Source organism: Aulonocara sp. 'chitande type north' Nkhata Bay, linkage group LG7, assembly GCF_057382095.1.
Source record: "Aulonocara sp. 'chitande type north' Nkhata Bay isolate Kocher_YH1m ecotype deep benthic linkage group LG7, A_spYH_male_GT1.1, whole genome shotgun sequence".
NCBI classification, from domain to species: Eukaryota; Metazoa; Chordata; class Actinopteri; order Cichliformes; family Cichlidae; genus Aulonocara; species Aulonocara sp. 'chitande type north' Nkhata Bay.
In genome coordinates this window covers 830,010-902,098 of record NC_141350.1, presented here as the reverse complement: position 1 = coordinate 902,098, position 72,089 = coordinate 830,010, and the positions used below count along the sequence as shown (strand labels likewise).

Here is a 72,089-nt window from a genome sequence, read left to right as displayed (position 1 = left end):
GATAATGTTGGGTCTAGAATGACCCCAAGATATTTAAATTCTGGAGCTAATTCAAGCTCTGCTCCATCCAGGAATATGTTTGACTGCTTCAAGTTTCAGGGGCGTTTTGAAAAATACATACAGACAGTTTCTGAGGTGTTCAACATTAGGCATGAGTCCTCCGGCCAGCTATACATTAATGCTAAAGCAGCTGTAAGATCTTTTGCCACCAGCTGGACACTATTTGATATATATATATATATACACATACAGTGGGGCAAAAAAGTATTTAGTCAGCCACCGATTGTGCAAGTTCCCCCACCTAAAATGATGACAGAGGTCAGTAATTTGCACCAGAGGTACACTTCAACTGTGAGAGACAGAATGTGAAAAAAAAAAATCCATGAATTCACATGGTAGGATTTGTAAAGAATTTATTGGTAAATCAGGGTGGAAAATAAGTATTTGGTCAATAACAAAAATACAACTCAATACTTTGTAACATAACCTTTGTTGGCAATAACAGAGGTCAAACGTTTACTATAGGTCTTTACCAGGTTTGCACACACAGTAGCTGGTATTTTGGCCCATTCCTCCATGCAGATCTTCTCGAGAGCAGTGATGTTTTGGGGCTGTCGCCGAGCAACACGGACTTTCAACTCCCGCCACAGATTTTCTATGGGGTTGAGGTCTGGAGACTGGCTAGGCCACTCCAGGACTTTCAAATGCTTCTTACGGAGCCACTCCTTTGTTGCCCGGGCGGTGTGTTTTGGATCATTGTCATGTTGGAAGACCCAGCCTCGTTTCATCTTCAAAGTTCTCACTGATGGAAGGAGGTTTTGGCTCAAAATCTCACGATACATGGCCCCATTCATTCTGTCCTTAACACGGATCAGTCGTCCTGTCCCCTTGGCAGAAAAACAGCCCCATAGCATGATGTTTCCACCCCCATGCTTCACAGTAGGTATGGTGTTCTTGGGATGCAACTCAGTATTCTTCTTCCTCCAAACACGACGAGTTGAGTTTATACCAAAAAGTTCTACTTTGGTTTCATCTGACCACATGACATTCTCCCAATCCTCTGCTGTATCATCCATGTGCTCTCTGGCAAACTTCAGACGGGCCTGGACATGCACTGGCTTCAGCAGCGGAACACGTCTGGCACTGCGGGATTTGATTCCCTGCCGTTGTAGTGTGTTACTGATGGTGACCTTTGTTACTTTGGTCCCAGCTCTCTGCAGGTCATTCACCTGCACCACCATTTTCACACCAAGCTGCTTGCCTATTGTAGATTCACTCTTCCCAGTCTGGTGCAGGTCTACAATACTTTTCCTGGTGTCCTTCGAAAGCTCTTTGGTCTTGGCCATGGCGGAGTTTGGAGTCTGACTGTTTGAGGCTGTGGACAGGTGTCTTTTATACAGATGATGAGTTCAAACAGGTGCCATTCATACAGGTAACGAGTGGGGGACAGAAAAGCTTCTTACAGAAGACGTTACAGGTCTGTGAGAGCCAGAGATTTTCCTTGTTTGAGGTGACCAAATACTTATTTTCCACCCTGATTTACGAATAAATTCTTTACAAATCCTACCATGTGGAGTCGTGGATTTTTTTTTTCACATTCTGTCTCTCACAGTTGAAGTGTACCTCTGGTGCAAATTACTGACCTCTGTCATCATTTTAAGTGGGGGAACTTGCACAATCGGTGGCTGACTAAATACTTTTTTGCCCCACTGTATATATATAGTGAGCCATGCCCTCTGTGGCTTCCTTAGATCTAAATCTAATCAGGCTGTTGGGCTTTGAAAGCCTCAACACTTCCTACCCAAAATATACTCTAGCTACAGACAGTGGACAAGTTTGTTGACGTTTACGGCATGAATGACCGAACTATTGCATAGAATAGTGAAAATGTAAACATTTAAGAACATAAGATACGACCTCACAGATGAGCCTCTACTGTGATTAAACACTGTGTGCCAAGACTGAGAGTCAGTTTGATGCTTGAAACAGGATAGTGGGCATGAGTTTGTCGAGTAATTGGGACGACACACTACCTTGCCGACTGCCTCCACGTCTACCAGTGGCTCCTTAAAAAGCTCCATGTGTACTGTCCCAGTGGTGAACTGCATCCATTGCCTCTTTGCTTTTCTCTTTGAGTTTAGTCACCCACATTTCTCTGAGATGCATGACATGTACAAGCAAGCGGAAAGCAAAGCTCGAGCTCCCCAATGAAACAAAAAGAGGGCAGAAATAAAGCAGAGGGCATTAGCGTTTTCTCCTCCCTCTCTCTGCTTCTGGTTCTTTTGGATAATGCCGTTTATCTCAGGCAAAGGTATGACGCAGTGACAAGGCATGCTCACACACACACACACATGCTCATCGCTCATACAAACGTGGCTCTCAGGAGGGAAGCCCCCGATCACCCGACAGTACATTGCACTGATGCCTGGTTAACCCTGATCCGTCTCTGCTTACCTGGCTCTGTGTGCCTGAGCATGTATGTGTGTGTGCACATTTTATTCTAGAAGGCTGCCTCTATCTCCGTGCAAGCTTGTGTGTGTGTGTGTGTGTGTGTGTGTGTGTGTGTATACTGTTTTGCAGGAATTTGCAGGACCTGACTTTTCTCGTCCACGATGTTCTTTTTAGCTGCTGAAAAATCACATTTATGTCTTTGCAGATGTCAACAACTGTGAAGTAGTATGCATGGATTCTTTTTAAGTGAACACTATATTTTCTCTGTAGTTTGGTTTTAAACTTAAACATATAAAATTAAAGCCTAACACAGTGAAAAACCATGGTAAAGGTTTTCACACTCCTTGGGAAAGACGCATATTTGTATAAAATGACAGGACTGTGATTTACCATCCTTACCATATGCAACAATGGCACCAGCCAAACTTAGCACACAACATGTTTTGTTAGATTCTGTCAGAAGGAAAAGAAAACTCTCCTCTGTGATTGGTACAGATACTGTATGCTGCACAAGGTGCAAATATTTCTTTTCTTATCATTTCATTCATTAGATTTATATTTCTAACATCAGTTATTCTTTTTGGACCAACCATCACAGTATTTTTGCAAATTAGCTGGGTAACACTGCTCCTCTGTTTTACTTTGCAATGTTCTTCTAGCTCCTTGCATGCTTGTGGATGTTATGTGGGTATGTACCAGCCTCAGTGGTGGGGACATAACTCAAAAAAAGTAATATGTTACACATTACTTTTCATAAAAGTAATGCAGTATGGAGAAAGTATTTTGTTACACTGCTACTTACGTTACTTTGAGACACACTGTCACATATTTACAAAGTAAGAACAGTCCAGCACACCAGAACAAACCCCTGTTCTAATGAGAACGCACTCACAGTCCTTCTTTTAGTTTTTCCATAAAACACAAAGCAAAGATCAAAAACAACCTAAAGAGACTTCAAAGCGATCACCGCAGTGATTCTACTTTAGGAACATTAAACGCTGCAGCCTGATTGCTCATCACTGCCTTTGTTACGAGTTGAAGATCAGGGTCTGGCTGCTGGGCTTTGGTCAGCATGCACTCAACTTTACAGTTTTTTTCTGATGGCTTGAGCACATTTTTTGTAACTATTGGCTATTTTTGCAAAACTCTACACACAAATAAGAAAACTCTTCACCCAATCAGCAAAACATTGTAGTTTTCTTGTAAAAGCGAATAACCCTTGCTTCTCTCCACACCTTTGTAAAAATGGTATTTTCGTATTCAACAGTTAACACAAGCCATCATATTAATAAGCACACAATGCACCAACTAAACACTGATGGTATGAATAAAAAACACATCTGGCTTTTGCTTTCTCTGTGCACAAGGTAGGCTATGTCAGTTTGAGCTGAGTACAGGGAAGAGTGGGTGATCTGTAAACCAGTTGCGGACCGAAGCAGCCCTATGGAAACTAACATTGTCCCATATGATGACGTCTGCTCTGGTCTCTGAACATTGGTGAGCATGTCATGTAAGGTGTCCAGGAATGTTGTAATGTGTGCAGTGTTATATGGGCCCAGGGTTGCATGATGGTGAACAACTCCATTTTGACTTATAGCTGCACACATAGTTATGTTACCACCACGGTGTCCTGGGACATTGATTATGGCACGGTGTCCAATGATGTTCCTGCCATGTCTCCTTGTCTTAGTGAGGTGAAAACCAGCCTCATCCACAAAAAACTGCTCATGACCCATCTGCCTCGAGCTCCATCACTCTCTAGACAAGACAAAACAAATTCAGCACAGCAGGCACATGCACAACACTACAGTGTGCACTTCCAGATTCAGTACCAATGATACTATAGCTTACCTGCACATATCGCAGCTGTTTTACACGTTCACTATTTCTTTCCAAAGGTGCTCTGTAGATTTGTTTCATTCGGATTCTGTTGCGGGCAAGTACACCACCTAATACAGAAATGCTCACATTTCGTATGTTTTGGAAGGTGGTGTCATCCTCAATTATGTGCTGCTGAATTTCACGTAGTCTAATGGAATTATTTGCAATCACCATATTGACTATATGGGTTTCTTGGTCTGCAGTGGACATGCTTCCTCTGCACCAGCATCTGGTCAGCTAGCAATTCTATAAAGTAACAGTTTCAGTATTGTTACATCTATGGTATTGTTGTGTTCCTCATTAGCATACGGCAGTGCTACAAGTCTTAGTGCAAAGTGACTGTACTCACCGATTCTCATTTCAAAATGCTACAGTGTAGCGGCTCGAGTTAGGCTGAACCCGTTGGCCAGCTTCGCTCAGGGTCACTCCATGGTTGATTACATGGTCCCTTCCACCTCCCCCTCCTCGTCCTCCTCTTGCTCCTCCTTGTCCTCTTCCTCTAACTTCACCTCCTTGTTCGTGTCGTCCTCTTTGTCCTGCTGCTTCACCTCCACGTCCTCTTCCTCGGCCTCCTCTAATTCTCACTCTTCTCACTCTTCCTGCTCCCTCCATTGTACTCCACACGGACAGCTTACCTGTAGCTTATTTATAGTGCGTAGGCTGATTGCAAAGTGAACTAATTATCTAAAACAGTTTTCACATGAGACAGTGCGCCAGACAGTTGGCAAAATAGTGTAACTAACAGCCATAAATGTGTATAGTTTTGTTAGGAGTGTGTTGATCATTTGGAAATTCAGTGTAAAGCAGTGAGTTGTGTTTACAGTTCTGCAAAAAGAGTGCTGTGCAGTGGATTGTAGCTACAGGTTTGCAGAGTGTGTCTTACAAAATGGCAACCTGAGTGCAAAGCAGTGTTTGTGCTTTTAGTTTTGAAAACTCGGTGAGTGATTTTGGTATAAGTATTAATAGTTTTTGAAATTGTGCTGTAAGAATCACAGTTAGGCTTTAAGCATTCAGAAAAAACTGTAACATCACTTTGGGTTCTTGGCTAGCTTTGCATTAGCACGCTCTCTGTACTGAAGCTTGCAAAGAGCTGATGTTGTGCTGGCAGCATCAGCTGTTTCTGTCCTGGACGTACACGTTACAATCACACTCTTGTCCTTTTGTGTAATAACAAGAAGTAAGTGCTGTGGGCCACTCTGCCATTTTGTCCTCTTGCACATGAACTGTAATGCAGTACTGGAGTTGTCACTACAGTACTGCATGTTACACCCAACACTGCCACCCACCTAAACATGATTGTGCATCATGAAGTGATCATAGCAAAACCTGAAAGGAAGCAAACAACAGGCTTCAAACAGGATGCAGGAATATTCCGGCTATCCAAGAGAAAAGCAAGAGAAAAAAAGAGCCGTGGTAATACGAGAGGACATTTGTATGTGTGCAGAGTACAAAAGACTTATGGTGCTCTTTTTCTTGTAGATGAGTAGGAGGGGACAATGTGACGAGCCAGACTTCTTTAGTACTCTTTAAGTGGAAGCTCACAGTGGGAGGTGTGAAATGCTGTAATTCTATTTGTTTGTATGATTACAGATTTTGGAACTTGAAAATGATTTGCTCCAAATTATTTATAAACTGCCAACACATTCTTATTGTTTGATAGAAATAATCTTGTTCTTGTGATGAGCCACTTTATGTGTGCTTGGTGTAAACTCAGACCCTTTTCTTGAGCCTACCTCTTCTGTCCAATCTAATAATAATAATTTTTAAATTATGACTAAACTAGTATTTGCTGGTAGTGGTAGTTAGCTCCTGATCTGTAGTTTTGGAAGCAACGTTCATTTAAACTGAAACAGCTGTCTGTGATTTCATTAAGAGGCTTCCTCGTGCCCTTGAACCAGCTCCATGGTGCTCCTGTGTAGTGACACTCAGGGACAGCAAATGAAGCAATTATCGAAAACATTTCGTTTCCTATAGATGTGTGCATTTGATTTTCCACCTCTGTCTATATGGATATAGCTGAAAACAATAGTGTAGCCTACACTGTAGTAGAGGAAGAATAAATCTAATTTCATATCATGTATCCATGTGCAATAAGTATTAAGACTAAAATATGCCTGCAAATAGAGAATGTGATACTTGTTCCTCTCGGCATTCACACCTAATTAACTTCCAAACAGCACATTTTAGTCCAGTGACGACAATCGGACTCTTTCCAGACAATATGCTGACTGACTAAAGCCATATTTTTCCTCACTTTACGCTGGCTTTAGCTGCTGCCTTTGTTCACTAATGCTGTCTTTACACTAATGATTACACGCAGAAGTCTTTTCCACACATGAACTTTGATTAATTATAGTCTCTATTCTCCGTTTTACCCCCAAAAGATGAACTTTGGTGATCTCACTTCCAAAATGTCACAGCAGCACTGCGCATCCTCAGTCTGTAGCTGCACAGCATCATCGGCCAGCAGGCAGACAGACAGACGTGCGACGATGACAGACAGACAGGTAATTAGGCTGGTAGGTGGACGGACAGACAGTCGGGACAGGAGACAGGCCTCGTGTCCGGAGGCAGTGAATATGACACCCATGATCGCTCTTTAATCTCTGCTGTGGAAAAACAAACACATGCGCACACAAAGCGGGTGTGTGGTGACAGCTTGCTCCTGTCTGTCAGTCCAGTTAAACTGCAGTCAGGCCAGTGTCACACTGACAAACAATGAGCTCTGCTTCTCCAGGGTGAGCGCGACAACCTCCGACAACTAACCCACACACGCCCAGACACTCCACGCTGACTGTCTTGGCAAAAGAGCTATGTGGTCATGGGTAAGAAGAAGAAGGAGAATGGGGGTTTGAGTGTGTGGCAGCATCTATATTTCAGTGTATGACAGAAAGACAGAGAGAGAGAGAGTGACAGAGAGTAGATGTGGCTTGTCCCCAGCGCCCTGCATCAGAGAGAAGTCCTTTTGGCCTGTCATTCACCGTCAGCTTGTATTAGAAGCTAAAGGAAACCCCTGGGAGAGAGAAACAACAACGGGGAGATGGTGATGAGAAGTGCAGGAATGACAGAGGGGAGGAGAAACACACACACAGAGAAAGACAAAGGCAGAGGATAAGAGATGAGAGAGGTTAGAAGAAAGAGGAAAAGGATGGGAAACAATTAAAAGTGGTGCTGAAGTGGGGGAATGGAAAGTGAGAGGAAGGAGGATGATACAAAACGAGGAAGACAGGTCATGTTGCCAAAGTTACACTGTATTTACACGCGTTTTACTCAGCATGAATTACAGCTTCTGTTTTTCATTTCATCAAGTTTGTCGATACAAAACAGCTACAAAAGGCCAAACTGCAACAATTACAATGCTGCTCAATCACACATGAAATCTACCACAAATGGGAAACACTCTAAAAAAAGATTTGTAGGTCACTGACTTTGAAAGTACCTCATATCTCAGTCATGCTGCATATCTGTAGTGATATGGACTGGTTAGTGTGTTAGGTACAAAAAGGGATGCCACATTGTTAGATGGAAATGAAAATGATCACCCTACAGAGGGCTGAACTAAAACACGAAAACTCAAAGTGAAAAAGTTGACGTGGCATGAGGTGTTGATTTTGGGGACTATTAATTTTCGTCGTAGTGCTTTTATGGACAAAAACAAAGACAATAAATTTTAAAAAAGCTAATGCGAGAGGACAAAAACTATAATGAAATGTATTGATGAAAATAAGATGAAAATGTTCTGGATAGACAAGATCCAATCAGAACTAATCAAGTTGTGTATAAAGGCGGGATGAGTTTGGAAATGATCCAATCAGAAGTAATCTCTTTGTGCAGTGAGGCTGGATCACACCTAGCTTCCTGTTTCTCATGAAAACGCAACAAAATGTCAACGCTTGGTAGGAAGAGAAGGGCAGACATGTGGACACGCTTCCTGTTTAAAGTCTACGAAAATAAAACATTTTGTCAACCATGTGGAGCAACTCTCCGGTAAAACCACAACAAACTTTTGGATATTAGTTTTAATTTTCTACGGCCCCCACATGCCAGACAATGTTGGCGGATGTCCCTAATTAGACGATGGATAGCGTCCTGAGGGGTCTGTACTTCCAGATCTGGAGCAGGGCATCACTGAGCTCCTGGGCGGTTCAACCTGGTGATGTCAGATGGACCAAAACAGAACTCTCAGAGGTTTTCTATTGGCTGTAGATCAGGTGTGCATGGGTGCCATTTGGTGGCCTTGTTTCCACCATCCTCCAAGAACTGCATACTCCGCACCACATGATCAAAACTCAGTGTTGGGGAGTAACGGAATACATGCACCGCCGTTACGTATTTAAAATACAAAATATGAGTAACTGTATTCCGTTACAGTTACCGTTTAAAAAGCTGGTTTTTAGAATACAGTTACTTTGTTGAAATAAATGGATTACACAGCGGTCTTTTCCTGTTTTATATTGTGGCGGGTCAGGACTGTTTGGGTTTGTTTGATAGCTATGCTCTGTTGTTCCAGGCGGCAGCCATGGTGACGCTCTCTCTGCGACTGTGTGTTTCCTGGTGAGAGAGCGCCTTTTTTTGTTGTTGTTGTGCTAAGCTAACAGGCAGAATGCTACAGGCATCGCCCTAAAGCATGCAGCCTGATGGGCAGTGTAGTCCGTGCTGCAGGGAGAATGGACTGCCATACACGTTATGTGTCTGTGAGCGCGAGGAGGGAGAAAAAGGAAAAGTACGAGCTGTCACCGAGCAGAAACGGGAGCTGGAAGCATGTAAATATAATAATAACCACTGCAGCCAAGAAGAGTGCCTGACGAGCCCAGCTGTAAGTAAGTTATTAAGACTCGACTGTACACCGTGTTCGTGTTTTCCTCTGAAACAATAAGTTCCGTTGGAGCAGCCTTTCAACGCCTCGCTCTGTCTCTCGCAAGAAAAGTTGACCCACACAACAAAGTAAAGCTAGTTTTTGGCTACGAGCCCGACACGAACCCGACGTATTAGCCAGAGGTCCGGTTTGGAGTCGCGGACCTTCAGTAACAGTAATAAATCACACAGCAATAGGACATTCATGTAGTTGTAAACAGCATTATAATATATTAAGTAATCCAAAGTATTCAGAATACGTTACTCTCATCGAGTAACGTAACGGAATACGTTACAGAATACATTTTGCATGTAATCTGTAATCTGTAATGGAATACATTTTATAAGTAACCTTCCCAACACTGTCAAAACATGAGGCCGGGCATTGTTGTGTACTGGCAGGAACCCAGGACCCACTGCACCAGTGTAGAGTCTGACAGTGGGTCCAAGGATTGCAGTTGCCAGGCCTGTAGAGGTCTGTGCATCCCCAGATCATCACCATCACCAAACTGGTCATGCTGAACGACTTCACGAGGCCACTGTTTTTCTGATTGTTTGGTCAGAGACATTCACACCAGTGGCCTGCTGGAGGTTATTTTGTAGGAATAATGCAGGGCTGCTGATGGCTCGAGGATGCTCTACTGTCCTGTGCAGCTCTCCTGGAGTAGCTGCCTAGTTGTTACCCCTCTGATGCACCTGGTGTTATTTCATTAACACCAGTGATGCTGAAATTTCCTCTGTTACTTACCTGACCAGACCAAGGCCCCAGAGGTTTAACTGACTTCATGTTATACTCTAAATAAAAAAGGTTTTGTTGTTGTTGTTTTTTAGCAATGTACACGTAGCTATAAGGTTAACAGATTTTATATGTCAGAGTTAAATTATTATCTATATCAAGAAGCAGGATTATTACAGTTTTGTTTTTCTTATTATTTTATATTTCTACATATTTACCATTTACTTTCTGAAGGTCTTTAACTTACAGTCATGTAAACATGTCAGTGCTCAATAAGAGTGTGATGCAAAGCTTCATCTGGCAGCTTGGGATCACTAATTTGACGATACACACCCAAACTAAAACTAACGACATTCTCGTTCCATGTTTTTTTGTTTGTTTGTTTTATGAGTACAAAATATCCTTTCAAGCGCTGCGTTGGGCTGGTGAATAAGTCTCAGTGCAGAGAGATATTGAGGTGAGAGTCTACTACCAGTGCCCACCCCATATATCCACAGTCTGGGAACCAACTCTATCGTCAAAGATGGCAACGCCCAACCCCTCAGGGTAGGGTTTGTCAGGGACCTCCAGAATTTGTGAGTGGAGGAATGGCCGGCCTGCAGTCCTGACCGCAACCCCATTGATCACTTGTGCGATCAGCTTGGGTGTGATATTTACGCCAGAGTGACCAACAAAACCACACTGGCTGGCAAAAACTGGTTGAAGTGTGTGACCAAGTGTAACAGTGTTTATGTGGTATTATTCCACTTGCCACAAATGTCAGTGTAATGGGGAAACAGCGCCCCCCCCCTCTCGGTGTGGCTGGTTAGGTGAGGCTGGCTGCAGTAATCGCTGCCAGTCTGCCGTAGCCATACGAGAGGTGAGTTGTATTGTTCCGCACATGATGTAGCTAAGTAGTACAGACACATAAAACATGTTTGATTAGCTGATGGGCATCGAGTGTAATAAGTGCTTAGTGGACACATGTCTAGCACCAGTTTTATGTACTTTTCATTTGTTTATTATTGTGTAAAACTGTATGCTAAAGCGGAATGCTAATGGGATGTTCTGCCGTAGTGGGCTGTGCGGAGTGGTGTGTGGCGAGCAGTGTTGGTCAAGTTACTTGAAAAAAGTAATCAGTAACTAATTACTGATTACTTCCCCAAAAAAGTAATCCAGTTACTTTACTGATTACTTATTTTCAAAAGTAATTAATTACTTAGTTACTTAGTTACTTTTTAAAAACACGATTTACAACCTGAAGAGGTGATAAAGCGATAGATCTTTCAACCCAATTCTACTTTTTCTGCATAATCCATCATACAAAATGTAATCAAATGGAAAAGTCTCTTTTTAAAACTTGTTTTATTAGTTTTAATCTTTTAACTTTATGCATCAAGCAAAAATTTAATTATATGCAACATTCTCTGACTGGAAGAAATTAGTTTAACATTTAAACCTATTTTCTGCACATTCCAGCACATAAAATAAAATATTTTTTGTGTTTACACTCAGTCTTTCAAATAGATGCAAGTAAAACACAGCAGAAAATAAATAAAGTCAAAGACTCAGCGGTCCTGTTGCTCTATTTTCACCTGTAAAGCAGGAGTGGGGTAGGCGGAGGTTTACCCTGGTGCAGGTGTGCCGCGGTCAGTGGAAGAATCCGCGAGTTTCTCTGTGAGTTTCCCATTACGTCGTAGCTACTCGGTGCTTGTTTGGAAGTTTAGGGGTTTTTTTCGCTGTAAAAAGAAGTTTTCTTCCCACGCACAGCGGACACTAATGTTTTTGTCACTTTTTATGGAATCAAACTCAAAGTAAGGTCAGTACTTCCACGCTTTAAACGCTGCACGCTCACACTCTCTCTGCACTCGATATGTGATCCACTGTTGATCTGCACACAGCTGTTGCCAGAACGTGGCACTGGCTTATGTCACTGTCATGAGACATTCTCGCAAAAAATCACGGTTTTAGTAACGCAGTAACGCAGCGATCCTACGGGAAAGTAACTGTAATCTAATTACCGTTTTTGCAATAGTAATCCCTTACTTTACTCGTTACTTGAAAAAAGTAATCGGATTACAGTAACACGTTACTGCCCATCTCTGGTGGCGAGCCTGTGCACTGATACAACACTGTTGTTTCCATTCAGGAAATAAAGTGGCAACGATCGATCAGAGACTCCTTGTCTTCTTAAAAACACAACGCAGAGTCCTGTTTTATATACAAGCTCAGGCCCATGACAAATACCAAGAGCGCAGAAGTGAGAGCCTCTGTAAACTGACAGCAGTGTGATTTTTAAAGCACAGCCACGATATACAGTGGCATATGCATATCAATATTTTACACTGCCATAAAGAACTAATGTAGGCCTACTCTCACTTAGGGAAGTAAGTGATGTGATGGCTAACTGAGTGGAATATAAGATACTTCTGATTATACTTCATGTGAACAGTAGTCGCAGAAAATACTGCAACCCTGGTTCATGTAACCAGTCTGTGATCTTATATGTGTAGGATCCAGTTATGTTTTTTTTCTATTGGCACGACATCGATACTTTAAACACTGTATTGGATGCATCGATGCACCTAGCGCCACTGCAGGGCAGTAAAAGTCTACGTTTTACTCAGTGACACTAAATCACTAAGATGATCTTTAAAAAAAGGACTCGTGATGTTTTTGTCTTTATTTCCCAGCGGTGCTCATTTGGCACATTCTGCATTATTTCAACACATCTGTCTGTCTGTCTGTCTGCAGATAGATAGATAGATAGATAGATAGATAGATAGATAGATAGATAGATAGACTGTAAAAAAGAAATTGAAGCAGTAGTTTGGGATGGAGCAGGGACAGAAAGAGAGAAAAGGAGAGAGGCTCTCTTAAGTAGTGGGGCGGGGAGGGGGCGGTCCGCACGCAGTGATTGGAAAATATCGAAGACGCGCACGCGCTAATCCGATGATGAGTCTCCGTTACAGAGGCAGGGAGGGGTGTGTGTGTGTGTGTGTGTGTGTGTGTGTGGGGGGGGGGGGGGGGGGTCTGTGGAAATAAAAAAGATAAAAAAAAGAAAAAGTGGGACCTGGGCGGGAGCATCTTTCGCTCGCGCGCCGCGTCCCTTCTGAGCCTTTTGTGTTTGAAACTCTCATATCCCCCATATCAATAATTCAAGCGCGCGCGACAGAGCAGACGGAGCTCCCCCCTCTGCGCTATGAGTTCTGCTGCCTCGTCACTCGTCCAGGGCCCTTCCGCTGCGCGCACGACTCTCCCTTACTGTGTTTCCAAGTGACAGATAAGCTGCCAAGAGGTGGGAAAACAGGAAAGGAACAGGTGAAAACTGGGGACTCGCCTGGAGATACGGGTTAATAAAGCAATTGTTGAAAAAAGGAGCAGAGACGCCTAAAACTAAACCATCTGGGTTTGAGACACTCCGCCAGGGAGTTCACGTTAGGCTAATTAAATCCAAGAAAGCGGAGTAGCACCTAGTTGTAAAACGAACCTTTTAAGGTTAATCGAGGAACAGTGGGAAACTCTTCCTACCTGACATTTTTTTTAAAAAAGGGGAATAGACCCACTCCGGTTTGAGGTGTGAAGACGACCTGAACAAGTTCACTGCTCGGTTCCGGCATGCTGGCGTTTTGCCTTTTAAGTGCCGTGTGGCTTGCGGCGAGTCCGGTCCGCGCTCAGAACGAGACGGAACCAATCGTCCTGGAGGGAAAGTGCCTCGTGGTGTGCGACTCCAACCCGACCTCGGACCCCACGGGCACAGCGCTCGGGATCTCGGTGCGCTCGGGAAGCGCAAAGGTGGCGTTCTCCGCAGTCAGGAACACCAACCACGAGCCCTCCGAGATGAGCAACCGGACTATGGTCATCTACTTCGATCGGGTAGGAGACAAAAGATATAGTCCAATGTGACAGAGAGAAGAAAAAAAGATTCCAGCTCAGTGTTTGTCTGTTTTTATCTTCTTACAACCTGAAGAAGGAATGTTGTAAGACATAAAAGTTTCAGATGATCTGTTTTATTGTGTAGACTATAGAATGCGTGCTGTTTTAGGTGAACTGTATTAATATGCTGGGAAGACAGTTTTTACTACTGATGGCGGGGGTGGGGGTAAAATATAATTTAGTCGATGTCACAAAGGCGTCAGGAATAAAACTGGCATTTTCCCCCTGCACGTTAGAGCACCACAGATATTCCGCTTCGCCTTCCCGCAAACTACGAATTTAGAATGTGCGCAACAAATACTCCACTTAGTCAACAGACATGTTGCGTAAGACCATTAGAAAGACGAAAAACAAGTATCCGGGTTAACTTGGGGGATAGATAATACCACAGCGGCGGAGCTGTGCGCAGATGCATCGTGTCTCCGGTGGTGTTGGCTGTCGGAGATAACAGACTGTGGATTCATTTTTTAGGTAGTAAATTTTATTGGTAAAGTGGCTGTGTAGCCAGGTATGCGAGGCTTTTCAATATCTCAACTTTTTGAGCTGACGGGGTGGGATATGGGAACTGACATCTCTCCAAATAATTTAGTAAGGGAAGGTCACGAGAGTGAGATCGTACCCGGCTGCCGTTAAAGGTTAATTCTCCCTCAAACTGCCGTTCAATTTCACGTCATAATTCGCCTCCATCCATAAAATCAGACATTTGGCTGCAGGAGTGCATAATTGAAAAATTCATTTGAAAGCTCGATCAAGTTCCCTTCCAGTCCCCATAAAGTTTAGAAGTTCTGACAAGGAGAAAAATCCCCGATAAAAAGCAGAGAGTTTTCCATCTACATGAGTGAATCTGAGTGTGTGGTCTGGGGCGGGGGGCACAAGAGTCTTAACAGGGTGTCTGCTCCAGAAACACGTGGGTTGAATGGATTAGTCAATTCCACACCAAATAAACAATAGAAGAAATTCTGGATGAAGCATTTGGCTGTATAAGAATCCATTTTCTCCCAAAGGGCAGCACAAATTAGTTTGTTTCCTCGTCAAGTCAGTTTTGAAATAAAAATATTTTGAGTTGGTTGCAGTTGTGTTTCGCACAGCATGACAAAGCGCTTGTACCAGTGAATTTCTTTCTGTCTGTCTGTCTTTCAGGTTCTTGTAAATGTTGGGAGGAATTTTGACGAAGAGAGAAGTAACTTCATTGCACCACGGAAAGGAATTTACAGTTTTAACTTCCACGTAGTTAAAGTCTACAATCGCCAAACTATACAGGTAACGCCTGTTTGTGTATTTGTCGTGTGTGTGTGTACCTGTGCTTTTCTGCTTTTCGACCACACTGCGTGACAGCTGAATGTTCTTGCCCATATAAGTCGAACATGAGCTGCACCGTCGGTCATTAGATGTTTGAGACGTCTTTCTCCAGAGACAACAACAGCAGAGGCCGCCGTTAATAGTGTGAAAGCTAGCCCTCCGCCACCTGCTGGGCCAATCATAATTAATCAATACATGCACAGAGGATGGAGCCAAATGAAGCCCGTGTAACCAGCAGGAGGACGGGGCTGCTGTGGTGAGCGCGAGGGGTGCGTGGCTCCGGCGTCTTTACTTTCAGCACCACGGACAGCAACGTCCCCCTCTGTCTCTTTCCCTGACAAAATGAGACGACAGGAAGATTTTGATTATTTAGAAGAGATTTTGAAGAGAGCAAACACAGACAGGCATTTTAATTTTCTCCCTCAAGCACACAACGTCACACACAAACAGGTTTTAAGTAGAAGTAACATGTTTTCTATTTATTTGTTTGTCACACCCTCACTCGCATGCACCGCCTGGAGTGTGGTCCGTCACAAGTCTTCTTTTATCCCACTAATTACTCCTCTTATAGCTTAGCTGTAGTTTCCACATTTCTTTTGATGTGTCAAGTGATAGGAAGCTCTTAAGCAGTCCCATTTTTAACATTTAACATGCGCGTGATGATGCTTTACAAGCCACACAGCGTTAATTACAATGTAAGTCTTGCAATTTAATCCGTTGTGTAATTATGCTGTTGGCTCCCCTGAGGCTTTGGCATTATGTTTTGCTACTTATACATTATTATTGGAGTCTTGCATTAATTAGCATGGCAGTGGAAGAAACAACAATAACAGCAGCGAGGAGAGCGGGCAATATTTGAGAGGGAAAGCTGCGTGTGTGTGCCTGTATGCAGAAGATGCTGGATGGCAAACGCTTGACTCTTGGTACTGTCACATTATCATTTATAGCTACGAGATATAAAAGTAAAAACTTTGAGTTTTAAAAGCACTTTGGGCTAAGTCCTGTTCAATATAAGCCCTCTGAAGTCTTAAACATTTTAAAATCAATAACTGTTGAAAACTGATTGTGGATGATTCGAAGAAGCTTTATTCTGGCATGCTTTCTGACATAAAATAGACCAGTGTAGGTTGTCCTCTCTCCTCCAAGCATCCAGCCTGCGTGCTGCTCACCCTCAACCTCTTCCACTCATCCTCCTCCCATCCATCCAGCGCATCTGCTGTGTTGAAAACTCCCACTGTTTGATTGCCTTAGAGGCAGCTACTGTGGTGCATGCAGGAGACGAAAGACAGCAGGAAAAGAGTAGCAGTTGAGAGTAAATTAAAAAAAAAAGAGGGACAAGGGGATGGAGAAGAAGGGGGTGGGCGCACAGGGGTGAGAGGACAAAGGAGAGGAAAATGGGGGATGATAGAAATGGAAAGGAGAGACAGGAATGCATGAAAGAGAAAAGGAGACATAATGGACCAAACGGGAAGAGAACAAACAAATGAGACAGGAAAAAGCCAAATATCACGAGTCGCTATTGATTAGCAAATGCTGCATACATGTAGGAAAGGATAAACATTTTGTTCCGTCTCATCAGTCTTTTCCGGTGCACGGATCTGCCTGTTTATCTGGGAGGTTCAGAGAGGTAATGTGGGTGTCTTTGCTTTATGCCTCCGAATTAAAAATACATATGGAAAATGAAACGCGGCATATTCTCACATCTAAAGGGAGCTCGTATCGCTCTAGCCATCCATGTCGGCTAATAGGGGGCTTATTTACAGTGTTTATAAAAATCACGGACTGTATAGCTATGAAATATTTTGCCACTTGTGAAAATGAGTTGCATTTGCAGCATGTGCCACAGCACTCAAAACAAATAAAAGAAATAAATTCCACATCATGAATTCTGAATGTTTCACATCTGTAACTCAAATATCAATAAGACGTTCACACAAGGTGCTGGTAGACTTCAGTGGGCTGATTTTTAATTAGATGTTTATTTTTTGTGCATTTTTGAAGACGTGATAATCTATATTGAAAATTACTGGAGGTAGTAAACAGAGGTTAATAAGCTCTTTGACCACTGCGCAGCAACTTTATCAAAACACAGGATCACAGCCTATTATCAACAGCTTGTTATTACTAAGTAGATGTTTGCATTGTTTTAAAAATTGGTTTCAATTATCTCTGTGAAATTTGCACTGGATATTCATTTTAGCGACCTATAAACAATTCTAGTTTTTGTTAGTAAAAGATCCAGCAGAACATTATGAAAAATATATTGCCATCTGGTTTTACAATGTAAAAAGGAGATATTTTACAGCAGTATTTTAAGCATGTGAGCATATTCAGAAGTAGCTTTCATAAAAGCCTCAAGTCAAAGCCGGCCTGTAGCTCTGAAAGTGACACAAAGAACAGCTAAAATGCCTCACGCTGTGTGTATTATAGGCCTTTCTGTTACTTGGATTTTCCCATTTAGAGCAAAAACCCAGAGGCTTGACTTCAAGCTGCTCATAGTACACGGCCCAATAACAAGAAATGTTACCTTTTTACACACAGCTCTTCGACCAAGTAGTTGCACATGTCCCTAACACACCTACATGTATTCCCAAGGCAACGTTTTTTATTCTCAGCTTAAAGTGAGTGGGGTCATTCAAATAAAACATCTTTATTGTCATTACACATGTATAAATACAGGCTAACAGTTTGCATCTAATCAGAAGTGCAATAGGAGCAGATTATATACAGATGTTTATATTGCTATACAGAAAGCAAATGTACAGAAGTGCTGCTCAACACGATTTCAGAAGTCATGCAGTACAGAAACCCGGTGTTCACTACACTATAGCAAGAAGACCACAGGGGCCCAATATAACGTTAGTCTGCTACATCCACAGTGACACTGAGACGCATGTTTACCATCACCGTTGGTAACTGTCGTCACTTACTGTGGCACATGAAATCACATTTATCTGAATGATATTATAAAGAATGCCAGTTTATCAGTTGTTTAAGCTTAAAAGTAAAAAATTGCATTTGAAGCAAAACGTTAAATATTTCAACTGCTTCATATTCTGAGCAGTGCTGCTATTAGTTACATTAAAAAGTAATTATTCTGATTACACAGTAACATGTAATAAGATATTACAAAGAGCATAGTTTGAATCAGATTTGGTCAAATCTATTTTTTTTAGAACGTACAGTATTAAAAATCTATTTAAATAAATAGGAGTATATTTTGACAATTATACACTCCAAGAACATTGATATAAGATCTATAAATTCACAGTATACATGTTACTGCGTTACATAAGGCCATAGTTTTTAGTCATGTCTCAAGAGGTTTTGCCATAGAAGCACCACTTCATTAAAGTGTTGGCAAATTCTGTTTTAAAAACACTTTTAAAGATTGATACGTGCACACACCACTGAGATGAACATTTGCATAAGCCACATTCCTTCTAAACGTACTTAAATATCCTCAAACAGTTTATTTAATATAGTGTGACTCCTCCGTGCTGCTCTCCACTGCAGATAACACATTTATTAGACACAAGCACAAAAATGGGAGGCCACGTTACCTCAACCGAGGTGTGTGTTAAGACGCGGCAAATAATTATCACGCCAAAAAGATTAAAAAATGATTTCTGAAAATGGCAAACGGTCGTAGTTTCAAGCTAGGGCCTGAAAGAGCCTGCTGCCTCGTCTGACACTATTCAGCACTGAATTCAAACAAGCGTACAAACATTGTTTAAAAAGTGCTCTTTGATGCCTTTATGTTAAAATGCTAGACGCCCATATGAAAGATGGCTGAAGTTTTTAATAACTGAACTTTAAAGTCTTTAACACTTCTTGACTTTGGATGATGTCAAAGTATTTTTTCATTCAGTTGTCTCAGGCACAGTTCTGGCGTTGACCACTAAAGGCACCACCCATCCGCTGTTCACATATTCTGTGTGTTTGTAAGGTGGAGCCGGTCAGGAGAAAAAAGGGCGGTTGGCCTTAAAAGGAGTGAGCTAAAACAGCTTGTTTCAAACCGAAGGCTGCCCCAGCACCCAGTGTAGCGCCAACACGTAATATATGTGTAGCCATTTAGCACCTGTCACTTGTTCAAAGTGTATCTAATGTAGAGCGTTAAACACTACAACAAGGATTGGCACAGTAAATTACCACTAGTGGTAATGCCGATGAAGGTCAACAAATACACATTATAATTATGGTGCACATTGTACCGTGATGATAATATTTATTTGATTTTATTGCTGGAAATGGGAAAAAGTTAAACTACGTAGCTTCAATTAAAAGAATAGACTGAAACCCAGGTAACCTAGCATTAATGTGGAGCAGACTGTACTGCACATGGATCTGTTGCACCGTGAACAGAATGACCTGCATGAAATATAACAAATAAATAATAGAAATACGATAGGCTTCTGCTCCTGGTTCAGAGAGTGTTTCATGCAGTGGAAATGAGAGGCGAGTCAAAGCCACATAAATAAACATCTTATCTGTTCTTAGGTTTTCTTGACTTGAAAGTATGGCAAGGGTAAGCATTGCTCTACAGGTAATCAGTCAGTCTACTGTTTCACACCAGTGCAACCGTTATGGTCATCTAAAAATCACTGTATTAAATTTTATATAAAGGGTACATATACGAGGACACATACAAATTTCAGTGATCAGCTGCGTTTTAAAGCCAAATGGGTACCACCATTAGCATTTGTGATTCAGGGCTCAACTGTAATGTAAAACCACCCTATATACGCACCACATTGTACCAAGTCGATACACAAGCAATGCCACCCTCATGTGAAAATATCACAACATTTGTAAACAACATACATTTTTGGTAGCGTCCTGTTAGCTACATGGTTACAGCACACACGTGTCTGTGCTTTGGTTTTATTCCAGCGGTGTACCTGTGACCTGTGTCACTCCGCTCTCCTAAGCTTCCATCTGGCTCTGTTACACTTAAATGCCCCATAAAAGGTAAGAAAACATAGAAGTGTTTGAAGAAGAAAAAAATCTTGCCAGCCAAAAACAATTGTGCCAGGTGTTAGTAACAGTGAGGATGGATCCACGGTGATGCTTTAAGCAGGAGACACATTCCTCAATAAACTGCTGTGGCTCTGCATTAGTGTGGCACAAAAGATCCACCCATTTTTATTCTTGGACTTACTTTATGCTAATTATAATTTACAGATCATGCAAATTTCCCAATTAACTGATACTAATCAATAGTCAGCCGACACTAATAAGAATCTAAGAATGCAGAGCTATGCCTTTTGGTTGTGTTATGAAAAATATGCCAGGAGGTCAAACAGAAAGTCACCTTTGAGCGTTTGCCATGTATTCGTTTTTTGCACACTCTGACATTTTAATGAGTTTGGTTGGGCGATTGTCAGAAGATGAAGCATTTGATTAGAAAACACTGCGCTCTTCCAGAGTAAAGTGATAAACAGGCGAATATACAGAACATCGTTAAAATGTGAGAGGTAATTAATAGCTACACAATATTATGATTTATGTAGAATACATATATTCAAAATGTTCTGTATTGTGAGCATCTAATAACAAAGAAGATGTTTCTACGCTTTTCCTTTTCATTTATAGTTAACACACACACACACACACACACACACACACACACACACCCCCTTGTTTTCACTGCGTCAGAGGACAGTACAGTTTTATCCTTTCAATTAAATGACTTATTTTGTTACATTGTGGGGGATTTGCTTTTTCCCACCAAAAGGGTGGCAGGTACAACTTGATTCTATTGAAGTGATACACACAGATTTATACAGTGACACACAGTCTGCCAGCCAGATGCTTGGTGTCGTATTTATCTAATGAACCTGTGCTCAGTCTCGCAAAGGTTGCACTGAATTTATGCTCATGTGTGAAAGAGAGGAGGAGTCGGCGTTCTTTGGATATTCATTTTCTTTAAATCGAACAGGGTTGATGTAACAAATGAGTCATTAGGACATAATGTGAAAAGATTTACATATCTCACTGACATCTCTCTAAACAAAGAGCAATATTTAAATTTAGCTCTCAGGATTATAGGAAAAAACTTTTAGCCATTCGTGGCTGGACTTGCACCACACAAAACCGCTTCCTGTTAATTACCAGAGTAAAAACAACTCTTGCATTTAGCAGACGCAAGGTGTGTGTCTGCACGGCTGCAAGATGAAACAGGGCAGCTGTGTTAATACCACAGACAGTACACACAGTCTGTAGCATTATGATATGATGGGCACTTAGTCTGAGGTTCAGTGCTTTGCTCGGTATAATTTTATATTCAGTTTTATTTGATTTTGACGTTTGTCTTTCTTGTACTCTGTGTTTTATTGCATGGTATAAATAATTTAAGTAGCTGAATTGTGGGTATATTCAATTTCCTCTGGCTTATGGTGTGTGTAATATAAATATTAGAGACTCATAGGACCATCTGGTCTTGTTGGAGTTTTCAGATGATCTGTCTTAATTATCTTTCATGTGGTTTGACATTTGGCAACAGATCCAGAGTTGCATGTTTTTCTGACTTTCACCAGTGGGAAAAAACAACAACAAAAAAAGACAGTTGAAGGCTCTGCCCAGCGGTTTCCTCAAATTAATGATGTTGTTCCCTGAGGCAGTATCGATGAAGACGGGTGTGATCTGCTGACATTTGTTAAGATCTGTTTTTGTGCCTGTGTGAGTCTGTGTGTGTGTGTGTGCGCACAGTTCAGTTGTGACCTTTGCTCTGGTTGCCTCCATCTCTTTGAATAAATGCTGTTTCATTTTTTGATCATTTTCACAGAAACTCTTTACAAAAGCACCAAATCAACTTTTCAGAGTGCTTTGAACAGAAAACAGTCATTTGTGCCAGTGGATGACAGTTAGGCAGCACGTGCCAATCCATGTTCTTCAAAGTGAAGCATTCATTGATTGTTTACAATATAACATGTCAGAAAACATCAACAAATACCCCAAAACATCCAACTCGAATGAGACCTGCATTAAATTGGTACGAGTGCCAGAACAGCGCCCAGGAAAAATATGCTGCTATCAGTTCTAACATCGCTGTCCTGTAATGTAATAATGATGACAATCATGTTCGATATTATGTTGTGTTTAGATTCTGTTATCAACTGTGTAGATGAAAGGGCAAATGTAGCATTTTCAGCAAATGTTGGTCATTCTTTTATATATTCTATGTAAAAATGTAAATGTTGCTATAAAACACTCCAGGAAAATCCAGGCTTCTTTCTATCTGGAGCTGTTCAGTGTGTTTGACTCCTTTAGTAAAGCAGCTGCTGTAGTGATGCCGTCAGTGCAGCCTTATCAGCCCAGTCCTCATCACAATAAGTCTGTTGCTAACTTGGGACACATTGTTAGCACTTCTTTAAGTATTCCTTAACAGTGCAAACAGCGCAAAGATTTCACTCACAGCTGCAACAAACTGGATGTCTCCAAACTGCGTTCGTATATGAATATAACTGATTACACAGAAACCCAGCTTTTTTCTTCAAAGGTTGATGACGACAGTCAAACGATGCTGTGATATACTTTATGGTCTGACACACACAGTAATGGGGACAGCCAGGTGAAGTGAAGACAGCACGTTTACTTCAAGCTCAGTGAAACACACGGACCAAGCCAAACGGTCCGACAGTTCAGTGTGACGGGACAAATAAAGTTAGTGTGGTAGACGCCAACGACAGATTACACATTTTGGTTTTCTCTGGGTATTAAAAGTTTGAACTGCCAGGAGATGACCCCAGAGGCCCGTTACCGAACACCCGCAAACCTGCTGAGCATGAGACTGAGGTGAAAAACGTCGTTAGTCTCTGTGTAATAGCTGCTAGTTTCCTTATCTTGAGCCTTTAATACAGAAAATAGGATCAAAACGACTTCATGTTAAGATGTAAAAGTAATTAAGCAATGCTGAAATAGGGTCAAATAGTTCTTTTGTTAAACTTTGTGACCACAGAGTTTGTGTGCTTTCTTTCAAAAGTTCTGTACCTGCTTTGGTCAGTGAGTCATTTCTTCTGTGCCTGTTTTCAAAATGGCATCTGGAAACTCATTCCTAATGAGGCTTCCTGCTACCAAACGAAAACAATCAGACGTACTGAAGCAGAAATTAAGGACAGTGACAGTCAGACAGCTGGCAAAGGAGAAGAAGCAGCAGTGATCACTGAGTTAATACATCTGAAGACTGGAGAGGCCAGTTCTGGTTTTGTGTGTTAGAATACTTTGTGTATTATTTGTTATCAGAGTGAACAATAACTACACAATAACTTTCTGTGCTTTTTCTAATATATGACTGTTATACCAACACGTTGTCATCCCAATGTGTAACATACGGACGACTGTGACAAATCGTATGTTAGGAACGATAATGCTCTGGTTATACTGGATGTACACTCTTGATTGCTCGCTTCACAATCGTAACTTCAAATTAGCAGCATACGGTCGCTGTGCACACACAGCTTTGTCTCCGAGTTCCTTTTATGCACATGTTTCATCTGGAATGGTAAAAAATGCCTTTTTTAAATGATTACAAAACACAGCCATTACCCACTTTGAGATTCCTTTTCCTTATTGTATTCGAGAAAGCAGCTACTGTTTCCTCAAAATCGGATGAAACGGTGCAACAACAAAAGCAGAAAATCTGAAAATAGAGAAGATGGTCGATAGCACAAAATAAACATGCAGAGATGACCTAAATAACAGCAAACATGCTCCACATTCACATAATGATTCAGCTTGTGAAACAGTGAAAGCTTTCCCCCCCAAAATGCAAAGCATGATAGTGGAAATGATCAATTTACTGAGTTTAGCCAGAAACCTCAGGTTTACTGTTCATCCATTAAGAAGTGGTACTGCTGTAATTATCTATGAATATTCCTATTGTGGTTGTCTGTGAAGGTTCTCAGTCATCCAGGTCATCGTAGTCAAAGGAGCTTGCAAAGAAAAGCGTCTGGACTTCTTTAAGAAAGAAAGAAGAAGTCCAGACGCTTTTCTTTGCAAGCTCCTTTGACTCCTATTGTGCTTGTTATCACTAGTCCTTCTGTTAGTGTTGTGTTATACCAGGAACTGCTGTTGTTTCCATACTGTTGATTTGTCATGACTAATGTGCTAATGTGTTAACATCCTTCACAGAGAAAGCAGAGCCCTTCAGGATTATTCCATTATCCTGGCTGTGGGTGGGGCAGACTGCCTGTTTACATTTACTTTTGATTTAAATTCCATTTCATTTCAATTCTGTTTTATTTACACAGAGACAAATCACAGCAATCAGCTGAAGGTGCTTCATTTTCATTATTAAAGGATAAAGATGCAACAATCATGGAGGAAAAGCCCAACAGTCTGACGACCCCTTATGAGCGAGCACTTGGTGAAAGTGGCAAAGAAAACACCCTTTTAGCAGGAAGAAAGTTCCAACAGAACCAGGCTCGAAGGACCGAAGGTGTCCGATGAGGCGCTGGACTGCTAATCTGTTGTGCTTTGTGCGTGTGGGTTTGAATCCCATCCTCATCGTAAATCCTCTTCTGCACTCCGACCAAATCCTTTCGCTTGTTTTCTATATATTCCTCTAGTTTGAAAGAGATGACATTGCTCGGCTTGGCGGAGGTGGACGGCGACGTCTAAGCTTCTCTGCTCATGCTGCTGTGTAGGGAAATGAATGGGTGGACCCTAACTAATAGGAGTGGGCCAATTAATATATTCAACGTTTCTCAAACAATATTACCACTAAACGATTTCAGAGGCACGCACTTTGACTTAGAGTGCATACAGAATATCCATCGTATCCATCCTTACCCACTGAGGCACACAGCCTTCTTTTGTTTTTGTTATCTTTAGCCATCTTCACAATGACCCTGGAGGAACTTTAGAAAACTCTGGAAACTTGCTGTTTTAAAGACGGAGGTGTCACAGTCCTCAGACAGATGCACCATTATGTAGCTTATGTATCATCACTCTGTGTCTGTAAAGTGTGGATGAAAATGAAAATGTGAAAGGTCCAGTGGGGAAAAAGAAGGGAAAGCAAAAGATGGGAGAAAAGGAAACGTGTTGAAAAGAAGAAAGATGAAAAGGGTGGGGGACCACCAGAAGAGTATCATTGTCATGTCAAGACAGACAACCGGACAGGAATTGATGATGCAATAACAGGATGTCATCGTGTCGTTAAACATTAAGTGCAGCACGGAGACGTCAGACAAATTCTATTTGCATAGAGAAAGACAGATTCTGTCTTTGCTGTCTCTCGGCCCTCTCTGACATCCTCCTGCCAGTGCAGCCGTCTCTCTCTCCTTTCTCTGCGCTTCCTCCTTCTTCTCTCACTCTCCTTCGTTATTCTGTCTCTCCTTTCCATTACTCAGCCAGTTAATTGGTGCTTATGCATTAATGAATGCAGATCGATCGCGGCCTGACATGACGCGAAGCCCTATTATCATGCTTTTATATTTATGGCTGCTAATTGAATGAGTGTAGGTGTAGCTGAGTGTGAGGGTGGGGTGGGCAGATGGCCACACAGAAGCACAGCCAATGCGGTTTTTTTATTTGTACAGGTGTGTGTGTGTGTGTGTGTGTGTGCGTGTGTGTGTGTGTGTGTGTGTGTGCTGACCGCAGTCTCATCCTTCCAAAGCCACTGTCACAGCTTTATTAGAACCATACATCACTGACCCTGTAACACAGAAACACATCCAAATCTGAAAACATGACTTTATTCATATGTCCTCTGTTCATAGACCTCATGTGTTACAGTCTGAATTAAAATCATCATCAAGCTATCAAATGATTTGTTAGCTGCTGTGGTGTCTCACATGTTGGAGCCCGACTTGGCTGGACACAAATCACACAAGCCCACTTGGCACTGTCCCCTCATTGTCCTGTCATTGTGTTTTAACAAAGTGTGTGCAGCCCCCCACCCCGATTCTAACTGATAGAAAAGCCTGCCCATGTTTGAATTTTGCAAGTGTGCAGGGACAGCAGGGGAACACATTTTGACAGGTAGAGAGATCACGTGTGTGTTTCATGTATATGTGGGGAACCATGCGGGACTGGAGGGATGGAGGCTTGGTTTGTAGGTGTCCCCAGGAGTGACTTGGTTGAATGGCTGGGTAGTTGTGTGTGCTCTTGTGTTTATCTGAGGGTAACGGAGTGATGTAGTGATGCTGGCTCTTCCTTGTCTGCCATCTCTGTCTCTCTTTGGAAGCATTACACGCACACTGGACACGAACCATGTCCCCCCTCCGTCTCTGCTGTCTTTCTGCCTGTTCCTGTGTTTAATGGCCTACTTTTCATCTGTTGTTCGTCTGTGTGTGTTCCCATCCTGATATCTCTGCCTGGTTTTCTTCTGCTTCTCCTGTCTCTCCCCTTCTAATGATTATTTTATATTATGATATGAAGGGTTAATAAGGCTAACCCGGAGTCTTCGGATGCATCTCTCCACATAAAATGTTCTCTTTAGCTTTGTGATCCTCATCTGTATTCTAAGTGTACTGGGCCCAGCTTGATATTCGACATGGTGGAGGAAGTACTTGATGTTTTTTATTTGAAACAAGAAAGAGTTGGTACATAAAAATACAAGTTCATACATTCATCAAGCATCAACGAAGAGTAATGTTTAGATTTCTCTGCTTCTGTACTTGTTTCCTTTGGACATTATCACTCAAAGATCAGTTGAAGTGATGCAGATATTGATGAAGCTTGCGTAGCAGGATGGGATCCAGTGTTGATATTAGTATATTTGTGTTGAAGCAATCCAGGCTCATCTCTCTTCAGTGATTGAAGACTCTTGGAAACAGAGTAATGACTACAATCAATCAATGCATGCACTAAAGCAGCGTTTTTCTTTTTCACAGTCTGGAGTTGCAATACAAATGCAAAACTTAACCTCCAGTTAGACACATACAGTAGTACTGAAGGTGTCAGTGACAGTGTCACCAGATGAATCGTCAAAGGAAATCACTGGTTATCAGCAAAAATAGATTGTGCATCCCCGGCGTATATATTTGATTTCAAAAATTGCCTCATCAGTCCACGTATTAGCTGTTCATAGAGATATTTTTATTGTGTACATGATGTTCTTTAAATGTAAGCATTACACTGAGGCAGTGTCTCAGATGAATGGATGGCATCCATGAAATACAGTTAGAGTTTCGATTCTGTGAGTGAATCTTAGAGGCCATCAACCACACTTAGGGATACATTTGTCAAAGTTTGACCTGCTGCTGTTTTACATCTGATCGCCTCTGAGCAAAAGTTTTGTTTTACAGACTTTATATTTAATATTTTTTATACATCATTCAGTCCTTCATCACTGGAAAGAAGTCGGTGCCTTTAATCTGATGAGAAGGTTTAGCGTGATTAAGATCATCACTCATCAAATATAGTTTCCTATAACCTTCAATTTAGTTTAATGCTTTAGGTGTATGAATAACAATTCATAATTTAGTCATTTACAAATGAAGACTTCCTGAGTGCACTTAACCTAGAATGTCTGTTTATAACTTCCAGATATCTTTTTAGCTCAATAAACGCAAAGATGCTGAAGTGATTTAATATTCTGACTGCTGTTTGAAATTTTACTGGATGTTCAAAGTTGAGGTAAGACGGCCACATACAACGTACTCTCCTCTCATACCGACACACCTCCATTGCTTTCCTCTGGTTAGTCTTCCCCCTAACCCTAACCTAACCCCGACAGTGCAAAGGCACTCCCAGATCTAAAAACTGTATATACTTGGTCACCTGTACAAAATGTGGTATCCAGTATGTCGGGGAGACACGTAATACACTGTTGACCAGATTCACACAGAACAGGCACAATATCTCAAAGAGAAAGAACACCCATAAGTACCTGGTAAGACACTTTGTATCTCATGGCTGGGAATCTGTGAAGGCGACTGTGATACAGGCAAATCCCACATGGTCAGTCCAGCAGAGGAGGACGGCTGAAAAAGTTTGGATTGCCAAATTAGACACAATGTATCCCAGGGCACTGAATGAAAAAGGATGTTGAAAAACACGTCTGGTGTGATGTACATAGTTATTGTTCTATATGTGTTTCTAGTGCTGTTATGTCCCATTCAACACACACGGTTCTAACATCCCACCCTGAGACTTATCCTAAACCTAACCTCACTAAACCCCATGCCGGGATTTATTTGAGCCCTAAACCTAACCTTTCCCCTCTCCCCCTCTCCTCTCCCCTCCCCCCCCTCTCATTTTCTCTCCTCCTCTCTCTCTCTCTCTCTCTCTCTCTCTCTCTCTCTCTCTCTCTCATTTTCTCTCCCTTCCCCCCCCTCTCTCCCTCTCTCTCCTCTTATCTCCCTCTCTTCCCCCCTCTCTCCTTTTCTCTCCCTCTCTTCTCCCCTCACCTATCCCTCCTCCTCTAATCCAACTGAAAAACAACTGATATCCCCAATTGTGAATGAGGAATAAAGCCCTCTTACAGGTCTGTAGTGGGACCATGTGGACCCTTGAGTGGAGACTAAGGAAGGCCTGTGCATTGAAGCCCGGCCGCCTTTGGCGACTGAGCTTCCATCTTGGTTTCCCTAACCCAAACATGACCCAAACCTAACCCAAACATGACCCTTACATGAACCAAACCTAACCCTTACATGAACCAAACCTAACCCAAACATGACCCAAACATGACCCAAACATGACCCAAACCTAACCCAAACCTGAACCAAACATGAACCAAACATGACCCAAACATGACCCTTCGGCTGCACCAGCTACAGGGGCGCTGTCACTTGGTGTCGCTCTCTCTGTGGTAGAGTATCACTTCCTGTTTCTGCTCAAACACAGTGGTGTTTTTGAGTAGCTTATCTGCTTAGCAATTTAGTTAAAAACTTTTAGATACATTTTCTTTCATAGTATAATCTTCACATGCTTCATCCGAAGCACACTCTCTGTGTACTCACTACCTAATTTATAGCCAAAGTATTCACTCACTGTCTCTGTACTGTTTCGCTAGCTTGGCTTAGCTCGTAGCCGACTCGTTAGCAGCATGGCCTCTTCACCTGTCCCTCCTGCTCATTGTGTCAGATGTTTAGTTACTCCTCGGCCTCCTTTAGCAGTAATGATATCTGTAACAAATGTAGCATATTTGCAGCTCTGGAGGCCAGGATTACTGAATTGGAGACTCGGCTTCACACCCTTCATTCACCCGTAGCTAGCCAGGCCCCTGTAGCTGGTGCAGCCGAAGATAGCGTAGGCCCCGCTAGCTGTTCCCCGGCAGACCCCAAGCAGCTGGGGAAAGAGGGCGGCTTGGTGACGGTGAGGAGGAAGCATAGTCTTAAACAGAAACCCCAGGTACACCACCAACCCGTTCATGTGTCTAACCGTTTTTCCCCACTCAGCGACACACCTGCCGGGGGTCAAACTCTGGTAATTGGTGATTCTGTTCTCAGACGTGAAGCTAGAGACACCGGCAACCATAGTCAATTGTCTTCCAGGGGCCAGAGCAGGCGACATTGAAGGAAATTTAAAACTGCTGGCTAAGGGTAAATGTAAAATAAAACACAATTCACGTCGGCAGTAATGACACCTGGTTACAACAATCGGAGGTCACTAAAATCAATATCGAATCGGTGTGTAAATTTGCCAAAACAATGTGGGACTCTGTAGTTTTCTCTGGTCCCCTCCCCAATCAGACCAGGAGTGACATGTTTAGCCGCATGTTCTCCTTAAATTGCTGGCTGTCTGAGTGGTGTCCCAGAAACGATGTGGGCTTCATAGATAATTGGCAAACCTTCTGGAGGAAACCTGGTCTTGTTAGCAGAGACGGCATCCATCCCACTTTGGATGGAGCAGCTCTCATTTCTAGAAATATGGACAAATTTATTAAACCCCCCATAATATGACTATCCAGAGTTGGGACCAGGAAGCAGAGTTGCAGTCTTACACGCCTCTCTGCAGCTTCTCTCCTCCTGCTACCCCCCCAAAAACCCATCTCCATAGAGACTGTGTCAGCTCCCACACAGACAAAAAACAAACTAAAAACCAGCAACAAACAACTTAAACATAAACAATTACAAAGAAAGAACAATACAGTATCCACATCTGAACCAAAGAGTAAAACAGTGAAATGTGGATTATTAAATATTAGGTCTCTCTCCTCCAAGTCTCTGTTAGTACATGACTTAATAATTGATCAACAAATTGATTTACTCTGCCTTACAGAAACCTGGTTGCAGCAGGATGATTATGTTAGTTTAAATGAATCAACACCCCCGAGTCATTCTAACTACCAGAAACCTCGAAGCACAGGCCGAGGGGGCGGTGTGGCAGCAATTTTTCACACTAGCATATTAATTAATGAAAGACCAAGACAGACTTTTAATTCATTTGAAAGCCTGATGCTTAGCCTCGTCCACCCCAGCTGTGAAACTCAGAAACCAGTCTTACTTGTTATCATCTATCGTCCACCTGGGCCTTACACAGAGTTTCTGTCTGATTTCTCAGACTTTATATCTAATTTAGTTCTGAGCTCAGATAAAATAATTATTGTGGGTGATTTTAACATCCATGTAGAAAAAATGACAGCCTCAACATGGCATTTAATCTGTTATTAGACTCAATTGGTTTCTCTCAAAATGTAAAAGAACCCACCCACCACTTTTATCACACTCTAGATCTTGTTTTAACATATGGCATAGAAACTGAACATTTAACAGTGTTTCCTGAAAACCCCCTCCTGTCTGATCATTTCCTGATAACATTTACATTTACAATAATTGATTACACAGCGGTGGAGAGTAGACGTTTATCAAAGTAGATGTCTTTCTGAAAGTGCAGTAACTAAGTTTAAGAATATAATCCACCCACTGTTATCATCTTCAATGCCCTGTACCAACACAGAGCAGAGCAGCTATCTGAACGCTACCCCAACAGAGGTAGATTATCTTGTTAATAATTTCACCTCCTCACTACGTACGACTCTGGATACTGTAGCTCCTGTGAAAACTAAGGTCTCTAATCAGAAGTACCTGACTCCGTGGTATAATTCTCAAACACGTAGCCTAAAGCAGATGACTCGTAATCTGGAGAGGAAATGGCGTGTCACAAATTTAGAGGATCATCATTTAGCCTGGAGAAATAGTTTGCTGCTTTATAAGAAAGCCCTCCGCAAAGCCAGAACATCTTACTATTCATCACTGATTGAAGACAATAAGAACAATCCCAGGTTTCTCTTCAGCACTGTAGCCAGGCTGACAAAAAGTCAGAGCTCTGTTGAGCCAACCATCCCTTTAACGTTAACTAGTAATGACTTCATGAACTTCTTCACAAATAAAATTTTTATCATTAGAGAAAAAATTACCAATAATCATCCCACAGATGTAATATTATCTACAGCTACTCTTAGTACCATTGATGTTAAGTTAGACTCTTTTTCTCTAATTGATCTTTCTGAGTTATTTTTTTATTTTATTTTATTTTTTCTTTAAATGACATCAGAAACAGCAGTATGCGACATTACGTGATGGCAGAGCTTCAGTTCATCCTTTGTCATTTTTTTTTTTTTTTTTTTTTTTTTTTTTTATAAATAGGACAGGGGGAATGAATGAGAGAAAGAGGGGGAGAGAAAGAAAGAAAACCAAAGGGGAGAAGAGACGGTGAGAGGGGGGGGGGAAGAGAGAGAAAAAAAAAAAAAAAAAAGAACTCCTGGGTCACCTGTATGGAGAAAAAAAAACAAACAAACAAAAAAAACAAACAGAGGAGACAGCAAACAACAAAGAGCAACATAATAATAGAGAAAACAAAGCACCATCACAATAAACTAGCTAGTCATAGATATCAATATTTACTAAATAATAAGCGATATTGTGCAGCACGCAAGATAGACAGCGCACAGTGTGCTTTGAGGCAGCAGCCAAGAAAGCTTTAGTCCGCGTCTGTGAATACCCATGTGTGCATACCTGTGTGGATCAGCATGCTTGCATTCCAAAGGTTTCTCCATGTAATGATCTGCTAGGGAGTGTGGGGGGGCCACAGCCCCGTCCTCCAGGGTGTGAAGCGTGTATGGAGGAGATCAAAACTCCAGACATCCAGAGGCCCCCAGAACACAAGAGACCATGGAAGACCAACAGAGGGGCAGCCGCGCCACTGTTCCAGTAAGAGCTGAGGAGAGTCCCAGATGAGGGCTCGCCCAGCAGCCGCGGAGCAGAAGTCAGGGGGAGTTGCAGTGACGCGCCCGTGAGCTCCGCCGGCCCCCAGCTGTGCCTGAGTGACCGAGCCCCAGGCCGAGAGGCCGGGGGCACCCCACCTCCAAAGGGGCCCGAGCGAGCCCCAGGCCCCAGGCCCCGACAAGCGGCCGCCAAGGAGTGAGCCGGTGTGTACCCGGACGCCCACCCCCAGACACAAAGAACCACCAACACACCGACACCTGAGGGAGTCCGCCACCGGCAGGGGAAGTGGTGGTGGGTGGAGATAGGCCTCCAAACCTTGGAGGGCCTGAGGTGTCCCCAGAGAGGTGGCGTCTGATACCCAACCTGACATATAGACACAGACATACAGGCACCCACAGACACAAACATCCATTCCCACCCTCATGCTCTCATATGCACTCACTCCACACTCAACCAACGTGGAGACAGACATAAAGAGACGCTGTACACACAATCACACTCCCCAAGCGTACTCTACAAACCGGGTCTAGGTACCCTTGCCCCTGGAGGGGGGAATTGCACCCAGACCCAGGTGGTGTTACCCTTTTCCCTGCGGTGGGGAGAGGCAGACCACCCCGACTCCGCAGCAGCAGGGAGGCCCCACACCCCAGACCGCAGTCGGACGGCCAACTCCTCCTACTAGCCCTCCCGCTCCAGCAGGCCGCAGAGAATGGGAGTGGGAGAAGACTCCAAACCTCCCTCCACCCGCTCATTGTAGTGTTGATGCATATGTGTTCTAAGGTGTAATTAAAACCCAGGAGGGCATGGAGCTACCTGCCAAGGAGCAGCAGGTAAGCGCATAGTCCCTCCTGCTAGCCCTCAATGACTAAGTGTATTTAAAATTGAGAGGTGGGCAACGACGTCAGGGGTGAGGTATACACCCTGATGGTAATTTGGACTCCGTGATTGTGCCCACCCCCAAGATCCTATATGTATGTGTAATGAGAGTGTGAATAATGTGAATGTCTAAGTTGTGGGATAAAATTGAGGCAGAGGCAGCCAGAAGGGGACAGGGGGGGGGGTAGCCTCCTCTGCACCCTGGTGACATACCCCCACTCCAAGGCCCTGCATGTGTGGGTGGTTGTGGAGGAGCGGGAAGAGGGAGGCAGCTGGAGATGGGGAGGGAAGGAAGGGAGGGGCAGGTAACCCCTCCCTGGGGCCAGCTCCCCCGCTGACCCCAGTAGGCACTCCCACCCTCCGCGACCCTCCAGGGAAGGGGGACCCAGGCCCATCAGACCGTGGCCCAGTGCAGTAGCGCCCTCCGGCTCCACAGAGCCCTGGACAGTCCACCCAACCCCACCACAGAGAAAACTGCACCCACCCCACCATCCACACATCTTCCAGACTACATAAGACGGTAAACGCCCAGGCTGAGATCTTCCTCCACCTCTCCTGTATCTCCCCCTCCTGCAGAGAGTTCCTGAAGAGAAGAAAGCTCCTGCAAGATGTGACCATCCCCCCCACCAGTTGAAGAGCCCCCCAGGCGGCTCGACGCACCGGCGGCACCCTGCTCCAGGGCCGGGCCCCCATGCACCCACCCGCCCACAACCCCGGCAGCACACCAACCAGGACCCAAGCCCCCGAGGCCCGGCCCGGGCCCCAGCCCAGAGACGGAGCGCCCCCAGAACCTCACGCCCATCCCGGACCCACCCAGGGGCAGCCAGGTTGCCAGGTCAGTAACCCACGTCCGTCAGCACAGACCCTCCCCTAGCCCCGCTGCACGCAGCCGCGAGGAAACAGTCACCTGAGAGCCAACAGAGCCCCCAACCGGACGTGACCGCTACCCCGGGTTGAGCCCCCCAAGGAAGATGCCTCCCGGGAACCCCCCGACGCCCTAAGCCTGTCCCTACCCCCTCACCAATCACAACAGTGAAGGCGGGACCAAACTATGACCCCCCACCCCCACTAGGTGATGGAGCTGATAAAAGGGGCCCAGAGCAATTGATCTAATGTGGTGGCAGAGGCTGTGTCAAGACTAATGTAATCTAATAGATAATTTCTATATTGGTTAGAATTAAGATTATTTTTATTTTTCCAGTTCATGAGGACTGTTTTCTTGGCTATGCATAGGGCAGTGAAGATCATATGGGCTATATTCTTTTCTGAAGTGACATTATCTAAGCTGCCCAGTAGACACACTAAGGGGGAAGTTGGAATGTTACATTTCAGACACTTTGATAAGTCTTCACATATCTCGCGCCAAAACTTTTGCACTGGTGGACAGAACCAAAGAGCGTGGATGTAATTGTCTGGTGTATTGCCTTGACAGTGTGAGCAGTTGTTGGAAGATGTAAAGCCCATCTTGAACATCCGATGACCTGTATAGTGCACTCTATGAAGTATTTTGTATTGTATTAATTGCAGACTGGGATTTTTAATTAATTTAAAAGTTTTTAAGCAAATCTGAGACCAGAAGTTTTGGTCTAGGTTGACTGATAAATCTGCTTCCCACTTTGCAGTAGGAAGGGATATTGATTCATCTAATTTAGAAAGTGTTCTGTATATTTTAGATAATAATTTGGGGGATTTAAGAGTAAGAAAATGTGCCGCACTTAGTGGTGTTTGTAATTCAACTTGACTGAGGTTAAATTTCTTTTTTACTATGGATTTAATTTGTTGATATTCTAAAAACCTTGTCTTGTTGATCCCATATTGTTCAACTAGTCTGTCAAATGGAATAAATTATGTTCCCTCTAATATATGTTCTAAGTATTTAATTCCTTTACAACTCCATTCTGGGAAATTAATCATATTATTGTTTTGTAATATGTCAGGGTTATTCCAGATAGGTGTACGTTTGCATGGGATTAATGAAGACTCCGTTATTTTTAGAAACTCCCACCATGCTGTTAGAGAAAAGCTGATGTTGATACTTTTAAAGCATTCATGTCTTTTGATGTTTGAGCTAATAAATGGTAGGTCTGAAATCTCTAGATCCTTGCATAGTGCCTGTTCAACATCTAGCCAGGGCTCAACTAAGAAGGTATGTTTTAACCATTCTGAGATGAACTGAAGCCTGTTGGCTAAGAAGTATTGGTGAAAATTAGGCAGATCTAATCCTCCTCTATCCTTGGTTCTTTGTAGCGTTTTTAAGCTAATACGCGGGGGTTTATCTTTCCAAAGGAATTTGGAAATATATGAATCCAGAGATCTGAACCAATCTTGTGATGGTTTGTTAGGGATCATCAAAAATAAGTAATTTATTTTTGGCAAGATCATCATTTTTATAGTGGCGACCCTTCCCATGAGTGATATGGGTAAAGATTTCCATCTAATCAGATCGCCTTCTACTTTCTTTAGAAGTGGGATGTGGTTTAGTTTAGTTAAGTCTGAAAGCTTAGGAGAGACATTAATACCTAAATATTTAATATTTCCGGATTGCAGTGGGGCAGAGGAAGAATTATGGAAGGAGCAGTTAATGGGGAGAACTGTAGATTTTGGCCAATTAATTGAATAATCTGAAACTCTTGAAAACCAGTTTATTAAAGTAATTACCTCAGAGAGGTTGGTTTGTGTGTTTTGCAGAAAAAGCAACACATCATCCGCATAGAGACTGATTTTATGTTCTATGTTCTTACATTTTATGCCCTTAATTGTTGTAGCCTGTCTAAATGCTGCTGCTAGAGGTTCGATAAAAATTGCAAAAAGTGAAGGGGAGAGTGGGCATCCCTGTCTGGTGCCCCTCAGGAGACAGAAGCTGGAGGATGTCTGGTCATTTGTTCTGATACGAGCCGTTGGGGAATTGTATAATATTCTTATCCAGTTTATGAAAGAGTTTCCAAAACCAAATTTGTGTAAAGTTGCGAATAAAAATTTCCAATTAACTCTGTCAAATGCTTTTTCTGCATCTAGAGATAATATTATGGTTTCAATGTTTTTATCGTATGAGTAGTCTATTAAATTAAGTAATCTACGAGTGTTTGTTGAGGAGTGCCGACCTTTTATGAAACCAGTTTGGTCAGGATGAATTAAGAGGGGGGTCATTTTCTCTAATCTCTTTGAGAGAGCTTTGCAGATTATTTTAAGGTCTACATTTAAAAGAGAAATTGGACGATAGCTTGAGGGAAATAAAGGGTCTTTGCCTGGTTTTAGCAGGAGACTAATGTTGGCAGATCTTTCTGAGTTAACTTCAATAATTACTTCCTCTAAACCATCAACATGTCTTTTAGACCCCATTCCTACAAAACTGCTCAAAGAAGTCCTGCCATTAATTAATTCTTCGATCTTAAATATGATCAACCTATCTCTAATAATCGGCTATGTACCACAGGCCTTCAAGCTGGCTGTAGTTAAACCTTTACTCAAAAAGCATCTCTAGACCCAGCAGTCTTAGCTAATTATAGGCCAATCTCCAACCTTCCTTCATATCAAACATCCTTGAAAGAGTAGTTGTCAAACAGCTAACAGATCATCTGCAGAGGCTTATTTGAAGAGTTTCAGTCAGGTTTCAGAGCTCATCACAGCACAGAAACAGCTTTAGTGAAGGTTACAAATGATCTTCTTATGGCCTCTGACAGTGGACTCATCTCTGTGCTTGTCCTGCTAGACCTCAGTGCAGCGTTCGATACTGTCGACCATAATATCCTATTAGAGCGATTAGAACATGCTGTAGGTATTACAGGTACTGCACTGCAGTGGTTTGTATCATATCTATCTAATAGACTCCAGTTTGTGCATGTAAATGGAGAGTCCTCTTCACACACTGAGGTTAATTATGGAGTTCCACAGGGTTCAGTGCTAGGACCAATTCTGTTTACATTATACATGCTTCCCTTAGGCAGCATCATTAGAAGACATAGCATACATTTACACTGCTATGCAGATGACACCCAGCTCTATCTGTCCATGAAGCCAGATAACACACACCAATGAGTTAAACTGCAGGAATGTCTTAAAGACATAAAGACCTGGATGGCCGCTAACTTTCTGCTTCTTACTTCAGATCAAACTGAGGTTATTGTACTCGGCCCTGAAAAGCTTAGAAATATGGTATCTAACCAGATTCTTACTCTGGATGGCATTACCTTGGCCTCCAGTAACACTGTGAGGAACCTTGGAGTCATTTTTGACCAGGACATGTCCTTCAACACACATATTAAACAAATATGTAAGACTGCTTTCTTCCATTTGTGCAACATCTCTAAAGTTAGAAATATCCTGTCTCAGAGTGACGCTGAAAAACTAGTTCATGCATTTATTACTTCCAGGCTGGATGACTGTAATTCATTATTATCAGGAAGTCCTAAAAACTCCCTGAAAAGCCTTCAGCTAATCCAAAATGCTGCAGCAAGAGTCCTGACAGGGACTAGAAAGAGAGAGCAGATTTCTCCTGTTTTGGCTTCCTGTTAAATCCAGAATTCAAAATCCTGCTCCTCACATACAAGGTCTTAAATAATCAGGCCCCATCTTATCTTAATGACCTTGTAGTACCATATCACCCTATTAGAGCACTTCGCTCTCGCTCTGCAGGCCTACTTGTTGTTCCTAGAGTATTTAAAAGTAGAATGGGAGGCAGAGCCTTCAGTTTTCAGGCCCCTCTTCTGTGGAACCAGCTTCCAGTTTGGATTCAGGAGACAGACACTATCTCTACTTTCAAGATTAGGCTTCAAACTTTCCTTTTTGCTAAAGCATATAGTTAGGGCTGGACCAGGTGAGCCTGAATCCTCCCTTAGTTATGCTGCAATAGAAGTAGGCTGCCGGGGATTCCCATGATGCATTGAGTTTTTCCTTTCCAGTCACCTTTCTCACTCACTATGTATTAACAGACCTCTCTGCATTGAATCATATCTGTTATTAACCTCTGTCTCTCTTCCACAGCATGTCTTCATCCTGTCTTCCTTCTCTCACCCCAACCAATCACAGCAGATGGCCCCGCCCCTCCCTGAGCCTGGTTCTGCTGGAGGTTTCTTCCTGTTAAAAGGGAGTTTTTCCTTCCCACTGTCGCCAAAGTGCTGCTCATAGGGGGTCATATGATTGTTGGATTTTTCTCTGTATCTATTATTGTACGATCTACTGTACAATATAAAGATATTGAGGTGAATGTTGTTGTGATTTGGCGCTATATAAATAAAATTGAATTGAATTGAATTGAACCCTACCATAACCCAAACATGACCCAAACCCTGTTACTGTGATGTACAGCACAGTCAAAGACGGGAAAAAAATGTTTGGTGTCAGCAATGAATTTAATTTCAGCTTTACTGATGAAATTTCAATTTTATGAAATTGAAATCTGCCCAAGGTCTCACATATATTAGCCTGAGATCTACGATTATTTTAGTGAGTGGTTTAGAGTGATATTTTACGTGTGGCAACAAATCTGTCTTTCTGCTCATACTTCATTGTAAATGTAAAAGCAAATAATTCACATTTATCTGGTGTAATAAACTCAGTGACTGCGTTTTCAGCCGATAGTGAAATGTAAATTTGTCCATGACCTGTGCCGCGTTTCCTTTGTAAGAATTAAAAAAATAATTTCAGTATAGTCTGAGTATTTTCCATCAGATTCAAAGCTGCCTGTTCAAAGCTGCACACACGCACCCACATATGCAGATACAGTCTGAGTCGCCATGTTCAGTTTGCTATTAAGAGGAGTGCTGGGCCAAGAGAGCCCTTGACTCTGACAGGCTCTCCATCTCCTGCCCACACACACACACACACACACACACACACACACACACACTCTCCTGACCATCAGGCAGAATGACTTGGATAAGTGTATAATTATGGGATGTTTATGACTGTGTTCCATCAGTTGGTGACGGTTTTACAGTTTTTTACCTCGAGAGCAAACAGAAATATTTTGACATGTTTAGCTCTCAGCTGTAAATTTGAGTTTTTCTTCCTGATGTCCATACTGTAAAGATCATGTAGACAGGTAACATGGCCTGTATGACGTTTGTTTAAGGAATCAAAATCTTTCAAACTGCAGTCAGCTTGTTGAAAATGAAAACACTACTACACCACAGTGACCTGGACAGAAACAAACAGCCAGCGTGTTGTTTCTGTGCACCAGGAGGCAGATGACAATATATGTTGGGAGTTTTAAAGGAACGAGTGGTAGAAGAATAGTGCCCAGTCCATCTTTTAATCCATCTAGCCATCCAAGAAGTTGTCCACCAGTTTGAGATACAACATACTCTGTTACATTTACTAATGTGTGCATTAGGTGTGACCATATAGTTTTCACTTGGAGAAAAATAAGATATCGATGGCTGATTGCCCTTCCAAGGTCATTCTTTGACATTTCCAGCCTCCAGTAGATTCCTAGATTATTAACTAGCCTGCACATCTGCCTCTGGAGTGTACTCTGGGTCTCTATCAGATCAGAAAAGGACAAAAAAGCTAACTTTTAAGTTGAATTTCATTTTGGGATAGAGGGGGAAATCCAGTGAATGCAAAAAAATTGTGTTGGTGTGACCAAAAAACCCCAACACATTTCCTGCAGCTTCACTTTCTCTTTCTTTGAAACAGTCAAACTCCAGGCTGACAGTTTCACCTGTGAGGAGCTTCACTGCACACAGCCTGGTGAAAGCGTCTCGCATCTATACTGCTGGTGTAAGATAGAGACCGAGCTATCGGCAGCGTTTTTTATTATTCTAATTAATAAATATTTTTTATGCTGGAAAATCTATTTTTCACGTCAGTGATTCCTGCAGAAAATAATTAGTTTTAGGCACATTTTAACATCTTATGATTGTATTTTAAAATAGGAGCATGACATAACAAACTCACATCAGCCACCCTAGTGTTGTAAAAAACAAGACTCGTACAAGAACCTGAAGAAAGGCAGTACAACAGAAACATTGTGTTGCTTCTCTTATCAGGTTGCAGTGAGACTTCTCACAGGACGGTCTGTAATCTCACAGGGTTTATAAAGTGTGTTCCTGCATAAACAGACGTTCGCAGGTACCAGAGGTAGAACGAATCGATGATTTTGTTTAAGTGAAGTGTAAGGGGGAAACATATAGGGAGCGCTTGTTTTTCTGCTGTAGCTCAGAAGCGAAGCGATGAAAGCCGTTGTCAGGTTTGAACCTGGGCGAGGGAGGGGACACAGCGCTCACAGCTTCGTCTCTCTGTAAGAAGAAGAAGATGTTATTCCCCACGGAAACATTTGTTGAATCAGACACTGTGTGAGTGTTTGTGCGCATATCTCTGTCTTTCTACAAGTGGATAATGTGCAGAGCACAAAGCTTCAAATGAAATCTTTGCATGCGTTTCCTCTTTAAAATATGACAACTAAAAAGTCCAGAAATACGATGCTGTTAGTCCTCATGGAAGCATCATTATTGCACTGAGTGTTTTGGAAGTCTGCCATGCCATATGTTCCTGCTTCTGTGTGCAACTTGAGGACTGTTTGTCTCTTTTCCACACTTTTCATTCTATACGCCGTCTGTCCTTTTCATCCAGGTGAGCCTGATGCACAACGGTTGGCCAGTGATTTCGGCATTTGCCGGGGACCAGGACGTGACGCGTGAGGCAGCCAGCAATGGTGTTCTGATCCAGATGGAGAAGGGAGACCGGGCCTACCTCAAATTGGAGAGAGGAAACCTAATGGGAGGATGGAAATACTCCACCTTCTCAGGCTTCCTGGTGTTCCCCATGTAGAGAGGAAGAGGAGGAGGAGGTGCAGGGATGGAAACAAAGGAGGACGAGCTGGTGGAAGCTGGAAAGCAAAAGGAAGATGACGAAAAGGCAGGTGGAGGAAGAAGAAAAAGGACATGGTTAAGATGGGAGGGAAACATGACAACAGACTTGTGTTTGGGACGCTGCAGAGGAAGGATGAGATGTTAGAGAGATATGAGCGTGATGTGAGAAAGTTACAGAGCCGGCACATGAGAGTGTACGGTCAGCTTCTTCACTTTGCTTCTTCTTTTCATCCATCCTTTCATGCATCCTTCTCCTCCCTCTGTTTCCTCGTGGCTTGACTGCAGCTTTGGACAGCCAAAACCTTTTCTATACTCTGCTGACAGATCGATCACTGATATGGTCCAGAGTGTTCTGAAGCCCACGTGTAACCCTCCCTCCTGTCCCCACAATCCCATCATTTCTTCATCGATCACCATCTGCATAAGCTTTGACCAATATTACTTGAGCAACTATTCCTCGCTAACCCCAGTTTACTGTGCCCATATGTGTGTTTGTGTTTTTCTCATGCTCGACATAAACGCCACTGATTTTGGATCAGCTTCTTCCCCTGAAGCCAAACTATACTTTTTAGAGTGTAAACAGTAAAGTCTGATCACAGAATCAGGGGCTAACCTTTTATTTATCATCATAATCACAAGCCTTTTACAATAAATGCACCATTTGTTCTTTAAACACACGTCTGTTTCTCCTCTTCATTATATTTAGCACGTAGCAGGATTCAGCTTTGTAATGGTTATGGTTCAGCGCTCGTAGCAGTGGGGTCAAGGTTAGGAAAACATGGCTTAAATACTTTGCTGTGTGTGTTTAGGCGACAACATTTTTCTACAATAAACTGAAGTTTTTTCTACACTCATCCGAGTGCCCCCACCCCACCCACTAAGACTCGTGGTCCATTAGTAGGCAGTCATTAAACTTGTATACAAAGTGCAACTGGGGAGAACAAAAGTCAGTAGAAGACAGAACAGTTCAGTTTAATAAACCGTCTCCACTCTCTAGTCAGGTACTCAATACTTCTCCATCAATCTCTGGTGTCTATATCTAATGAACCGAACACTGATAGTCAAACAGGAAGTAATACTTTACTTTGTTCCTCCACTGTTTTAATCACGACTCTGAATCAGGCTTCTGTGCACCTGTCCTTTCACCCGTACAGTCAGTCTGCTTCCTCCCTGTCACTGCTGCCATGTTTTAGATATAGTATCTCCATGTAGGATCCCTTTTCTCTCTTTAAATATGCTGTTTACCCACAAGTGCAGGTTTGGCTTCCTTTTAGCACACCTCTGTTATCCCCTCCATCCTCCCTTCCTCATGTGTGTACTTTATCCGCTGCTGCTCATTTGCCTCCTAGCACGGATCCTTTCCTGCTTTTCTTCAATGTGGACTGTGGACAATGAAACAACCTTCAACTTTACAAAATTATATATATATATATATATATATATATATGATGAGATACAAATGGATATATAAATATAATGAAATCTAAGCCACCATTTCTATTCTCCTGGTTTTAAGATGAAAATAATGGTAATACTAATACTGAAAACGTAATCTGGTTGATGACTACAGTATCTGTATTTCCGTACTTCAGTGTTATATAATGAAAAAAATATTCTAAATGAAACTTAGTGATTGTGTGGAAATCTGAGGCTGCCATTGCTCTTCTGATGAAAACATGCTTCTTGTTTTTGTTTTGGGTCAAACCAAGTTGTGGCTAAAAAGCTGAGACTACTACTTATATAAAATAAACTATAGCTAAAAGGTACTTTTATTATTATCATTATTATTATTATTTGACTGTAAATTACATGTGAATATTTAGACTATGACAATATTTGATTTATGAATCAATCAAATCGATTTATCTACTGTTTTCTTATTTATTTGCTCTGAAGAAATCAATAAAACTAAATGGTACTTTTATTTTTCTTAAACCTACTTTAAGCCTGTCCTCGTACTTTATTTTGTTCAGTCTTGAAAAACAAGCAGAAACTCGTTGATCCCTGATGACATGTCTAACGGTGGGCTGTGTTCACTGTATATGACCGTGTGCGTGTGTCTGTGTGCATGTGTGTGTCTGTGTGCATGTGTGTGTCTGTGTGCATGTGTGTGTCTGTGCGCGTGCGTATGTCTGTGTGCATGTGTGTGTTTTGGACCTATGGAGCTTTTCAGTGAGTCACCTTAAACACACACTGACTGAAATCTGCTTGATCGTGTTCTTCTCCACTACCTCTGTCCTCCTTTCTGTCTCCCCTGGTCCTTCACTCTCATTCCTCCTTTTCCATTTACTGCTTTTTTATGCTCATACACTCTCTCTCACCCCACTCTGTCTCTCTTTCTCTCCCCACTCTGTTGATTTTTAAGGTTTTGTGGTTCGTTCCTCTCCAGACTCTAATGAGCTCCAGGGGGAAAATTAGTGCTGGAATAACAAGCAAACATCAACATCATCTCCCGTCTTCTTCCCGATCCCTCCTTCCTCCTGTTCTTCCTGCTTTCACTGTTCTTCTTCACCTGAAGTCATGTCCTCTGTTCATCGTTTGTTTTTCCAACACTTGATTCTCCTTGTATTCCCGCTTTTCACATCTTTTCTTTAACTTTCTTCTGTTCTGTGCATCTGTCTCACTGTCTTTGTCTCCTTCTTTTCAAACCTTTTCTTTTCTTCTACATCTTCTTTCCAAATTCTACTTGGCAAATGTTGTGGAATATAAAACATGAAGCAGTCTTTTGTTTCTGGACACACCTCCTTTGTTCTTCTTTCTCTCTGTTTCTCATTCACTCCCCACATTTAATAAAAAGGCAATGAGTGCTCGCAGGTTGGCATGTGCAACTGCTTAGTTTAGGCTTGAGTCACACAGGCCTTTGAACCGGTCAGTGAACCTCTGGTAACCACAGCATGCATATTTAATGAGTGGAGATATGTTGCAAATGGGTACATAGTGCTCCTCTGAAAACATCTTTCTTTGGTTGCTCACAGTTGCACAGAAGATGCCAACTTGCTTGCAAATCCGAGTCAACTACAAGCTGAAACTGGACATTTCTTTTGCCTTCAAAGTAAAAGGCCATATTTCATGCAAAACACAGGAGACCACCACATTCTGCTAGTGACGAAAGAAATCACACAGAGGTTTTTGGTGCAGCACCTTCTTTGTGACTGATTTTACTGGTCATCAACCTCCTCTATATCTGCAGTCTATGCTAAGCCAACCATCTGCTGGGCCTATAATCAGCAGAAGGCCACGGGACAAGGCTGAATCTGATCATGGAGCTCTGAGAAAAAGTGAGCAGGCCAAGTGAATAAATGTTCAAATGGTGACGGCAGTCTCTCGTGAGGAGACAGAAGATTACGTTTCTGAGTAAATATTTAAACCATAACAGGTCAAGAGAAATGTTCAGAAAAGCTGAATACAGCCCACGTGTGACCTTTTTGTTACAGTTGGGGTAAGCAAAGTCGGTCTGTTAGGGAACTAGACTTCTGTAGGTCATCTGTCCTCTAAAGTCTAGCCTGGAAACATTATCCAATCAGAGAACAGCTGCAAAGCAGAACAAAGACCACAGCAAATCATGCAAAAAGTAAGCTGCAGTGAAACACTGTATTAAGGACTGAAAGAGCAGATTTTAAATTCTGCTGGGAAATCAAAAATCATTCGCGACCTTTCAAAAGCTCCTTGACCTCGTATGCCTACAACTGGGCGTGGCTTAGAGAGGAGAGGGGAGGGTTGCAGGAAGTTTCGCCCTGATGCAGCTGCCGATCGCTCATCTGAAAGAAGGAGCAACAATACAGCACAGAGAAATAACTGCATGTTGGTTCTTGCTGACACTGTTTAAGGATTCAAGTCTAAAGTTCAAGTCTAAAACTCAAAGAAAGTGTCAGTCAGACGTCTTTATGCAGGAAAGTAAATCTCCAAAGGTTGATTCTGTTCATCTGGACGTAGCGTTTTTTGGGAAGTATAAATACTACAACTACAGTTTTTTGACATTAGAATTTAAAACATATAGTATCTGAATGTAGTACTCAGTATAATTCAGTCAGTTTTGGTGTTGTTATTAGAGAAAAGTCATGTATTACACATCACTCATTATGTTTCGTACAAGTAATGCAAAAGCAAATCATTATGTTATTTATTAACTCACAGGAGAAAGCGGTTAGTTACACTACACTCACTACATTACCTTCTTGTTACTCCATAAAATGACCTGAACCTGAACTTCACACACCAACACAAATCCCTGATCTAATGAGAACACACAAATGACCTTTCTTTCAGTTTCTACATATGAAATGGTAAAATAGTAAATGGCCTGTATTTGTATAGCACTTTACACTTTAAATGAACACAAAGCTGACAACACAAAGGCTAAAAACTAGACTTCAAAGTTATCTCCACGGTGATTGGAAGCTTCACGTCCGACTGCTCATCTCTGCCTTTGTTACCTGTAGAAGTTTAGGGTTTCACTGCTGGGCTGGGGTCTGCATGCACTCAGGTTTAACATTGCTCTGGATTCTTGGTGTGCTGACTGTGTGGTGTGTTAGCAGTATAATGGGGTTGTGTCTGTCCTGGATGCAGTTGAAAATAAAAGTATTGTCCACATCTCTGCTGTAAACCGCTCCACCATTTTCCTCTTCCTGCGCATGAACTGAAATCAGCTGTGCTGCAAACCTGCAGGAAGAAAAAGACATGTTGGTTTGACTTGGTTTCTTTCTATCCAACCAGCGTGCAGCTCACTAAATTTAGCGCTATAACATGCTATGTTACTGCACTCCTAAAAATGTAATGTGATCACAACCAACAGTGTTCACAGTCATAGTGATACCAGCTATGATTGTAGTGGATGAAGTGGGGTGGGTTTGTCCGCATTGAAAACCCACTGCATCATTTTATTAAACGTGTTTTGAGTGGTGACAATGTTGCAAAGCTGTCTTTCCCCATGGATCGGTTACCCTCTCTTCCCCCACTTCACTGTTATTTACTCTTCTTTATTTCTACAAGGGTAAATTAGTTTGGTCATATTTCCTCTGTGGCACTCTGGCCTTTCACAGCACCTAAAGTCTACAGGCCATGACTAAAACTATTTCAAGTCTTCTCTTTCCTCCGGACAGTTGGTTAATTTGAACATCCAGATTCATGCAAATATCAACATTTTCATTTGCAGGGTAAAAAGCTGATTCTGTTTTTCTGCTGTTTTGTTGGTGACACATATAACCACAGCCCTGTGGCTGTGCCCCACTGCGGCTGGCTTTACTCGCTGAGTGTCGGTGGCTTAATTTAGAACTGCAAACAAACACGTGCATCATAAATGTCCATTTATAACGTCTCCTTACACTTTGCAGCCAGTGGCACCAATCATGACTGTGTGTGGGCAGCAGGAAGGAAAAAGAAGATTTTGGTGTTTTATAGAAAACCCATGTAGCATCTGTTCTCTCTAACAAAGAAGAACAATCAAGCTGTTCTTTCACATCATTAGACATCTCTGACACGCTCCATGACACTGTCTTGTAGGTGCTCACACCAGTTGAGTTTCATTTTACTTTACCTTACTTGCAACACGATCCTCTGTGCAGCATATATACATTTAACCCTCTTAATTTCCAACCCTTTTTCTGCTGAGCTGGAAGGAAAAACAAAAGCTATCTTCATAGCTGACTCACAGTCGGTGGTCCCAGATTCCATTCCTAAAATCAATTACATCATGCACTCAAACATTCTTCTTTGTGCTGTTAAGTGGAACTGTTAAATTGATCTCATGTATCTTTTGCACATCACGCAAGTTGTGACAGATGGCAAGCAGTCGGCATCCTGCTGTACATCAAACAGGTCTCATTGTCATCTCATGACTGGAATCGAGGACTTTTCTGCTGAACACTGTATATAGAGCTTATTGAGCAGGCACCTATTGCTGGGATTTACATTTTAGATTTGATTTCTTCCAGGATTGCCTACTAATCAATGTCAAAGTTCTCCCATGAAAAATGAAATTGCACCAGATTTAAATGTGGCGATAAGCCTTCAATGTCATCTTCTCTTTGCATCTGTCCTTTCTTTAATTAACAATTTGTTTACAACATGTTTGTTTCCATAACGACGGAGATGATGGCGTTTTGAGAGATCCAGCTCCTCGTTTATAACTTACTTGTTCGTGCATCGTTTTCTTAGAATGCATTTACTCAAATGTGTCTTCGTACATAAATGTTAGCCATAACGTTTATAAAATAATATAGGTGCATGTGTGCGTGGTGGAATGTGTGTGTATTAAAGTGAGGAGTTGTGTGTGCTCGTGTTTTCATTTCCCTCGCAGCGGTGGGTCTCTTCAGAGGCCTTGTCCTCCACCACTAATTTGATTGTGGCAGAGCAGAGGAGACATAATTGTCTGCAGCAGGTCATCTCATGCCAAACAAAGCGTGCACGTGTTTGCTGTTTGTACTCTCCATCGTACTCCACCTCTCTCCTCCCAATGTCACCAGAAAGCTGACAGTTGGGTCTGATGCAGCATTGTATTTTCAGCTCTATGGAAATGTGCACACACATACTTGTTTACAGTTTCCGAGAGTATGCACACACTCAGACACACACTCAGACACACACTCCGCTCCTGCTGCCATCCACAGTTTGCCCCCGTGCCCTCTCACTTCAGCCAGATGGACAAGGAGACACACACATTAAAAAAGAAATACTAACAGCCAGCAATGCAGACTGACATCGAGATAAGGAAAAAAAGAAGAAAAAAGCAGGACCAGCAAGTTTTTTGGTCCAATCCAATCCAATTTTATTTATAAAGCACTTTAAAATACCCAGCACAGGAACAAAGTGCTGTACAAAAAATAAGTTAAAACAATAGAATAACAGAAAGCAGCAAAATAAATAAATAAAACACATAAAACATAAAATTAAAACAGCTCTATATTAAAACAAAAACAAGATAAAACAGTATCGAATCACCTAAAAACAACTGAAATAAAAATAAAAACCAACATCTCACGTGGTGTCAAAGGTCAGGGTAAAGAGGTGGGTTTTCAAGAGTGACTTAAAAACAGGTAAAGAACTGGCCTGTCCAATATAAAGTGCATTACAGTAATCCAGCCGAGTGCTAACAAAGGCCTGGATCACTGTCTCAAAGCGCTGCCGAGAAAAAAGAATTGGCTTTATTTTTGCAGCTGCCTGAGGTGAAAGAAACTTGATTTTACCACTGCCTTAATCTGACTGTCAAGCTTCAGATCACACTTTGACCCCCAGGTTTGTGACAGCTGGCTTAACATACTGGGCCAGGGAATCTACATACACATTGGGGGTCTCAGTGGGGCTACCAAAAACCATCACCTCTGTCTTTTAATGTCATTGAGACACTGAAGCCTTTTTTCTTTAGAGGGACATAGATCTGACAGTCATCAGCATAAAAGTGGAAAGCAATGCCGTGCTTTCTCAGTACAGAAGCAGATATAAAGAGAAGAGGAGGGGGCCTAGACACCACACAAGAGGGGAGCGGAGGACGACACATAGTCACCGAGGCTGACACAAAAACTTCGCCCCGCCAAGTAGGACCTGAACCACTCCAGTGCTCCAAACGAGAGAATAAAATGGCATGATCCACGGTATCAAACGCAGCTGTCAAATCTAAAAGCACAAGAACAGCACAGTCCCCAGCATCAGTCGCTAAACATATGTCATTGAAAACTTTTAAAAGGGCTGATTCAGTGCTATGAAAGGGTTTAAAACCAGACTGGAAAACCTCTAACACATTTTGCTTTTCCAGGAAGGCCGTTATTCAAATGAAAGATGACCTATGACCTCTACACCCCAACTCACTCTGAGGTTACACAAATACAGAATGAGTTTCTATCATTTTTAAATGATCTGGCACCCATGTTTACGCCCGTCCTCTTTGTTTCACACACACACACACACACACACACACACACACACACACACACACACACACACACACACACACACACACACAAACGTGGGTCTCAGGAGTTGAGTTCATGCAGTTAAATGAGACTCACATACACGACTAACAACATTTTACGAGATATTCCAAGAACACTAAGATGTTTCATTGAAGTTGCAACCATGTATCCCAAAGGCAGGATTTTATGATACTGTTGTGAAACTGGTGCATATGATGTCAAACTTCAAACAGACTAAATGTAGCAGCAGCGACACAGACTCAGAGAAATGGCCTTTACACTTTCTGTATAACTGAGTTGTTTCCAAGCAGCTTTAGATGGAGGCACTCTCTGACTGGATTACAAAAGCTTTTTCCACATGACCAGAAACTGTAGGTCGACGCAGGTTTACACAATTACAACAACATAATCAATTTCCTCAAGCAACTGTTTCTCTGCAAATTATTTATTTACTGCCCAAAAGAAATAAATGAATGACATCAACACTTAATAAATTAGTTTTCATGATGATTATTTTTAATATTTATTTTTAAATTAAAATATTTAATGTTTGTTACATTCAGAGGAAGCTGTAAGTCATGATGGACACATGTGCTGTGATTCTGTGAGGCTCCAGCTTCACGAGCAAAACTGCCCGTGTTGATTTTGTGTTATGAGCTAAGGTGATGGGGGAGCACAGGTGAGAGACCAGGACACAGAATTACAGACAGATACAAGACACAACAAAGAATAGAATATAATAAACCCATGCAGCTCGTACTGAGCTGGGATGTTCTCAGAAGAACACAAACTGATGAAAGATCTTCATAAATATAAAAATCATGCTGCTCAACTACATTTAAAATGTTCAATTAAAAGAATATCCCAAACCAGACTAAATCTGTTCTTGTCCTTGTACTGTCCACTGAGAATACACACATTACATTTTTTAAATAAAAAATATTAGTTCATTTTGAATTTTATGGTAGCAGCACATCTCAGGTCTATATGTTTTTGTAATTTAACAACAGTCTATAAATGTCTGTGATCCGAGGAGACCAGCTGCTGGACTTTTGGCATTTTGGTGTTTATGACGTAAAAGATTTTATGTCTTCTTTTCATGTCATAATGTGTCAAATGTTTCAGTAGATTAATATATGCATCAGATTTGTCACTCTGACAGTCACAAACTCTTTTTGAACACCTAAATGCTGAGTACCAGGTCTGTTCAGCGTAAACACATAAATCAGACTATTGCAAAGAACAAATTAAATCCATTTGGATTTGTTTTTGTTAAATTAATAAGGTCAGTACATCGTTGTGATCTGATTTTAGTTAAAAAGATGGCGCCGGTGAGGTCGGCTGCCGTCACGACTACTCCGACCACTTTTTCTTTGTCTTTGTTTTTTAAGTTAGTTTTCAGCGTTTCTAAATCGGCAAAATCATCACCATTGGGTACATTAGGTATGACAGTGACACTCTTGTTTCTATTGGTATACAATGTACTCACAATTCGAAGTTTTTAACTCCGGATCCGAGCTGGCCGAGTGAGATCTCGAGGGAGAACAAAGGGAAGCGGCGGCGGCCTAGAGGGAAGCGAGCCGGCGTCAGGAACAGGCTGCGAGCTCGTGCACACCGCACACCTCTGCCTAGCATCCTGCTCGCCAACGTCCAGTCACTGGAGAACAAGCTTGACGACCTCAGGGCCAGGATAAAGTTCCAGAGAGACATTCGGGACTGCAATCTCCTCTGCTTCACCGAGACATGGCTGAACCCAGCGGTGCCGGACCACGCCATCCAGCCGGCCGAGTTCTTCTCGGTTCACCGCATGGACAGGACACGGGACTCGGGGAAGTCAAGGGGAGGCGGCGTGTGTTTAATGGTGAACAACAACTGGTGCAACAGTGCGAACGTTGTTCCTCTCACACGCTCCTGCACACCAAATCTGGAACTACTGTCCATCATGTGCCGTCCTTTTTATCTACCTCGGGAATTTACATCGGTCATTGTAAGTGCCGTTTATATTCCACCACAAGCGGACACGGTCACCGCCTTATGCGAGCTGCATGAGGCACTCACACAGCACCAGACACAACGCCAACCTCAAACGCGCAGCGCCGAACTTTTATCAACACATCACCTGTCCCACCAGGGGTGAAAGGACACTGGACCACTGCTACACTACGGTCAAGGACGGCTACAAGGCACAATCCCGCCCCCCGTTTGGCAAATCTGATCACGCCGCCATCTTCCTCATGCCAAAATACAAACAAAGGCTGAAACAGGAAGTTCCGGTTCAGAGGAAGGTCGCGCGCTGGACGGATCAATCGGTGGCCGCGTTACAGGACGCACTCGATGACGCAGACTGGGGCATGTTCAGAAACAGCTCCGACGATGACGTCAACGTGTTTACGGAAGCTGTTGTGGGATTCATCGGGAAACTAGCGGATGATACCGTGGAGACAAAGACTATCACAACGTTTCCCAACCAGAAGCCGTGGGTGGATAAAACCATCCACGACGCTCTGAGATCCCGCACCGCTGCCTACAACACGGGACTCATGACGGGGGACATGGACCCGTACAAAGCCGCGTCATATAACGTGCGGAGGGTGGTGAAAGAGGCGAAGCAGCGCTACGGGAGGAAACTAGAGTCACAACTCCAACAGAGTGACTCTAGGAGCCTGTGGCGGGGACTAAGGACAATAATGGACTATAAAGCACCAACAACCGGTATGACGAACGCGGCCGTGACTCTGGCAGACGAGCTGAACACTTTCTATGCTCGCTTCGAGGCTGCAGCTAAGGTCTCCAACAATGCTAGTGTTAGCGGCGCTAACGGCTGCAGACAGGAAGATACTGCCAGCACCGGAAACGTGCTCGTCATCTCCGAGCATGAAGTAAGGAGAGCCTTCAAGAGAGTGAACACCAGGAAAGCAGCAGGACCAGACGGCATCCCAGGTCGTATCCTAAGAGACTGCGCATACCAGCTAGCTCCTGTGTTCACTGAGATATTCAACATCTCTTTATCTCAGTCGGTGATCCCCACATGCTTCAAAGAGTCCATCATTGTTCCTGTCCCGAAGAAACCCCACCCTGCTTCTCTCAATGACTATCGCCCTGTAGCCCTCACCTCAGTAGTGATGAAGTGCTTTGTACGCCTGGTCAGAGACTTCATCATTTCTTCACTACCAGACACACTGGACCCACTACAGTTCGCTTACCGTCCAAATCGTTCCACAGACGATGCCATCTCTCATCTCCTCCACACATCACTCACTCACTTGGACACTAGAAGGGGGAATTATGCTAAAATGCTCTTCATAGACTACAGCTCTGCATTTAACACCATAATTCCCTCCACACTCACCACCAAGCTGGAGCATCTGGGACTCAGCTCATCTATGTGTCAGTGGATCTCCAACTTCCTAACTGGCAGACCACAGGCAGTAAGGATGGGCGGACATGTCTCAGCCTCCACCACTCTCAGCACTGGAGCCCCCCAGGGGTGTGTTCTGAGCCCCCTGCTGTACTCTTTGTACACATATGACTGCGTGGCCACTACCAGCTCCACCACCATCATCAAGTTTGCTGACGACACCGTCGTGGTGGGCCTGATCTCTGATAACAACGAGACGGCCTACCTGAAGGAGATTAGGAATCTGGAGAACTGGTGCCAGAGGAACAACCTCCTTCTAAACGTCAGTAAGACAAAGGAGCTGATAGTGGACTTCAGCACTAAGCAGGAGAGGAACTACCAGACCCCCGTCATCAACGAGTGCCCAGTGGAGAGAGTGGACAGCTTCAAATACCTCGGAGTTCACATCACGCAGGACCTGTCATGGTCCTGTCACATCAACACCGTGGTGAAAAAGGCCCGACAGCGTCTCTACCACCTCAGACGCTTGAGAGACTTCCAACCAGGGGCGGAGCGTGGGGGTGGCTTACTGGGCTTAAGCCCGGGTTGTTTTGTCAGAAGCCCGGGGTATTTTGGAGTGCAATTTTTTCATAGTTAGATGCCTGGCTGACAACTGTATAAAACAAAAAGTACACACAATATTCGAAGCACATAGTGCACACTGTGGGAATTTACGACTGTGCGTGAATCCCCCCCTGATATTGGTATGATCCAAGCTCAGGCACTAAGCGACTGAGCGAGGGGGCGGGGCAGCTGCTGCCCGTCAGTGCGCTGTTGGAGAGACGGAGCCAGCCATACTAAGGAGAGCTTAAGTTTGACCAGGTACCAAAGCAAATCATTCGTACCGTACAAATAATGTAAATATGACGGTGCATCACGAAAGATTGATATCAAACTGATCACTTGACCAATATTACGTTACTTGCTCTTCAAGTGAATCAACAAATGGCGAAATGAAAAGCCGAACAAATGCTATTTTTTTTTAGAGATTCTTAGCTTACGTGTGTTTATTTCATATTTTCAGTTCTTACCCTCCCCGACTAAATCGGTTCCAGTTATGTACTGAAATATAAGAATGGACATTAGAGGCTTCTTTCAAAGAAAAACTCAGGTAAATGTTATTTTATATATTATGCTTTGTATGTTGTTCAGTATATTTGTATGCAAAACAAGAGGGATTTCAGTACACAGCAGGATATTCACATTTGTAACCAGATATTTACACTTTAGGGAGAAAACATAAAACATTTTTACTGCACAACATCAATTTAGAGTAAACTTTTGTTTTAGATAAATATTGAAATATATTTTGAATTAGTTAAATGTCACAATAAAGAGAGACAGAGCTTTCTGTTTTTTATCACTTTCATCAAATTTAGGAGTACATGTACACTAAGTTTATTGTTAATTAATAAGAAAACTCCAGACGATTCCATTCTGAGCTGAAGAAGCTTCTGATAGGTTAGTAGAGTCCATGTGAGTAAACAGGTGGCACAGCTGTGGATGCATATAAGGCAAAACACAGAGCCTGTTTCTGTGACATGGGAAAATCAAGAGATGTCAACCAAAACACCAGGAAAAGAACTGTGGAGCTCCATAAGTGTGGCTCAGTTTGAATACAATTTGGTGCCATTTGCAATTAAGAAATACAGACGATTTCTCTCTTTACTCTTAAAGTTAACAAATATGTTTTTTATATTTATCAATCTAAAAAAATAAACATTTAGTCTGATTTGATGTTACAATTAAAAAGTGTTTGTGTTTTTATCTGAAGAGTTTGTAAATATCTGTATATTTGATGATTGTCAGCACAAAGAGGGAGAGAGGAACAGAGAGGGAGAGAGAGAGGAGCAGAGAGGGAGAGAGAGGAACAGAGAGGGAGAGAGAGGGAGCTGGAGAATGAGGACAGAACAGAGATGAACAAGAGCAGGTGAGACACACATGTTAGTCAAATGGTTGTTTACCAAAAGTATCACCGTATCATAGGTCCTCATGTATCTCATACCTAGTGTTTCTTTTTAGGTTTGTTATTTTTCAAATTCTATATTTATTAAGTTATGCAGGCTTGTTTGCACAACAAGGATAAATAATTATATAAACCTTTCTCAATCTAAATATTGTACTTTGGTAAAATTAAAAAATAAATGTAGTGCAGGTCTATGATGATTTTTAGTGCTACTATCATCTAGTTCTGATTCTGGTTCTGTCTTGGTTAAGTCCCAAGTAGTCCTGATTTTGAACTGTTGTAGTCCTGTTTTAATTCTGGATCAGTTCTTGGTCTGGTTGAATTGGGGTTTAGTCCCCGTGTCTTGATACAGCCCTGATTTTGTTCTGCCCCGCTGCTTAATTAAAAAACTAGTTTAAGGTGTTCTGCACATGTGATATATATTTTTCCCTATATGAAGTCATTCTTTTTTGAACAAAACTCAAAACAGAGCCAATTAATCTTTCAGTCATTTCTACCCCCCCCCCCCCCCCCCCCCCAAGGGAAAAAAAAATCCCACATGCATACTATCCTTTTGGGCTAAGCCCCGGGTGTTTCAAATGTCTGGCTCCGCCTCTGCTTCCAACTGCCCTCCAAGGTGCTCAGGAACTTTTACTCCTGCACCATAGAGAGCATCCTGGCGGGAAACATCTTAACCTGGTTCGGGAACAGCACCATGCAGGACAGACGAGCTCTACAGAGGGTTGTGCGGTCAGCTGAGCGCACCATCCGCTCCGAGCTCCCTGACCTGCACTCAATCTACAGCAGGCGGTGCTGGACCAAGGCCAGGAAGATCGTGAAGGACCTCAGCCATCCCAACAACAGACTGTTCTCTCTGCTGAGGTCAGGAAAGCGATTCCGCTCCCTGAAGACCAACACAGAGAGACTGAGGAGGAGCTTCTTCCCGCAGGCGATACGGTCTCTCAATCACACCACCACACAGTACTGACCCACACATACAGTTCTTACACACACTGGACTTTCTGGACTTTGGTTTTGCACAACACTGGTCACTATATTCTTCATTTCCGGTTAATACTTGTACAGCTGCTGTTATTGTGTATATATTTATTTATATTTAGATTTCTTCATACATTCTTATATAGTTCTATATTGTGTATTGTGTATTTTGTTGTACAGTTATTTTATTTTCAACTTTAATTTATATATTTATCTTTATCTTATTCTCCCAGTTAAATTTACCCTTCATTCTAATTTGTGTTGTACAGTTATTTCATTTTTAACCTTAATTTATATTTTATTCCTTCCTAGTTAAATTTACCCTTTTTAATTTTTCATATTTATTTCCTATCTTATTCATAGCCTTTCCTTTTTTGTTTTCTTTAGGTCACGAGCAGTTGTCCAAGCATTTCACTACATATCGTACTGTGTATGACTGTGTACGTGACAAATAAAATTTGAATTTGAATTTGAATTTGAATTTCCACATCTGTCTTCTCCGCGTACATGGACTAGTATTACCAGCGCCTAAAAAAACTTAAAACAAGAGTTTTAATCTAAATTCTATTTAATTTGTGTCACGGTGAACACTTAACATTATCTCTTACTGTCTGCAGTGTCACACATCATTTCACAGCTTGTGCTCCAGTACTGCACATACTGAGGAACCTGGATGCTTCTGTGATTACACATGTGTCCACTGCATGTAGTCAGTGTAGCAGCATGACTGCAGTGCAGTGATACAGGCTTATGTGTGAGTGTGCAACAGCTAAGGGTGCAAAGCCGCTCTTTGTACCTTAAGCGCTTGAAAAGAAGGCAGCTGGACTTCTTTAAGTAAGACGAAGACACTTAAAGAAGTCCACTCACCTTCGTTTCAAGCTCAGAGATGACACTGACCTGCATGACGGAGAACCTGCACAGACATGTTGTAAAGATAATACAGCAGTTCACTACAGCTCAGCCTTTGCGTGTCACATCAAATGTAAGTGCAAAACAATGCTAACCTTATGCAGGTAATTAAACCATTAAAGAGGCTCTGCACAGTGTGCTGCAGCTGTTAGTCCGTAGAGGAACCAAGGCTGCACATTTTAAACCCACATACATTTCTACTAAATAAAGATGGTGGACTTCGGATGATAATAATGCTTATCACAGGCATAAACAAAAGCCTGAATGTGCAGTTAACTGAACATTATTTATGTTATGGATTATATGTATGTTTTTCCTCCTGCAGTATGCTAAAATATTTGCTGTGGTGACGAATGAATCCTTGAATGTGTGTTTTACTTTAGGAACAAACAGATCAATGACCTGACAGATATTTGTCTAATGTGGTACACTGAATAAATTATTATTGACGGAATACAACATTTTGTAAAGATTGCTTTCATTAATACAATAATAATAGGTAATTAATTCAGTATTTATCTGGCAATTTGTTTCCATCTTCTCTCTCCCCAGTGCAGGAACTTCGCTCGTGATTATGAAGCTAAATACCTTCATGCATGAAGCCAAAGTCGAGTCACGGACATGTGATGGTGACGAGATGTGACCCTTATCACCTCAGTCTCAAATATGTCAGTTCAGTCACAGTTTTTAAGTCAAGAAATTATGACGATTGCCTTTAATTATAGATGTGGGACATTTTTTTCTCATTTTCTCAGAATCACACTGCTGTTGTTAATAAAATAAGAGATGAATATGTGTGTTTGCAAAATGGACCCTAAGGAGACGTGGGAGAAAATTAACTAAGGTTAACCACAAAGCGAGCCGCTTATTTGGCTGAAAAACATGAACACAAGAACAAAGCAAGGCGAACATGGGCGAGAACTAAAACATGAAAACTCTGACATGAACATGGCCTGAACACGAACATGAAAAACTATAACGTGAGATAAACAGAGTACGAGCTTGAGGGAAAAACCTGATCCATGAAAAGCCAAAACTCACAGGAACATGTAACCAGACAAACACACAATCCAAGACATGAAATACCTGAGGAGACATGGAAGATGGAGACTAAAGCACTGGCATAACAGAAAGTAAAACACAGGACAAGACAGACTATATAGAGGACAGGAAAAGACTCATAAATCATGGAGACATGGTTGAAACAAAACCTGAACTAAATAATATCACAACAACTTTATATTATGGCACACTAACATAAGAAAAATCAAAAATACAAAATAAACTCAAAACACTGGGTCACAGCCCCTGACAGCGTCGCCCTCTGACGCAGACAGTTTTGCCTAAAAGTAAAACTTAGCTAACATTATTGTAACAAAGTATTTATAATGAATAAAATCTTTATTTGTACCAGGGTAAAGGAGGCTCACAGATCTGTCACAGAACGAATGAACAGGATTCAGGACTAGTTAAAACAAAGTGCTAACTATGAACAAGACAAGTCTGAGATAACAGAAGTAATATGTGAAGACCCGAGCGACGCAGGTCCTGCAGTGCTGGGGAAAAACATGAGAAAGCAAAGGGAAAGAAGAGAGTGGAGTGAGAGAAAAAGATGACAGCAGGAGAGGGTATATGATGAGAAAAAGAAAGATGAAATGAGAGCACAGAAGTAGAGCTCAGTGCAGAGCAGAGGAGTGCAGGGCTGCAGTGAGAGCCTCTCACACCACACTAATGGTTTTGTGGCATCCAGCAGGTAGCCAGTCTGGCCAGCCGAGTTTGGACGAGAGTGAGGGGACTGAAAAGTGACTATGTGACAAGAACGAAGGTAAATGCAAATTTACAAGACTTGTGCCATGTTTTTAAAGCTTAAATACAGTTTTGGTTTGCTTTTCTTTCCCCCACGTGTCTTAGTTACTAGGAGTCTGTGTTTGTGTTTTTAAATGAACACATTTAGAGTCAACCTGTGCTTTCTGCTCGTTTACCTGTTTCCCACGTACTTACTCACCGCGAGTAGGTGGGAAACAAGCTACGTTACTGTTCATCACATCTGCCTCTTAATCTGCATCTCTGTCCTTAATCTACAGTTTATAATATACAGGGCGATTGTGGCTCAAGAGTTGGGAGGTCGTCGTGTAATCAGAAGGTTGCCGGTTCGAGCCCCGGCTTGGACAGTCTCGGTCGTTGTGTCCTTGGGCAAGACACTTCACCCGTTGCCTACTGGTGGTGGTCAGAGGGCCCGGTGGCGCCAGTGTCCGGCAGCCTCGCCTCTGTCAGTGCGCCCCAGGGTGGCTGTGGCTACAATGTAGCTGCCATCACCAGTGTGTGAATGTGTGTGTGGATGGGTGGATGACTGGATATGTAAAGCGCTTTGGGGTCCTTAGGGACTAGTAAAGCGCTATATAAATACAGGCCATTTACCATTTACCATATACACAAATCCAAAAAAACCGACTGAAAGTAAACAAGCTGATATTTCTGATTCTTCCAACAATGTGTTTTCCACTTTTATCTTTTCTATAATAACTCAGAAACTTATAAAGTCAAAGAGCAGCAAAAGCCAAAGGTGCAGAGCCGCTTAATTTCATGAACAAACGTCGGTGGTTAAACATAAGACATGATATTGTCTCAGCTCAACCTTATTGGTCAGATGAAATGCCGCAAAGGTAATGCAAAGCTTCTGACTGTCAGGTGGTTAACAGTGGTTAATGTCAGAGTTGAGACTGCTTAATGTAGTCAAAGAGCCATTTGGACCAGTTAAACTAAACTTAGCATCATTAGTGGGTCGGTGCAGTTTTAGTGATATAATGCCATCAGTACCATTGTACCAATACCATACCGTCCTTCAAGAAGCCTGGAAGCCTGCAAAATGGAAAATGGCTGCAGACTTTTGCATGCTGTGAAAGAAGAATAAATCAAATCAAATCAAATCACTTTTTATTGTCACATCACATGTGCAGGTACATTGGTACAGCACATGTGAGTGAAATTCTTGTGTGCGAGCTTCACAAGCAACAGAGTTGTGCAAAATACAATAATGTAAACAAACAAAATACAAGAATGGCTACATATGAAACTAATAAATATATGTACAATATATAATAGTATATGCATTTCTGGATGTGTATACTAAATATTTTTCTACGTGTGTGTGTGTGTGTGTGTGTGTGTGTGTGTGTGTGTGTACACATATTTTACAAATTAAATAGAGTAAACAATAAATAAAATATATAAAATAAAATATACAGAGTTGAGACATGTGCAAAACAGTGGCATTTATATACAGTGTGGAGTGCATAATGTTGAAGTTCCAGTAGTGAAGCTGAGGTGTCTATGACGTGTTCAGCAGTCTGATGGCCTGATGGAAGAAGCTGTCTCTCAGTCTGCTGGTACGGGACCGGATGCTGCAGAACCTCCTTCCTGATGGAAGCAGTCTGAACAGTTTATGGCTGGGGTGACTGGAGTCCTTGATGATCCTCCCCGCTTTCCTCAGGCAGCGCTTCCTGTAGATGTCTTGGAGGGAGGGAAGCTCACCTCCAATTATCCGTTCAGAGCACCGCACTACTCGCTGGAGAGCTTTGCAGTTGTAGGCGGTGCTGTTGCCGTACCAGGTGGTGATGCATCCAGTGAGGATGCTCTCAATGGCACAGTGATAGAAGGTCCTGAGGATGCGGGGGCTCATGCCGAATCTTTTCAGTCTCCTGAGAAAGAAGAGGCGCTGCTGCGCCTTCTTCACTGTTTTGTTTGTGTGTACTGACCACGTAAGATCCTCAGCCAGATGTACACCAAGGAAGCGGAAGCTGCTCACTCTCTCCACAGCAGCGCCGCTGATGGTGATGGGGGTGTGTACTTCTCTGCACCTCCGGAAGTCCACTATCAACTCCTTTGTCTTTGCGACGTTGAGGGTGAGATGGTTGTCTTGACACCAGTGGGTCAGGGCGCTGACCTCCTCCCTGTAAGCCGTCTCATCACCGTTGGTGATAAGACCCACCACTGTAGTGTCGTCCGCAAACTTCACAATGATGTTGGAGTTGTTAGTGGCCGTGCAGTCGTAGGTGTAGAGTGAGTACAGGAGAGGGCTCAGTACACACCCCTGTGGAGCACCAGTGTTCAGTGTGATGGGGGATGAGGTGATGCTGCCCAGTCTGACCACTTGGCGTCTGTCAGACAGGAAGCTAAGGATCCAGCTGCAGAGGGAGCTGCTCAGTCCTAGATCCTGCAGTTTCCTGTCCAGCTTCGAGGGAACGATGGTATTGAATGCTGAGCTGTAATCTACAAACAGCATCCTCACATACGTGTCTCTCTTCTCCAGGTGTGACAGGGCAGTGTGTAGTGTCAGGGCTATGGCATCATCAGTGGACCTGTTGTGGCGGTATGCAAACTGTAGAGGGTCCAGTGAGTCGGGTAGTGCAGAGCAGATGAAGTCCCTGACCAGCTTCTCGAAGCATTTGCTTACGATGGGGGTCAGGGCTACAGGTCGCCAGTCGTTCAATGAGGAGATGGTGGAGGATTTGGGTACAGGGACGATGGTGGCCATTTTGAAGCAGGCTGGGACTACAGACAGAGAGAGGGAAAGGTTGAAGATGTGCGTGAACACTCCAGCCAGCTGAGCCGCGCATGACTTGAGGACGCGGCCGGGAATCCCGTCCGGACCAGTAGCTTTGCGCGCGTTCACCTTCCTGAAGCACTTCCGCACATCCTCTTCAGACACAGTGCGCGCACTGACGTCATCCGCGGTGCGCACACTGTCCGGTCTCATGGTGTTCGCTGTGTCGAATCTAGCGTAGAATACGTTTAGATCCTCACACAGAGAGGCCGTGGTCTGCGGTGTGCTGGTTTTCCCTCTAAAGTCTGTGATCGTGTTTAGTCCCTGCCACATACTCCGAGGGTTGTCGAACTGTTGCTCCACCCTGTCCCTGTACTCACGTTTGGCTGCTTTGATCGTCTTCCGGAGTTGGTAATGTGCGTGTTTGTAGTCCGATGTGTTCGCGGAGGCAAAGGCGGTGCTCCGTGCCGCGCGAACATCTCCGTTAATCCAGGGTTTTTGATTTGGGAAGGATTTGACTGTTCTGGATGGGACGACATCTTCCACGCATTTCCTGATAAATCCACAGACTGAGTCTGTGTATTCATCAATGTCTCTGGCGGCCACGTGAAACATTTCCCAGTCCGCGTGATCAAAACAGTCCCGCAGCGCAGACTCCGATTGGTCCGTCCAACAGTGCACCGCCCTCCGGGTTGGAGCTTCCTGTTTCAGCTTCTGCCTGTAGGCGGGCAGGAGCAGGATGGAGCAGTGATCTGATTGGCCGAATGGGGCGCGGGGGAGGGCTTTGTACGCATCCCGGAAAGAGGTGTAACAGTGGTCGAGTAGCCGGTCTCCACGAGTGTTAAAATGGATGTGTTGGTGGAGTTTTGGTGAGACTTTCTTCAGGTTTCCCTTATTAAAGTCTCCGGCTGTGATAAACGCTGCCTCTGGGTGTGCGGTTTCCTCGCTGCTGATCGCGCTGTACAGTTCCCTGAGTGCACGGTCAGTGTCGGCTTGTGGGGGAATGTAAACCGTAATAATCACTGCTGTAAATTCCCTCGGTAGCCAGAATGGCCGGCACTTAATCATCAGGTACTCCAGGTCCGGTGAGCAGAAGGATTTGACCGGGTGCACGTTCGCATAATCACACCAGCTGTTGTTGATCATGAAACACACACCACCGCCTCTGCTTTTCCCAGTAAGATCCTGTGACCTGTCCGCGCGGTGCACGGAGAACCCCGGCAGTTGTATTGCAGAGTCCGGTACTTTGTCCGATAGCCAGGTTTCTGTGAGGCAGATCACGCAGCAGTCCCGCATCTCTCGCTGGAATGAGATCCGTGCCCGAAGCTCGCACAGCTTGTTCTCCAGAGCCAGTAATAAACTGGGTAACGGTGGTCTGTTAGTGCCCCGTCTCAGTCGAACCAGAACGCCAGATCTTCTCCCTCTGCGTCGGCGTTTGCGGCCTCCAGGGCCAGAGAACAAAGGCGTCTCAGGTGAGATGAATGGGGGGTCTGCAAACGGAGCGTCCGTGTTGCAAAACTTGAACTCCGGAAAGTTATAAGAAAGACCGTCTTTTATGTCCAGTAAGGTTTGTCGGTCGTACACAAGGAGACATGTGCTACTCGCGAACAAATGAAGGAAAAGTAAAATTAAACACAGAAAAAAGCTGTTGCTTGGGGGAGCTCGCGACAAGGCTGCCATACTCGGCGCCATCTTGTTTAGATGTCATCATCATCATGTCAATAGTGGTATCATAATATGTTGCTTAAACTTAGCAGCACAAACAGGATATCTGGCATGCTGTCCATGGAAGGCACTTTCAGTTAAATTCAAGCTCACTTCTACAGCACCCGATTACAAAAACAGAGACAAAACAATTACTTTAAATCACTTTATACTGTAACACTCGCGATTCTTTGGTGCTATCTGTTTGAATTTTCTATTTTAAAGACAAAAAGAGCATGTAAAGAAAAACGAGAGAAAACGTACGACTTTTAGGACAACTTCTAACATCCCACTATACGTAGTTAGCTTTTATTTGCAATTTAAGGGTTTCCACTGCAAATATATTCACACAATTAACATGAAACTTCATGTTTGGTGAGAAAGCAACATGTCAGTCGAACTGTTTAGGCCGCTGACGCTGACAGGAGGGCGCAGCGACAGCAGTAATACTGAAGCACATCACATTTGGGACTTTCTTCAGTCACGTGCAGTCCCCCATATTAGTCTGTCAATGCTGCCAAGGTCATGTATCACATAATGCAATCATTTAAATAAACAAGCAGTATTTCTGGATAATTTCATAAATCTGGAGATGTTTTAAGGCACCAACAGTCACGTTTATTTTCTGCACTGTGAAATGGTAAAACCTATTACAGCATCCTTACAGATTCTGAGCACAGAATCAGAACCTGTAACATGGAACTGCAATAAAGATCTAATGTTTAAAATCCTCGCAGCATACACACAGCTGAAATACTGTCCAATTATCCAGGTGACGCAACCACTTCTCTACCAGAAGCAACACTGAGAGAAATTTCTTCCTTAGGTGAAGGGACATGGAGTGCAGTGACAGCCATCGCTGTGATTTTTAATTCTTAAAAACAGATTCACTCACAGTAGCTATCGTTTCCTAAACATGGAGAACAACTCACACAGATATATGTTTCCAAAAAATCACAACATAACATATAATCACTGATAAAAGGTGTTTTTCTTTGTCTTTGGCTCTACTGCTGCTGCATTGATCGCCACACATCACATTAAACAGGTGAGAAACAAGTAGTGGAGGCAAGCGTAGGAGTAGGAAGAAGGCAAAGGGAGGAAAAAGGAGACATGTCATGTCCACTGGCAGAGCTCTCACTCATGCACAGGTGTGGCCCTGAAAAATTGGTGGCAGGAGGGCAAGCTGGGAAGTGTGAGTCCTTGTACATCTGTGCGTTCAGACAAAAGAAGGAGACAGAAAAGAGGCGAGCATGGGACAGAGTATCTGAGTAACGTATGAACAAAGGAGGGAGATGGGAGAGGGAAGGCAAGAAGGTGAGACATTTACTAGGACAGCGAAACAGAGTGCGAGGAGAGAGGAAGCGAGGCCATATGGCATCGCTTCAGGAGACGAGAGCTGAGCTGATTGATCGAGGAAGAGGTGACTTAGAGCACATTTGGTCCAGTGGGCGACAGTTATCACATGGAGAATCCACTCAACATGCTTCAATCTAAAGGCAAACAGCACAAAACACAGGTCTTACTTTATACACATACTGAAGAGACGACATCGTTGTTTTATAGCCACTGCATCTTTTTCCTCTGACTCGTGCCCGCTCTGTGTTCACCTCTCATTTCTTATACTGAGGCTTTTCTATCGTTTTTCTCTTGTCTGTATTTAAAGGGACACAGCCAATCAGTTTAGTTATCAAATAAAATAAGTGAAAGCTTCTCTTAATTCTCTGTAAGTTTGTAAAAATAGACCAGAGCCTCTTAACATGTAACATAATCAGCTGTACATATTTTACCTACCAAATACAATACTTACAATACTTCTTTGGCTCCCTGAGCCAATTTAGTCACATTTTATTTTATTTAGTGCATGTATATGAAAATCTGTGGAGCTCAAATCAAGCTTGAATTTGTTGAGAGGTTCAAAAAGTAGGAACGGCCACTAGCCTCTTCCTGTGTCCTTCCCCTGTTCCACAGGATTTAAACTGCTGTATTAACATCACGCTTTCAAATATGAACGTAGTCACAAAAGTCAGTGACACTGCAGATAATTCAGTGTTAAGAGTATCCAGTTAAATATGAGATTGCCTTACGAAAGTGTGTTCAGAGGACAGTCCCAGTCTTTCAGCAGGTATTAACCTTTTCCTACCTTACCTGTGTACAGGTGTGGTAGGCTGGCCATCATCTCAACGCTGTGGTCCTGTTTTTGTGTCACAGCCAGGCTGCAGACTCTGGGCTGTAACAGGATTAAAACAAATGGTTAAAATTTTTTTCCTCTTAAATATCTCACTATCAATGAGGTAAAGACTTCAGATTTGCTGAACTGGACTTCTGTGCTGCGTTTACTTAATTACTTGCCGGAGACAGTAATCCCTTGTGTCCTCTCGCCACTGCTCTACTCCCTCTACACTTCGGACTGTGTGGCCACCCATGGCTCCAACACCATTGTGAAGTTTGCTGACGACACAGTGGTGTTGGGTGCCATCTCCAACAACGATGAGGCGGCCTACATGGATGAAGTGAAGAATCTGGCATCGTGGTGCCAGGACAACCACCTCCAGCTGAACGTCAGCAAGACCAAGGAGCTGGTGGTGGACTTCAGAAGGGGTCAGCACAGAGACTACAAGCCCATTATCATCAACGGAGCTCCAGTGGAGAGGGTGCAGTCCTTCAAGTATCTTGGTGTCCACATCTCCTCAGACCTGACATGGGCTGCCCACATTCAGGTCCAGACCAAAAAGGCTAGGCAGCGCCTGTATCACCTACGACAACTGAGGAAGTTCAGGGTTTCTCCAAAGATCCTCAGGATCTTCTATACAGGTGCTGTGGAGAGCATCCTCACACAGAACATGACATCGTGGTTTGGGAACAGCTGTGTGAAGGACCAAAAAGCTCTCCAGAGAGTGATCCGTACAGCAGAACGCTGCTGCAGGATTGCTCCCCCCCCACACACACCCGCCCTCTCACATCATCCATAAGTGACTGAGACAGGACTCTCTTCCAGACACTCTAAACCCACCAGCACAATGTACATTTCAAATTCCTTTAATTTTAAATATGTTCATATTGTCCATCCTGTAAAATAGTCAGATTGTCTATTCTTATTTAATTTACACAATGTACAGAATTCACCTGCTTGCTGCAAACATGCTACTACTGCACATTCACCTAATGAATATATTATATATAATGTTCTTCCCGCCACTTTTACACAAGTCGAGGAGCGTGTCAGGTTACATTTCACTGTGTGTTATACTTATATAACTATGCATGTGATGCATAGAGAACCTTGAACCTTACACTGCCAGTTACAGTAGTTTTTGTTACTCCGTAAAATGACCTGAAACACTTCGTCACATAATTACTAGTTAACTATTAATAGGAGCCTGCAGGCTACAGTCTCACACATCTATGCAAGTCCCTGTCCTAATGAGGATCATTTTTACATATGAGCACAAAGCAAAGATGAAAAGCGGCCTAAAGACGCTTCAAACCGATCTTGATTCTACTTTAGACACATGAACTGGTAGAAATGGAGGCTACAAGCCCTTCTGCTGCCTTTGTTACCCCACGAAGATCAGGTGTGACTGCTGGGTTGGGGTCAGCATGCACTGAGTTTCAGTATCACTCAGGGTTCTTGGCTAGCTTTGCGTTAGCATGTTGTGTGTTTAGCTGTTCCTGTCGTGGATGCATTTTCCACTTGACCATTGCACTCTTGTCCTTTTGTACAATAAAAATAAAATTAACCTCCACCATTATACCCGACACTGGGTCCACACATGAAGTCTGTGAACTTCTATTTGATTAGTTATCTGGCCAGTAAAGGCAGCTGGTTATCATGTGCATCATCTGACAACTAACCCTCTCATCCAAATGTGGTAGCTTCTGGCTTCATAAACTGCCTCTGCTACCTAAAAACAAAATAATTAATATAAATGTAATAATAATTACAAGCTAATGCTTCAAAATGCTATTTCTAAAACATTTTTGTGAAATAAAGAGCTCACCAAAGAAGGACAACTGTGTCAACACATGATCCAACGAAAGACAGCATCCACTGTCTGAGATCACATTTATTCACTGAGCTATTGAAATTACTGTGGCTCTTTGTGTGTGTGTGTGTGTGTGTGTGTGTGTGTGTGTGTGTGTGTGTGTGTGTCCAGTTGGTATTTTGAAATTTCCTCCCATAACTGCTGATCCATGAATAGCTCAGCTAGCTGCTTCGCCACATGTCCTGTCATTGAGTGCCTAATTGGCAAAAAACATACACAGTGTTGTTGTACACACACAAAGAGATGAATAAGTATGTGTGCGCACACGCACAGCACAAGGCGCTCGAACATACAGCCACATTTTGTTGCACAGCCACAAACACAAACTGAAACAAATAAACGTGCTCCTGCAATCCGAAGCAAAGAGAGGAAAACACAATTAGAGGAGAAAAATGTCAGGGCTACTTCACAGTGTGTTGACTTCTCAAGTGGACCCCCGGCCCTAGCTGTGCTGGGAATGGGAATTAACGGGGCGAGCTCATAAGGAATAAATTCCTGGGATCACTGTGCTTCAGAATGAAGATGCTTTTAATTAGAAACATTCTTGACACTCATGGAAAAACCGTACCTGAAGTCTAAAGATGAAGCCTTCTATTTGAAGCGACTGCTTTGTGATCGAGGTCTCTCTAAGTGCGGTAACAGAGAAATTATGGTCGTTCGTTTTTTCAAATTGGATCCTGATTTGTCACTTTCTCAAATGATTGTTTTATTGCCTCCAATTAGTGTGATAAAGTGAAGCAGCAGAAAGAAATTGTCTATAAACAAATGTAGCAGCAAGATGTTGATGTTGTTTGTTTCTGGTGTTGTGTAATCCATCTTACGTGATTTGTTAGTTCTTCTAATGCGCTGATAGTCTGTGTCGCTCGCATTAAACTGGTTTAGCTCATTTGCTCATAATAAGGTTCATCTCAGCTGATTCTACATTACAAACCTCCTTCCTCAAACAATAAAAAAATAACTTGCACAGTTCGGCGAGTCAGTGTATAGAAAAACCCCCATTTTACGCTGAGTTGGTTCTTCTCTCTCTCTCACACACAGTGACTGACTATCATAGCCAATTTTACAGTAAATTACTCCCTAAACAAGCTCAATAGAGACAAGCCCAGCAGTCTGGCACCCGGCGCTCGCGTGTAAACATGATTATATCGAGGAAGTGGCTTCACATTTTCAGGCACACAGTGACAGCCAATTAGGGCCTACGTTAGTGCGGCTAATTCTTCAAATGCAGTATGTTGAGAAGGGACAGACTGGGATGGAGCGAGAGCAGAGGAAGGAGAAGAAAGGATAGATAGAAAAGGAGAGTGGCAATTAAAGAAAAGCACCACGGACTGTGAGACACCATATTAGTGCTATTCACTTATATGTACTTATATATATGTGTGTGTGTGAAAGCTGAGACATTTAATTATACCTACAGTTCAGTTCTGTTGGCTGTTGATAGCGAGAATCAAACAAGAAATAAAGTAATTTCCATTTTCTATTGACAAGAGGCAGGAGGACTCAAATTTGCCTTTGAACAGAAATGGTACATGTGGCAGGTCCGAGTTGGAAACACACCTGTAGTTGCTGACTGGTAGGATGCCTCTGCTGCGCCCTCGCCCGCAGTGGAGCAGGTCACGAGGCTATCGGGATAATAATTTGGGGAGCTCAATTAGTTTGTCCTCTCTCCTCCCCTTTTCTCTGTCTCCATAAACAAAAAGCACATTACACATCGATCCCTGGGAGCTGCTGGGTAACAAAGCGGTGACGGGTCTTTAATGAACTGTCTGGTGCCAGCAGCTTGAAAAGGCTCCTCTTCTGATTCTGATAATGAAGTTAGTCCACATCAGATTGAGAGGCGTGAGGTTCTTACAGCCATTTTCACCGTTTAATTTAGCCGCTTCCTCCGGGCCGACCCACAGGGAGCAGAGTTCATGCCTTTCAGGGTGATGCAACTTGGGATTCCCCTTGCCAGTGATGCTTCTTTGATTGTTGACTGAAGGATTTTCAGGGTGATAGGCTATTTTCACCTTCCTGCATTTTTATTAACGAGGTTACACAAAGTGCAGGTCATAGATCGGGGCTCTGTGTTCCCATATTTAGTGGATGGACTGGGTCTTATAGTGCTTTTCTACTCTGATTGACCAGTGAAGCTGGTTAACACTCAAAACAAGTCAGCTTATTTCCCATAACACACACTGTGACATGCCAGGGACGTTAAGCAGGTGGCAGCAGGTGGCCAGTAAAGGGAGCATCTTGTTAGTATAAAATATCTTCGCCCAACAGCCAAGTCGAGGCAAACTGTTCAGACGACATAAATTTGAACAGGCAGCAGTCCCTGCCTGGCATTCGGGCTACAGTGAAGAAATGTAAGCCACTGCTTTCCTTAAAACTATAAGTCATCCTTAAGAAGTTAAAGGCTCTGTATTATTATTAAAACTGTAAAGCTACACATCTCACTCTGCCCCTACACCCCTGTCCTCGGTGCCTTTTTATTCCCTCCCAGTGCAGCTGTTTTTAATCTTTTCAGGGCATGCTGTGCTACACTTGTGTGTGTAATTCTTGTAATTCCCATGTTAAACGGAACATAATCACACTAGCACTAAAAGGCAATTCGGTTCAACCTCAGAAAATGAAAGGAAAGGGGGGAAAAATGACCCCGCACAGGTTATTGCTTTCTGTTGAGCATGCGTCAACAGCTCTTGAATTTAATGCATTCCTGCAGCAGAGATCAGCTCACCGGCCCTCAGGGGAAATAACTGCGTGCAGTCGTTTGGGGATTATGGACAAGTAAAGGAAGAAAAGGTGTGAGGCATATGCACTGTAAGACTGGAGGATTGTGCACGTGGGCCCTGAGGTGTCACAGATGCAACAGCTTATAAATGACAGGCGCTTCTGATGAGCGTTAGTAAGAGCACTTTTTTCAGTGAGCTCAATGTTGTGTTTGTAGTTTTGCTGATACTGCAAAATTAATTCTGATAAGAGTCAGATGATTTGAAGCCATGCAAACCTGTTCGGTGACTATTTGGCACAAATTTATTTTTAATTATAAATCGTGCACAATTTTTACCAACCAACATTTACACACAGTCAGCTGACAACATTCTTCATGGCATTTGCCAAAGTGTGGATTTTATTGTGCAAATTAGAAGCCTTGATAAAGTAGATATTACAAAAGCATGCAATAATCCATGCAAACTCAACTGCCAGTAAATGTACAAATAAACTCAATAAATATGTTTTATAACTACTGACAATAACTTTGGCGAATCCTTATATATACCCAGGCTTATCGACACGCAATATTATATTGTGTTATAAAGCCTTATGAGCACCTCATTAACTAACCGTGCTCGCACTTGTGTCCATAAACTGACTGGAATCCAATATTTTTAAACTGGATTTGTTTGAATCATCGATACATGTCAGGTGTTTCTGTCAGGCCCATGCTTCACTTCTTTTTCCTGCACAAGTTCATGAAACGTTTCAGCACAAACATTGTTATGACCCAGGGTCATTATTTGCGGTACGGTGTTGTTATTGTTTGTATTTGTATTCAGTGTTGCTTGTTTCCAGGTGGAGGCCACCCATTGGTGGAGGAAGGAAAGAGGCCAGCTACAAAAGGGGTTGGACTGGGTCGGCGAGCAGACTTCCTGGTTTCCCGTGAGCTGTGTGTCTGGGGACCGTCGTGGTGTGTGACTGCACGGGGCTGCAATATTAATGCTGAAAAAGGGGTTGTACCTGGGCTTGGTAGCTGTAGGGGTGGGAAGCCGTTTTCTTTTATTCCCCTCTTTTCTCCTGTTTCGGGTAGGGAGACAGGTTAGAGAATTGTATTTTGTTTTGGGATCGTGGGAGGTAAGTTAGCTCTGTTTTTCTTTCTAGTGTGTTTTGTTTGTTGTTTTGGCATCGCCCACCCTGAAGCTCGCTACCTGTTCAGTAAATAAATTAACCAACTCTCGTCATTCTGCCGTGGTGTGATTTTTTTTTGTCGTTATTATGTATCGGGTTTATCTTTTTGTTGTGTTGCACCCCGGCTTCGGGCCGGTGTGTAACAACATATTCAAGTATACGAATGAATCATCGGGTGCACATTGATGCTTTGAGAATGCGCCTCTTCCACATACTGTGTTATTCAGTGAACGTTAACACAGACATATCAGTGGTCTGTTCAGTATATAAACCATTCTGTGAGTGCGCTGGTGTGTCTGTACTGAGATTTGTTTCTGATGCTAAAGCACTTTTCTAATTGGCAGAGATAAGCAATTCTTAACATCTCCTAAATATTCACTGGTGCACACATACACACACGCCATTACAATAACACACAGCATTAGAATATTGGGTTTACAGCCCTGTCGTTTGTCAAGGGGCTCTTTAGGGGCTGTAAAACTGTCTGAGTGTGGGGATTTGTCATCGCTACAAAGGCCCGCTACTTCTATTAGTCATAAAATATATAGAGAGGCAAATACAGGCTGTGATGAAGACACAGCAGCGAGACAGAGGGAGCTGGAATGTGTGTGTTGGAAGTCACTGCCAGCTATGCAGATGCTAAGTTTCTCAGTGAAGTTTTTTGTTCTTCTTATTCAACATGACAAACAGAGAGGGGGGGGAAAATGGAAAGTCATACAACGCACTATAGAGAAGTATATGCTGTGCATCCTCTGCTCTGTTTCAGTTCTGTTTCTGTGCATGCCTCAGTGTGCATATGTGTATGTGCACCTTCTTTGTTGCAAGCAGTAATTTCCCATTTTCAATATCCTGTTCTATTTCATTCTGTTCACTGTATTCCCTTTAACTTGCTCCCTCTCACACACAAACACACACAGAGACCGACAGTGTTTCTATGAAGAAAGATGACGCCATTGAAGATGATGACAACTCCCATCTGACATTTACTAACCTTTTGAGCGGAGAGATGGGTATGGAGGAGGGAAAGAGAAAAGGAGGAGTGGGGATGGACAGATGAGTCGGGGAAAGAAGGGGGAATCTACGCACGGCATTCCTGTTTTCCATTCTTTTCACCGTCACATTGTGTTCAGCTCCCTGAAAATGCTTTTGTTGTTGTCTGCACCTATTTTCAGGCTTATAGCACACAGCTTTTTGTACTTACAAAGCCCCTCGTTTTTTTCTCCATCTTTTTATTTGGCAGATGAGGTACTCTGCTTTGTACGTGTGTGTGTGTGTGTGTGTGTGTGTGTGTGTGCGTGCGTGCGTGTGTGCGTGCGTGTGCGCGTGCGTGCGTGCGTGTGTGCGTGCGTGCGTGCGTGTGTGTGTGTGTGTGTGTGTGTGTGTGCCAGTCGATGGGGGGAGGGGAAAGTAAAAGAAAGAAAAACTGTTTAGTCACAGCTGATAAATGATTATGGAAAAGACCTCGTCCACAGTGAGGCCGAAAGATTTGGAAAATGACACTTTTACATTATTCAAGGATCTTAACAAAAGTATTACATTTACTGTATTGGAATTACAGCCGTTCTTTCAGAGAGTCACATATTTTCAGAGGCTAACATAATTTTAAATATGAAAATGTTTTAAATATTTGGATGAAAATTAATGACTGCCTGAAGTCTAGAACCTTTGGATATCACCTGTCAAGGCCGGGACAACCAGCGTGTTTGAGGAGCGCACTCAAAAGCAGGAAACACGAACTGGAGTTTAACAAAAAGCAAGCCTTTTATTCTGGCTGTTAGAAAAACGTAGAAACAAAATTGCGAAAACTAAATTATGAG

The 72,089-nt window shown here is 42.8% G+C and overlaps 1 protein-coding gene across 1 annotated transcript; it reads left to right on the top strand.

Moving 5' to 3' along the window:
* Positions 1-13,032: 13,032 nt before the first annotated feature.
* On the top strand, positions 13,033-42,984 carry cbln1 (cerebellin 1 precursor). Its single transcript, XM_086297855.1, has 3 exons — positions 13,033-13,777; positions 14,978-15,097; positions 40,699-42,984. Exons 1-3 carry the CDS (start codon positions 13,520-13,522, stop codon positions 40,894-40,896), a joined length of 576 nt encoding a protein of 191 aa, XP_086153981.1. The 5' UTR covers positions 13,033-13,519; the 3' UTR covers positions 40,897-42,984.
* Positions 42,985-72,089: the final 29,105 nt, after the last annotated feature.

What these genes read in the sequence shown, in the direction of transcription:
- cbln1 (XM_086297855.1), top strand. Translation starts at nt 13,520, where the DNA reads ATGCTGGCGTTTTGCCTTTTAAGTGCCGTGTGGCTTGCGGCGAGTCCG. An exon ending in TGGTCATCTACTTCGATCGG is followed by an intron (nt 13,778 to 14,977) that starts GTAGGAGACAAA and finishes TCTGTCTTTCAG; the next exon opens with GTTCTTGTAAATGTTGGGAG. An exon ending in ACAATCGCCAAACTATACAG is followed by an intron (nt 15,098 to 40,698) that starts GTAACGCCTGTT and finishes CTTTTCATCCAG; the next exon opens with GTGAGCCTGATGCACAACGG.